The sequence below is a fragment of the Limanda limanda genome, chromosome 21, assembly GCF_963576545.1.
Source record: "Limanda limanda chromosome 21, fLimLim1.1, whole genome shotgun sequence".
NCBI lineage: Eukaryota > Metazoa > Chordata > Actinopteri > Pleuronectiformes > Pleuronectidae > Limanda > Limanda limanda.
The window spans coordinates 8848727-8914746 of NC_083656.1; the positions used below are offsets into that span (position 1 = coordinate 8848727).

Genomic DNA, 66020 nt, shown 5'->3' on the forward strand with positions numbered 1-66020 from the left:
GCACACAAAATAAGACACTATCTCTTATCCTATTCTAGAGGAAGTAAAAGTCGTAACAAGATTTCTGAAGGTGAACCTGCGGAGGGATAGACCAAGCTCTCGCGCTGCACCCCCCCGACGGCAAACACGCCACCGGACCTGCACATCTCATGAGGGAGGGGGCAGCGAGAGAGAGAGAGAGAGAGAGAGAGAGAGAGAGAGAGAGAGAGAGAGAGAGTCCTCCTCGCTCGTCTCCCGGCGCACCTGCTGCTGCTGGGCTGGTGAACCCGGCACCACATAGGTCCGTCAGTTTGGCACATTTAGCAGCCTCCACCTCCAGAGACTTCAGCTTTTTTTCCCATGCTTCTCAGCGCCACCCGGGCGTTTTTTTACTCTTATTATCCATTAAGTTAAGTTTCTGTCTCAGCAGCAGCTCGTCCCGCGACTGCCCCCGCCAATGCCATGAGGTCCCGCCCCCCCTGGTTTGTGTTGTGATTGACAGCACTGTCAGGGCTCTCTGAGCCTGTCAGCCCATGATTGATTGACAATGACAAACAATAGACCAATAATATGTGTCGATGCTGGCAACACACTGCTAGCCCTCTGTAGCCAATTGGCCGGCCCAATTGGAGGGAATTTAGAGAGGAAGAAGAGAAAAAAAACAAAACAACAACATAGCGGACCAGACCGGCCCACATTGGGTCAACGGCCCACCGGGATTATGCCCGGTATGCCAGATGGCCAGTCCACCCCTGATTGTACTTCTGCTTTAACTGTTATTTCTTCTCAGAAAGCACCTTGAAAATCAAAGTAGATGGAAATCTCGCTTCTGTCTGCAATCCCATAGAAAAATACAACATGTGACGAAGGCTTTACTTCGAGTGAGCTGAGTGTTCATGGAATTATGATACATTTGCAAGACTGTAAATGTATCATAATTCCATTATCATGATGTGCTTTGGAGAAAATAAATACCTCAAAATAAGCGGATGCAATGGAATGTAGCTCCAGCCCCCCCAAGCTATACACATAGAAATATAAAAAGAAAAATAAAGTTAATCCGATTAAGCTTAAAGGGGGATAAAGTAAGATAAAATCACATAATGTTAAATGTAGAATTAAAATCAAATAAAGAAAGGGGAGTTTAGTCTCCCTCTTGTGGGTAAAATTCAATTATTTTGTGTTGAATAAGCCTCCATATTATTCCATGTATTTGGTTTCCTTCCACAGAGCATCTGTTTGAATGGGTCGCCAGGGAATTAAGAAACAGTGTCATACATGTGACGACACAACACCCTAACACAGACACACACCCCCCCCCCCACACACACACACACAAACACAGGGGGGAGACTGGAAATTGATAAGTCCAGAAAAAATCCATATTTAGATTTAGTCTACATTTTTACCAGGTGGAAACAATTTAGATGTTGACCCTACATCCAACAACCGCAGGTGCTGATGAGGTCTATCGATGCCTCATTAATGCTGCAGCGAGCTTGGTGATGCTCTCCGTCCTCCAGGCTTAGGGAGAGAAGGAGTGAGCATCGGCACAAGGATTACGTTCTGCACACGAGAGGAGGCCATCTGGAGCAAGTCTGTGGCTCTCACACGACACTTCCATGGCAGATTCTGTGCGGAGGGCCTGAGCATCTGCAGAGTCTCTGGTGCCATGCATGTCCTCAAACCTCCTCATGTGGGGCAAAGTGGAGGGTAAGTTTATTCCAGTGAGTTTATAAAGAGACCCGTGAGAGATCATTTCATCAAACCTCAATTCAAGCTTTTTCAACAGCAACTCGCTGAGGTAATAAATTCAACACCATGAATTGGCCAGATTATACCTGCCATGCATGTGAATATCTGCCCTTAATGAACCGGTTTAGAGACGCCATTCACTGGCTGTGCAGGGATGCCATTGTTTTTTTGTTTGGTTTAAGAGTCTCTTAGAAACGGTGGCAACACAGAGCAGTAAGTATCAGAGGGTTTCAGCTGGAGGCGGCTTTCAGAGGTAAAGTGGTTATTGATAGTTATTTCTTCTCCAAATTGGAATTCTTCTTTGTAGATTTTTGAAGCTTTAGTCGTCTGGGTCTTGCCTCTGAAAGGTTTTAGTTTTCAACTGTTTTTGAGAATGTGTGGTCACAATAACAGCCTCGACCATTAAACCTTCTGTTATTTCCAACGCATATCTTCATAAAGCAACTCTCTTAATCTTTTAGATTTAATCAAAGCCCTCCTGCCGCCATTCGGAGATATGTCCGTCTTGCAGAGTTCAAACTCCCGAGGGACAACCGGACAGAGCAGTGCCAGTCAGTCTACTCAGCTGCTGCTCACCAACGAATTCACCAAGACACTGACGGGAGGCAGTCCACGCTTCGGTGCCTTGAGCCATCACTCATTCTTCTCCCGGCACAACCCTCATCCAAACAGGGTGAGGCATATCCAAGGTGAGCAGGCAGCCGCAGCAGGCAGGAGATATTCTTATACTTTATGAAATGGATTTTTATTTTTACTCCAAAATGATTCGATATTAGCCGAGTGGCAGTGCAGCTGTCTGTGTGAAGTTGGATGTTTGAGTATTTGGTTCCAGTAACCGAGGAAACACCCTGAGGACCCAATGAGATTTCAATCTACGTATCTCATTAGCAAGATAGATTGAATTTTATCGGAACGGAAGTGTGAAACTCTACGTTTGGTATCAATTCACTATTGGATGGAATATTAACATCTAATATAACGAGCATTAATGATGAAATATGTGGAAAAATATCCGGGACATTAAAGTTGCCATTTTGTGTAACTGGAGCCAGAGTTTAGAGTTTGGCCAAGTATTTAGTTTATAGTTTAGCGATACACACACTCGACCAATCGTGACTCAAGTGTCATTCAAGACGTTTCATCCTGTTTGTAAAGAATCAAATGACTAATTTCAACCAAACATACGTGAAAAATTAGCTCGTGGACAAACATCAATGTGATAAGAACTTGCCATTATGACAGCCAAGCATCTACTATTATAAAAAATTATAAAAACAGAAAAGAAAGAAAGTTATAAAAACGATAAGTCCAAGTGCAAGGTCTAGCTAAAGGCTGAAGTGAAGACATTTACTGAACCAGCTTCTCTGATATCGAGGGGCTGTTGTTGGAAAGCTAAATTAATAAAATAAGCACCAAATGCTTTTTGCACTACATAATTCTGACAGCAGTTCATTACTTGTTAGCGCTAAATGTGTTGATTTAGCTTAAATTCCCTCAGAAGCTCTAAAAATGAAGCAATTAAAAAGGTCATCCCTCTGAATTGGCTGTGGAAGCCTCACCTCTTGAGATCAGTCATAAGTCAGAGTTACCACACCATGAAATATTTCACGAGCAGCTGTACGGGCACCTATAAAATAGCAATATGCTACATGAAAGACACAGCCTGCATTATTGGCAGAAAGGGAGGTCTTATGAAGTTATCAGCTTTAGTCTCAGCAGGGGTTTTCCTGGCTTCGATTCTCCAGGGCATCGCTTTGATTGCCGACTCTCTTCTGAAGCACGTATACGGGAACTTTGAATATTGTGACTCTCTCGTGTCTGCAGGACTTAATGGGAGACCTGTCTGCATGGTGAGAGATGATTGGTTTGTCACCTCGTCCTTATTTCCTCATCCACTTCTCAAGAGCCACGTCCTCAGGAAAGCAGCCGACACTTCTTTTGATTTCCCACTCAATCAGAGTCTAAACGGAGTCGGCAGTTACAGAAAAAAATCAGGTACAATAACATGCACGACTCCTGAACCTTCTCATTTGTTTTTCTAAAGCTCTGCTATCGAATCATGAGAGTCGTTTATTGAGAGCGAATATGCTAAATGTTCTGCTTTCTTTTCGCAGCCCTGTTTTCAGAGGCCTGGAGGGATGAACTCAAAGAGCTCGCTGCAAAAGTCAGTTTGTCTCCTCAAGCACAGAGGGACAAACGAGAGGTGCATGCTTTGGTTTGATTGTTTGAACCTGGAATCATTTGTTTGTTTTTATGCCTCAGTTTAAGACTAAGGCTTCTGTTCTGGTTGGTATGAGTAGGGCAGTACTAAGAGTACTAAGATGTAATTGAGAGGCAGGGGTTGAGGTAAAATGTACCGGTGGACCTTTAAGTTCTTCCTAGAGAGATGAACTTGAGGAATTTAGAATAATGGAGTAAACTTTCCTTGTAAAAATCAGCCATAGACTTTATTCAAAGATAGACGACATGATAGCCGCCCAAAACTGAAGCCAAATCATCTGGATCACCTCCTGCAATATAGGTCATACAGCACCCTGTCTGCTCCGTGATAGTGGATCAGATATGAACCAAACTAAATAGACATAGTACATGTTACATTCATTTTCTGTTATTTCAGGTAGTTCTTATCATCACCAAGTATAAGTTTTAAATTGAAGTTTATTGTTGAAATATTTTAGGATTGTGTAAAAACCCTGATTTTGTCAATTCATTCCAGGAGCCACCAGAAGAAGAATTTGTCCGTCGCAAGACCCAATATTCGGCTGACACTGGAAGAATCATCCCTCCGCCCACAAAGTCTTACCAGCGCAGATCTGGCTCCCAGCGCCTGCTCTTTCCTCAGCCCTTCCACGATCAAGAACTCACGGTGAAATCCTCCTCCACTGCTCTTGAGCTCCTCCACCGTTTGAAAAAAAGTGTCTCACACGGCCGTTTGGGATTGAAATGAGGCACAGCCATTTAATATTTCCCAACAGAGAGGGAGGATTAGAGGCAGATCAATAGGAGATTTCCAACATTATAGAAATTCTCCAGTGCACTCAGGCTTTTGCCCGAGGCTACGCTGCGTTTGATTTATTGTTGGAAAATACCCGACAGCTTCAAGTTCCTGTGGTTTGTAAGCTCCTGTTGTCTGCTCTCTGATCAGGTGTTGGAGCTGCTTTGTCAGATCCTGCAAACAGACTCTCTGTCCACAGTCCAGCAGTGGCTTCTGCTCGCAGGACAAAGAGGTAAAAACACTTCATTTCAATCAGAGAGAAAGATGTTTTCGGCTTGTAAACGTTTTAGTTTTAATGGCATACATTTTACGGTGGTATACAATTTATTTGAAAGAAACATTATTTTCAGAAGGTTTATTCAGATACAAATATGCATATATATATAGTGCAACAAATATATATAATATTATATGACTTTCAATATGATTTCCCTTTGCTTTACTTTAATTTATTTGATAATCATTCAAACCTGATTATTACATAATGATTTGGCCATGGAGTCACTCAGGAGACATTTAAACGTCCTTCAGCGTTTATCGGTGGGATCTGTACATAAAGAAACTCATTGAAATAAATTCTACATTCACATTCATCATCAGTCTCAGTTATTAATTCTGTTTCAGTTCTACCTTTTCAGTGGTGAATGAACTGATATATTTGCAATTAACTTTCTGAATATCATTGCTTTGCTGTTGTGACTTCTCATAACGTTTCGTTACATAAGTCATTCTTCTGCGGCTCCAATTATGTTAATTACCTCGGTGAATATATATATAAAAACATTTTAATTGCTGTGATGCTGATGATGGGAATGGTTGAACTCCTCTGGTGCTGTGTGATGTGTTGCACCCTCAGAGAAAGACCTGGTGATGGGGATGATCAAACACGCTCTGGACGGCGTCGACCACTCGAGCCATCGCCAGCCGAGCCTCCATCCGCTCCAGGCTTTTCATCCTGGCGCATCACCATCGGTGTACGATGCAAAGTTCGAGCAGCCGTGGAGAACACCGCAAACAACGTGGTCAGGGCCATCGCTCAAATTTCTATCTCCAACTTGTGTTTAGAAGTTTGTCAAGGTTGATGTGTTGAAGATTCATTTTTACCTCCGCAGCTCACTCAGGATGAACCGAACCTTCAGTGATGACAAACCAGGTAGTGAAATGGCGTCCTGCTTTTCTCCATTCTCTGTGTTCAGGCCTATTTCAGCAAAGTCAGAGGTAGTTGAAGGCTCAAGAAAAGTTTTTATTGTCGTATTCAATATAATCGACCTTCAGCCTTCATTTGTTCTGCAGTTGTCTGACGCTTCTGGGAGCAAAGGCTAATATTTTGGAGCTTCCAGCGTAGACAGTGAATATCTGGGCCAAGACTCCGCTGTACACTGTCAACAATCTAACTAATTAACTTTATCACACAAGTTGAATGTTTCTCCACTAAAAACACACACACCAATACTTTGTGTAGGTGTTTTTGATCCAGACGGCATTTTGCCTAAACTTTATTACTCTATTTAAACTCGAAATGGAAACCAGAAGAGGCTTCAGGCACCAAAATCTTTTCCCATGCCAACAGATTCTGCATATTCAGCATTTCACAGTTTTAATTGGCATAGACTAAGTCCATAGTGTTCTTTCTTCTATGTCTGGGAACATAAAAAAACCCGGCAGGAGATAATCTCAACATTTATGAAGGAAAATATAGCTATCAAGGGTATCATCAATTTCGCTTCTGACGTGCATTTCACAATAATAACTCCAATGAAGTAGCGATAACAAGTGTCCTTGGACACCAGGTTCTTGGTGTGTACAGAAATAGGATTGACGTGGAAAGCCATTCAGTGTGAGGATGGTTATCTTCTCTGCAATAGATCTGAATAAACCCCATTACTGTTGTTGTTGTGTGTGTGACTCTTCTGTTCTGGCTCTGTTTGCAGTGAGTGTCGGGGGTGCGGAGGTGCTGGAAGTCCACGCCGGAGCTCAGAGTCCTCCTCAAGGTCGCTCCCTTCAGCGCACGAAGAGCGTATAGACGTCACCTGCTTTTCATCACTTCTGCACACCAGCTGATGTTTTGAAATTGAGACAAGTAGCAAGATGAGTTATATTACAAAGTGTCATCTTTAGTTTGAGGAGAAATAAAACTTATATACATGTTTCGTGCACTTGATAACATATATTAAAATAAAACAATTTTTCAAGACTGTATATAAAGATGGACGCAGCGTCTCCTTTTTCTCCCTCTATGTAGAAATGAAGTCAAAATATCCTGGATACAAACATCACCATCCTGCCCATTTGGAGTCTGTTTAGTAGCGATGGAGGGTTTGAACCAATCGACCAATCATGAGTCATTTTCCGCTGTCAATCACGGCATTTAACCCCCTTTTTTTAGCATCAAATAACTTATTAAAAGTAAACTTACCGGAAAAATACTACTTAAAATGACAGAAACCATTTTTGAGAAAATTCTATTTGACGTGTACTTGGACTTTTTAATTTGGTGCATGTTCCATCTACTAACCTGGGGGAGGCGGGGTTTATGACCCATAGTGCAGCCAGCCACCAGGGGGCGAGCAAGGCGTTTTGGCTTCACTTTTGGGGAGCCATCATATCAAAGAAAAGAGTAAAACCTTCACAACGTAAAAAACTGTAAACAAGCAACTCAGCAGGTCATGTTGTTCTGCAGGAGAGTGCACAAAAACGATTTTCATGGTTACATCGAAGCAATTTTACAAAGACAATGAACAACAATTCCAAATAACAGACGAGATTTGAGCTCTGCATTTATATCTGACCTGTCATAGACGAACAAGTGGCGATCCTCGACCCTGTAATGATTATATCAAGCTCTAAAAGTGTATTGTCGTCCCTTCTTTTCAGATTTCACAATCCAGCATGAAGGACTGAATATATACATATACATATATATATATATATATATATATATATATATATATAACTAAACTAACTAAACTATTATATATATATATATATATATATATATATATATATATATATATATATATATATATATATATATATATAATAGTTTAGTCTATAATAGCAGCAGGTGTCCTGCAGTTTGAAAGGTAATTGGGCTGATGGAGAGTCAGCCTTAGCAACTGGGCAGTGTGGCGCTGAACGCCTCTTACTGAGTACAGGTCACCTAAAGCCCCGTATATAAAGTGTTGTATAGGAGAAGTGAAAGCTTTTACATCGGAGAAACTGAACAGATGAGAGAGTTGAATTTTGCAGCAGGAGTCTGGTACAGCAGGGATGGGAAGAAAACACCAACAGCAGTCTGAGAGAAGCAAGTGACTGACTATCATTAGTTTTGCACACAGACAATGCAGTCAATGGACAAGATTGACTTTTTACCCTAATACATGTTGACCTTGCGGAAACCAATGCTGTGGAAATTGATGTGCAATACAACACAACACAATACAGCACAATGCAGCATAATACAATACAATACAATGCAGCATTATCAATTCCCAAGGCAATTTGCTGAATGGCAATTAAAGGAGGACAAAAACAAGCTCAAATCAATTGCATTTGTGTCTAACCAAATCACAATATACATTATCCAAAGGCTCTTTGCATAATGAGGTTGAGACCTTACAAAATTAGGGGCTGTCCAGTTTAGTTGAGCTAAAAGTGCAAATCCCTTTCAGCTTTCGACCTGATGTAACCTGATGGATTCGTGTTTTCTAAATCAACTCAGATTCTCACTGGACAAGACGTCAAATCCTGAACTGAAACTGATCTACATGGATTTGAAAATAAAATGTGTTATTCTACATTTAGACATATTTCAACGTGGATCTTAATAACAAAGATCAGGCACATTAAGGCGACTGATATGTATGAGTGTGTAAAAAGTTGGTGCAGCTTGATTAAATTGAAGGAGACTGTTTAGTCTATTTAATCAGCTCCATTGTATGTTCCCATGTTTGGTCTCCGCAGCTCTCAGCCCTGAGGCAGGTCCCTAATCTGCCTCATATGGACATGTGGTTTCATAAGGGTTAGACTGACAGTGATATGACAGAAGCAATATGAGCAAACACACATAACCGTGCCAAAGTCAATACAGAGACAAAAACACTCATTCAAAAAAAGGGCTCCTTTTGGCATTGAATGGATTGGATTTTGTCTATTTTGCATTTGCAGAATCTATCGAGCCATAAAATTCATTTTTGTTACGCCTGACCAGCACTGAATTGACGGCTGCATTTTTATTTTTGGCCAGCTCAGTGCACAAGTTATGATGACTTATGGACGTAGTGAGCATCTTTATTGTGCATCCTTGCCGTTTCAGAGGCCACAGACATCTCCCATCCATCCGGAGGTCAGGCGGCCTGGTCAGCAGGGGAAGTTCAGCATTCACCTCATGAATTCTCTCTACAAGGACACCTGTTGGCTCCGGGCGATAAGAGGCAGCTGTTTCCTGAGGCTGTATCAGGGAAACTTTCCTGCAAGGCAGCGTTAAGGGGAGAGGGAGGCACTGGGCCCTCCAAGTATATTACACACACACACGCACACACACTTACACACACACAAGTAGAAAAGATTTTCATTTCAGGTTGCAGAGGGACTTAGGTCCGGGTGGGATGGAAATCCACACAGACCCCTGCATAACGTCTTTGCCTAATGACCCAGAGAGGGAGGGAAGACGAGGATATTGAATGCTGGTAATCCAGAGGATATGCAGGGTTAGAGGCTTAACATCCCATCTCCCCTAATGACCACCTTCTTATTTCCTCTGTGTACATCATGCAGGCACATGCAGCGACTTGTGCTGCCCCTATGTAATTCATGATCCCATACTACAGCCTCTTTGATTTGGCATATACGTAGTGAAACCGCTCTACAGTTGATTAGCAGTGCCAATCAACTATAGAGCTGTTTCCTCATCATGTAAACCCCCAAATGACCATTTTGAAGGTCAGAGGGTGTTATGAGGATGATCATAAATAATGAACTCTATAAGCGAGTGAACAGAAATCATCATTTTATATAACAGAGTATTAATTTTAAGTCATCTGAATAAAACAACTGTATATTTTTGGCATTTCATGGGATTTCTTTCCCTTGGGGATTTTATGCAGACCAGGAGGTTTTATGGAAAGTGAAAGCTGTGCACAGGATTAGTGAGCCATGCTCTTAAAGAAATAACTTATATTGATTTAAGCTTACTTACCACCTTCATGCCATTAGTCTTGTGCATACCCGTTATCTTCTCTCATGATTGACAACTGTAATTGAATACGTTTTACTGTCATTGAGCCCAGTAAGAACCAGTGCAAACTAGAAATGCAGCCAACCGAAGAATGCTCAAAGCGTCATAGGGGGAGATAGGGCTGTTAAATACACTGTTGTCTTACCTTTGAGTTATGAGATAAGATAATAAATAATAAACATAGATTATAAACTACATCACATCATGAGAACCACTCTATCACAGAGGGTTTGAACCCTATCCCCTTTTAGTTGTGATGGTTGGTTTGTGAGCAAGATAAAACAAAAACTGGTCAATGAATTATCACTAAACTTGGTGGATGGATGTGATAGGTGTCACAGAAGAAATAATTTCTTCCCCCACTTTTTTTGACTTTTTTTGTTTTTCTATATTTTCACAATTTTCACGGGCATTAATTCCATGGATTTTGATAAAAATGAAGCTGATAATAATAACAATCATCATCATCATCATCATCATCATCATCATCATCATCATCATCATCATCATCATCATCATCATCATCATCATCATCATCATCATCATCATCATCATCTCTCCATCTGGATACAGCCGAATGCCCAATAAGTGCCTGTCCATAAATTTAGTTATGTTATATTTCATCCTGAAATTATCCAGTTGCCTGAAGCCACAACAGCATGTGAGACGACACATACACGTCCTATTCCTCTGTTGCAGACACGGAGTCAAATTCAGCCCCAAACATTTTTTTCTCTTCATGATTAAATGATGAAAACAATTGGGAGCAGAAAACTGAGACGACTCCTCTGGGAGCTGGAAACCACTGAGCCATAGAGATTAACCCAACTCGCTTTATACTCACTAGTTTATTATTCAAACACAAAGTTTTTGTGTCTATCACTTCTTAAAACCTGATGAACTGCATGATAGGACAAAACACCTGAAACACCTGAAACAGTGCAATGATTTTAATATTTGCACAGAGATGGCGCAGGAGTCTCTTTGATCGAGGATTCGAAACACAACATTTTGTCGTCTTTACAAAAGATGCAATACCGCTGCAGTGAACTCAGCTTCTTTACATTTGTCTCTTACTTCTTCATTCAATTAATTCTTCGGCTAACATATCTCAGTTACTTTTTACTATGCACAATGACGTTATTCATTATTCTTTTCTCTAGTGGCTTATTATAGTCGACTCGATATCGTCGCTGATGCAGAGCTACTCAGAAACTGGAATATTAAGGTTAATTCCCGCTGGTTTCACTTTGTACAACCGGCTCCATGCTGTTTCTGCAAATTATACGAAGAAATAACAGTTTGATTTGAGAGTGTTTTAAAGTTGGAAAGTTTTGTCTTCTGTATCATTTCTGTTCCAGCACTCACACAAACGCAGCATCCAGAGTTCCCTCCCTGCCTTTGCATTCAGTATTTTGCTTTAGTTTCCAAACCCCTTGTGAAGCGCGTCCTTCGAAGCAGAATTCAGAACTCTTCCTATCTTCCTTATCTCTGTGGAGCGTCCTTCACGGGCCCTATAAAGTTCAGAGTCGCGTTCTCTCACTTTGCTGTCACTGCTGGAGACAGCCAGCATGCTGCCTGCTGTCGTGAAGCTCTGCTGTGGAATCTCTTACCCTCACCTGAGGAGTACGGCAGGTAAACATCGGCCATAATCTTATAGGAACTGAATTAAAAAAGGCCGCTCCGTGACTCCTCAGTTGTTGTTTCTTTTAACCTTTTTTTTTCTTCTCAATCTTGCAGGTCTTCAACGCACAACGATGGCAGTGTTAGGCCAGGAGGTCGCACACCTGCAGCGGTGGGGACAAATGCAACAGCGCATGAGATCACATGCTGGTTTGAACTATAACGGTAAATATATTTCAATCCGACAACTCACGTTTGAAATGTTTATTGCAGCAGGACATAGTTAGTGTTTAGGCTTCTAGGCACCAACCTCATCACTCCCCCAGATACGATGAAAGAAATAAGAATGGAGTGAGGAAATTCTATTTATAACCCCCCTGTTGGAGCCTACAGGTGGATGCTGGGGTGGTGGAGGGGCTGAAGCAACTGGCAGTAATACCTACGCAGCAGCAGCAGCAGCGGGGGGGAAATCAGAGAGAAAGATGGGAAATTGGACCGCCAAATTGGCAGGTTGTTCCTTGGAGAGGATTGTGGAGAGTGAGAGAAATCACGTTTGGAGAAGCGCAGTAGCGGTTGAATATCACTCAAGTGTGGCTGTTGAAAGAAGGTTTTCACTCCGGTGCCTTTCACAGAGTCAAACAGAGACGATGTGCCAGCAAAAGAAGATCAGCTGTTCTATGTGCAACAAGGCCGCGGAGCAATGAGGAAGGCTCTCAGTATGTTGGAGGACAAAGACGGGTGGAAAGTGGAGATCGCAGAGGTAATGTCTGATTAAAACAATTTCCCGTGACAAAATTGGGCATTTTATTACATTCACACTTGTACGTCGAACCTGTCTAGAGCACCGGGGATGTGATATGCAGCAAAGCCATGCCTGGGGCCAGGAAGGTCTTCAGGCTGGAGGCGGTGCTGGAGGCCGGCGTGGACGAGCTCTATGACATCCTGTTCACCAGAGTGGAGGAGATGCACCAGTGGAACCCGAGCATTCAGCGAATCAAAGTGAGCCTCTCGATATTTGGAAAATTGAAATACCACATGAAAATACTCTCAAAGAAGCCCAGGGCTCAGTTTTTTTGTCTGGTCGTCTGCACATTTCTGTTTAAAGCCATGATTTGATGACACCATACTTTAGCAGTTGGATATGTGTTCTCACGTTGCTCGACCTGTCTTCACATTTATCCCAGCCCAGCAGCACAAGTGCCGCTCTTCAAATTAAATTTGACATTTTCGTCCTCTGCCGCAGGTTCTGATGCACGTCGGGCCCGAAACGATCGTCACTCACGAGGTTTCCGCCGAGACGGCAGGAAATCTAATCGGCCAAAGGGATTTCCTGAGTGTCAGATATAGCTGCAAACAAAAGTCCAGTGTTTATCTCGGAGGAGCAGCGATTCAGCTGGAGGCGTTCCCACCTCAGGCGAGCTTTGTGAGGTGCAAGGATTTTTTTTACACACCCGCACACATCATACAGTACAGGTTGTAAAGTCAGAACAGAAAAGACTGTACTGTGACCAACCCAGTTTGGATTTACTTTGGCATTTCAGTTTGTTATGACAGCCTGTGCAACAGCCCCGGCTAATATCAGTGGACTTAAACGTCTGCAGCCGTATCTTGTGTGATTAGAGCGACGTCAGAGGATGTTGAAGGATGTTAAGACCGAGGTGAAGACTAGATTACAACAAAAAAATGTTTTTATAGCCGTCACATTTTTATTTAAATTTACAAATCTGAGGTTTTCCTAAAATGAAAGCACCACATTAACCTTTCTACTTGAGTAACGTTAAGTGAGTACTTCAAAATATTAAAAGGAGAAGTGCTTACTCAGTGTAGACCTAGTCCTTTGTACAGTACACTATATCATTAACTTTGCTCATTGTGTATTCTGTGTAATACCATTATAATAATTATGTATTAATAAAACATTACATAACAAGTTCATATTAGTTTATGTTAGTTAATTAGTTAATTAGATAAATTAATGATTTTCATTGGTGTGTTTACAGAGCTGAGGATGGACCGACTTGCATCATCATTCAGCCTCTGGACGGGGATACGAGAAAGAGTCACTTCACGTGGCTTCTTAACATGGACGTGAAGGTACATTCATTCATGCACACACACAAGAAATAATGAATAGAAAAACCATCTGCAGACTCACAATGGGAGGAAATAATCCTTTTCTGCAGCGAAAATCGTTTCCTGATTGTGTCTTTGCTCTTTCACTCCCACGGTGCTTTAATTGGATGAGCGGGGAATTTCTCAGCTTAGCCATTACCAGTTGTTACAAATAAATTTAACAACTCCAAAACAAAAAGAGAGAACACATCTCTCAGTTTGGTCCAAGCATCACGATACAGCCGAGATGCTTCGATAAACAACATTTGGTCTGAATCGGCTCTGCAGCAAACATCGAGCCCCTTTCTTACATTCTCCCAGGATTAACACACACAAATGGCTGAGACATGGATCACAACATTTACACATAAGACGTTTGCTAGAGAAAAAAGAACTTGCACAAATATCCTGATGAGTGGGATAAGGAAGCAGAGCTGAGAAGGCCGAGGTGGTGGAGGCAGGAAACAACACAATCAGTGATAGATGATTTATGAATAAATAACTTCTGTGTTTGTGCAGCTGGTGAGTGATCCAGGAAATTACCTGATTTAGCTACACAGCTTGAATTACAAACAAGGGTTGTCGACTTCGAGGAAGATTCGAGTTTAGGAGTCAGACCTCACAGTCAGGATGTCATTCTCGACTGTTTCGTGTCAAGATCGACTTTAGCTTTGCTTTCCAGGGTTTTCAACCACATCCGCTGAGTTTGCTCATTTGTCATGGACACTTTACAGCTCAGTTCCAAAATGGGACTTGAATTTATTTTAAATTTTTTACTGAAATATCCTGCTATTGGGAAACAAATTACCACATGAAAAGAATGTATTTATTGCGCAGCAGGAGAATATCAGGACGTGATAGTCAAGCCCATTTTGTTGTTGTGATCAAAAAACAATGTGAGGGTTTAACACAGATCATTTTTTTCTTCAGGGCTGGCTGCCAAAGTCCATTGTCAATCAGGCTCTGCCTCGAGCACAGCTGGATTTCACCAGACATCTCCGCAGACGCCTCACAGCGAGAACCACCCTTAGCTGACTGAGTCTGTGTGACACCCACTCGTCAGCAGCAGGAGCAGCCTGTCATCATTCACAGGGGAGACTGAGAGACCGAGGCCCCCCGACAGCCCGGCCGTTCGGCAGGAGGCCGCCCTTTCCTCGAGTGCAGAGGCGCTGCCAGCGGGAGAAGCTTTGCTCTTAACGCTGTGTGGAGCAGAGCTGGATGAGATGAGCATCAGCAGCCAGGGCCAGCCTGGCACGAAGACAGCTGGCTTCTAATAGGAAATAATATCAAGTCTGCCAATCAAACCTCATTAACACTGTGGAGTCAACACTCCTCCATTGACACATGAGTAATTGCACTCTGCGTATGACAGGATCAAATCAATAAAGTGATTTAATTGTTTCATCTTCCTGATTCATTGTTAAGGACACATTAAAAGCAACACCTCATAACAGGAGCCTCTTCTTCATTAAAATGCAGTGAATAGAGGACTGGATTAAAACTGACTGAACCTGTGGATAAAAGATCTGAGGTCTTTAAAACTTCAGTGCTACCCCCCGAAAAAAAATAGATACAAGAAACATATGATACCAAACCACATCATCAATCTAAATCCAGTTAATCTATTCCATAATTTCCTTTTAGTATCAAAAATATAGACAGGGTGCATGCAAAGTAGTAAAGGTCAAATTCAAATCCCCAACACAGGGGCTGCAGAGGGTTTGGGGTTCCATTCTGTGTGCCAAAGTGTCCTTGGGCAAGATGCGCAATAAGAAAACTGTTCTGTAAATTGCTTCAGGTGGTCATGAAGATTATAAAAGCACGATATAAATCCTCATACAGTAATATGTAATACTTTTCAACCAAACCTCTACAATTACCAAACTCTTGGTAGAAAGCTTGTTAAGTTTATTCAGGGGCCTTCAGATATGGTGTCATTGTATTTTCCTGTAAATAGTTGAGCAATTTATGTGGTTTCTCTAAAAAAAATTCGTTGCTGCAGATGTAGTCAGCTGTTCTCATGGGGCCCCATAAAATACCGTGCTTTGCCTATCGACGGCCCTGCACATAATATCGCATGTCCACTGAAGCCGAGAAGGAAAAAGCCACAACAACAGTAAATAACAACACTCTTGGTTCTTTCAAATGTCTTTTACTTTGTTCTCCATACCACTTTAAAAATTCAATAAATATTAACATTTAAAGCTTTCATTCACGTAGGTATATACAAGAACTATACAATAAACATAATGATGTTACGGACTGCAATGCAGGAATGGTGTAACACGATGACCGACCACAGTCTGCAGACTTACAGCATCACCTATAGTTTCCAATTGCAAAACACAACTTTTCATAACTTGAAATTTACACTATATACATTATTATCTGAAAAATATATCAGTTACAAAAAAAAACCCATCATGATTTATTGTTTTCTGAAATCTTTTTGTGAGGGCATGCTGCAGCAGGGATGATCCTCGCGGATTTATCACCACAACACTGGATGCGGTCAATATTAAAAACAAAGAAGCACCGGGGACAGAGATGTCATGAAGGTCTCTGCCTGGAGTGATGACTATGAAACCTGGAGTGTGCCGAGGAAATAATTATAGACTTAATAAACTCTTGTATTATTATCAATTAAAAAAACCAGCTAAACATTTAAAAAAGCTATAGCCATTAAATTACCATAAAAAATGTATAAACATTTCCGAGTAATTTCACATTTTTTTTGTTGAAATTTTGAGTAATTCGCTCACTTTCATTCTCAGATGACAAGATCTGACATCACAACAAACGTGAGCCTAATGTTAGCATGTGGCTAGCTCAGCATGAAAACTGGAAGCAGAGGGGGAATCAGCTGAAAAACAGGAAATGAGAGCTCGGCATACAGAGCAGCTGTATGCAGCATTTCAGCTGGTTGCTTGGAAACCTCATAGCAACAAATCATGTCTAGAAGGTCACTGTGAGAGTGGCAATGCCAAACAATTGTTACAACAATGCTTCCAAAATCTTTATGTGAATATTTTATTACTTCCTTGGTCTGAATAAATTGTGCTTTTTTGTCTGTCTCTTTACCATAGTAACAGGTGCTCTGAATGGTCCACTGTTATGTCATGAACAGCGCCACCTTCAGCTTCAACAAGAACAGGTGGATGGAGGCTTGTCAGGAATTTACAAAACTTATAGATCTAAACACAATATATATAAATCTATACAAAAGGTTTAAAATACTTTTTGCAATTTAATTTTCCTTTCCACTTAATTCATTAATATTTTTAAAAAGCAGAATACATACAAAAAAATCTATAACAGGCTTTCAATGCATAATTTGAATCTTAATGTAATGAATAAAAGATAAAGTGTATGAAGAGATTGCAAAGTGTTCTATAAATATTCTGTTGGCACACTCAGGACCCCATAGGTAGCACCTGCATGCCTGCAACCATGGCCTTTGACCTCTAGTCATGTTCACAATACCAGTTCAATAGTAGTTCTAATGCACTTGAGAAAAAACAGGCTTACACAACTGTACACAGATAAAAACATGAATGTAGCAATGCAGTCATCACATTTTGAACACGTCTTGTGGTCGTTTTATTTTACAGCACCTTTGTTTTGACAACTTTTTTTTCTTCCGTTGGAGATTCGATGAGGTAACCATCACTGGTCAGTTCACTGGCATGGGAAAAAAAAAGAAAAGAAAATATCTGCAGCCTGACTGCAAGTCTATCAGATGCTACGCAGGCTGAGCTGATGTATGAGAGCGTCTCACTGAGCAGCATGTTCACAGCATCGCTCACTGTCTCTTATTTCTGAGCCGACAGGGTTCTGTGACTGGAGTCCCTCTCGGATCCTAAATCGTCCCTTCTTGACTTGGCAGTGACTGGGCCTAAAGTGCTGTTTGGACTGTGCTCTTTAGAGGCACCTCTACTGGACTCTGCTGTGGGCCGTGGCGGCTCTGGAGGTAGAAGAGGCCCCAGGTCAGAGTCTCCCTTCCCAGCTACGAGGAAGGAGGCACTGGTGGGGACCTGGGGCAGAGCAGCACCTGCGGATGTGGAAGACTCAGCAGCGGCGGCGGTGGTCGACAGCGGGGCGGTGGACCAAGGCCGTCTGCTGATGGCTTTAGTGGTTTGTGGCGGGCTCTGGGTCGTGGCAGGTTGAGGAGCTTTGGACGATGAGGATTGAGCAGGAGAGGAGGACTCACGTTCGACTAGGACCACCGGGGCATTTTCAATATCAGGGGCATGAGTGGCGAGGTTTTCTTTCTTGTTGCAAGACTCGCAACAAAGCTTATTATATCCAGGGATTGAACAATAACGGGCCAGAACTTCCATTTGACAGAAAATCGATTTATCCCCCAGACATGGCTCATCTGGTAATAACAAGAAGAAGAAAAAAACATAAGAGTGAGATTGAAGACAAACAAAACCTTACATATTATAGATTTTAAAGTTTGCCTCTATAAGACTGATTTCTGAGATAAGAATATAGATAGATAGATAGATAGATAGATAGATAGATAGATAGATAGATAGATAGATAGATAGATAGATAGATAGATAGATAGATAGATAGATAGATAGATAGATAGATAGATAGATAGATAGATAGATAGATAGATAGATAGATAGATTGATAGATAGATTGATAGATTGGAGTGACATATTGACTTACTTGAGGAGATTTTGTGGACGGGGTTCTCAGAAACCCTTTGTCGTGTCACTTCATCTGCTTTTATCGTGGTATTTACGATCTTCTCAACACTGAGAGAAGACACCGGCTGTCCTGGAGTGGATAACAGCAGAGAAAGAACAAAATTAGGCTAAAAGAGCTTCCTAAAAAAGAAAAGTTCAATGACGTCTCGCTTTAAGAACAGAGAGGAGTCATTCAGAAACCTGTAATAAAGCTCGGTGCTATTTACAGATTCGTAAGGCACAACCTGTACTTTCTCATGTTTTTCAGCAAAGACACTATTTTCCACTCGGTGACTGTACAGAGAAGCAGAATGGTGCTCGCAGCTCTTTAGAGGTGAAGTAACACCACGAAAGCTGAGGTGGGTAAAAGCCTCAGTACAGAAAAGAAGATGAAAAATCTTTTCAGATCAGAAACGTTCCATTCAGGGGGTCCTTTGTCCTTAAACCCATCAAGTTGCATCAGGCACATAAGGATAAACTTCAATGAGGGATGTCTATTATAAAGTTTAAGGCCGTGTCTCCAAAAAAAAAAAAAAAATATGTTCACACGACCTTCGTTTTAGAAAATATCTAAATCCAGTATGCCCGGCCAGTAGGTGGCGATAAAGTCTACATCAACAATTTGTCAAATAACAGAGAAGAACATTGAGGTACCATTACAATTGGGAATGCGTGAAGTTCACTGTGACAGGAGTTTTTGGAAATCTGCATTTCAGAAGTTTGTAAAAATCTCAGATTTAGTGACTTATAACAACATTCGGACCCAAACACTGAGGGAAGGGTTTCTTTTGCAAAACATCTGCATTAACGTGGACTGGTTGTGAGACTGGATCTGTTTACCCCTCATGTTACCAGAGAGTCTGAGCCAAAGCTTCGGAACTGATCAAGGTCCCAGATTGTCAGAAAAGGGGGAATCAGAGATAAACTGGGCTAAAACTTGTGTCGTCTGAGCTCAGCTTTGGCTTTAATTCTTGGAGGACCACACAGCACAGTCAGAGGAGCTGATGTGATTCATCATAGAAGCAGAAAAGTGTATTCAATCATGTTTATGTAAATAGTATTACAGGGTGGTGAAAAAAGCTTTAACCTCAAATCCGGGCCTGTTGTGCCAATTTTTGACATAGCTCATGTGTGTGTCGATGTTAAATCTGCTTTTTAACTGTTAGTTCTGGCTAAATTCTATCATGTAAGCAAATGTGCATTTTAATGTGGTTGTGAGATTAACTTTGAGTCAGAGGAACATCATGCCATGAGAACGACCCTCAAATCTACTGCCAGGGATTTATGACTACATGCGCAGGTTGCAGCATGTATTAACGACCACCCACAAGTTCTCCCAGAAAAACATACTCATCTTTATGCCACTTCCTTGGCAAATGGAAATAACTTGCTCGTGCAGAGACAGCTTCTCTACCAGTGCGTGCAATGAGGGCAGCAAACCACAGAATGGATCAACTCCGAATGTGAATCTCACCTGGACAATAGTTGAGTTTGCAAATGAGGACGGTTTCCGGCTTCTCGCCCTCACATTCTCCGATGGTGTTGTCGCTGGCTTTGCAAACCACCTGCCTCTGTTGGATTCCTTCTCCGCAGGTCACCGAGCACTGACACACAAGACACACAGCAAACAATTCAACCTGTGCAGTAACATTTAATTATACATTCATTAAGCTTCCAAACATGGTCACTATGCCAACACCGACAACAACACACTGAGCAACTACAATAGTCCTTTTGTTTGTATCCATATCACCTTCACAATAATCCTATTCAGACTTGTTTTGATTAGAAATCTATTTGAGTGTCTTCTATTTATATCATCACAGAATGGAAATCCAGAGTTAGATTACATAGAGTGTGTCAACCGTGTAACTTCTTTTATTCTCCAGACTAAACAAATCGTAAATTGACAAAGAAACGTCAGCTGCCAGTTAGCTAGTTCAGCTACGCACACACAGTTACACCTGGCGGTTTCTTGGTGTAAATATTGAGGAAAACTGACCACTTTGTGTGACACATTCTTTTAACATAGTGATGCGTGAATCTGCGATAAAACCAGGCTATAGGTTTGACTCTCAGGCTGAATATGAAGGTGGACCACGTGTCTCCACTTCCTTCCATTGCACAAAAATTAAGCCAAAATATCCCGGATGCAAACACTGCCAGTTTGCCCATTTAGATCCAGACTCTGCACAGTAGCTTTCAGTTGAACTAACATGGAGGAGGCAGGTTTATAACTTTTTACAACAAGACACCAGGGGGCGATGGAGACACATGTTGTTTACTACAGTCCATTGTTTTACTTTAAATCCGCCCTTACCTGAGACCACGCCCCTGTCCTCCACTGGGCGGGGCATGTTGTGTGGTTACACGCCCTCCTGGTCTCCGGACGGTTCTCGGTGCAGTGTTTGCTGTGGACGGGCCGGTTGGTGCCGTTGTGGAGCGCCTGCATGCACTGCACCACCCGGGTCTGGTAGCCCAGCTTCCCGCAGGTCTTACTGCAGGGAGTCCACTCCTCCACCACCCACCTGTCAGCACAGCGAGTCTCCATGTCTCTGTTGCTCGTCAAGATTGTACTAATGTTCCCTCGATAATTGCATATGTTATAGGGTTGACATTTAGAGTGAAAGCTATTATAGCCATTGTTAATGCTGTATTAGCCGTAGAAAAACATCAGTATGGATAGACTGTGAATAGCTGCAGGTCACTCACGTTGGCTGGCTGCACTCTTGCACATTGCAGCGTTTGCGGATGGGTTTGGGCTTTTTGCTGGTTTCACAAAAGTTACGATGCACCAAGCGACTGTCACTTTTCCTCCTGCAGCCGTATTTTGTGTACTGAATGCCTGCGGGGGGGAAACATGACATCGTTAATCTTTCAGCGAGGTCATGTAGACATGTAGTTTAAGGGAAATAGGGACATCTGGAAACCAACCATCGTTGCACTCCTGATGCATTTATTAGGGGGCTACAACGAGTGATTACTTTCAGGCATCACAAGCCCAAAAAGTAACAAATCAACAGATATTTAATTAAAATCACACAAGTAGAAAATTGTTAGATTGAAAAAGCGAGAAATGCTTGAAACTATTATCAGTTGGTCACAGATTAATTTAGCATCTGTCTCAAGCATTCAAGCTGCCAGTCCCTTGCAGACCAGTTCTAACAATGACATGACGGAACACTTGGTGGAAGGACGCTGTACTGGTCAGGGAAGAGCCCAACTAATTTTGGTGCGGATTAGGGGACTTTTTTACTTTGTTTAACATATTAAAAAAACATTTTCACTGTTTTCCCAGGGCATAAATCATGGATCTTGATGAAATCTATGAGTGTGAGCACTGTGGTGCAGCTTGATTTGATTTAAGGGGGCTGTTCGGCCTTGGCGGAAGTATGTGCTCAACTGAGTGCCTGTGTTTTGTGTGTTTTTCAACTCGCTGACCTCCGCCACATGGTTTGGAGCACTGGGACCAGCTCTTCAATGCCCACTCGTAGGTGTCCAGTTCGGCTAGAAGTACATTGTTGTTGGTGATAAGCGGTAACAGGTCCTCGTGTATGATATACTTATACGTCAAGCTGACTTTTGTATCTTCCTCCTGCGGCATAACCTGCAACAAAGAGGAAAAAACAATATTTGATGTAGATAGATGGTGAAAAAGCAAAGTAAAAGTACAGGATTGAGTCCCACTAACCAGAACAATGATGCCCTCATGCAGAGGACCAGTTGTTTTCAGGGTCTCCTTCTCATCAGCCATGGAATACTCCCACTGTAAACCGTTCTCGATGAAGGTCTTCGACTCAGCGTCCTCACTCTTTGCATTCAGTATGAAGTTCCCAGTAACTTGATTCTTCACAGCTGTAATGAAGGAGAAGGTATTTTACGCATGTGCGGTGGAAAAGAATGTAGTTTTTCGTTGCATTTATTACTCATCTGAAGAGTCAAACAGAATTTCTGGATCAAACGTCCTTTGCCACACAACACAGTGTTTTCCTTCAAGAAGGGGGAACGTGTCAGTATGTATTTTGAGATGTTTGGCGTTGTGGTAAGCCAACAGTAATTCCTCCAAGTTGTGTGTCATCTCTTCTTCCCATGAGCTAATCGAAGCCAGAAAGGAAAACAGCGGAGAAGAGAGGAGAGGGAGGGTTTGGCTCAACGCCCCAGCGATCTGGACTGACAGAGAGAGAGAGAGCTGCTGAGAGCACAAAGAATAGGAGGCCGTCGCCACTTCACATACTGTGATTTATGAATAAGGGCTATGCAAAGAAAATTGGATTTACTGATTGGACCTGCATTGTGCTGGAAACTGCATTTACTGTACCATGCAGTGTTCCAACTACTCGGTTACAGTCAATCTCATTGACGTGACATTCTATCGCCGATCAGATATAAATTTGTACTTTTCACGTTGGCACTTTCTAATTGCATGTCACATATTCCCTTGTCACGTCAATGGTGTTTGTGACATTAAGATTGAATTTAAGAAGCAGCGCAGCATGCTGATTTAATATAGAAAATCTACTTTCATTAAAACAAAAATGATTCTGTAATGAGCCCCAGGGAGGAAGGATTGTGAATTATTCTCTTCTCAGCTGCTGCATAAAATGTTTCCGATCCGGAAGAGGAAACACAAGCGCTGCTGGAGCCTTTTCCTCTCCCGCAACTTTACCTGGTGGCCTGAATAGAAATGTACTTCTGAAAGCATTTCATTGTAGAACTGTGTCAAAAGTGTGTGTAATGCCACACACAACAGGGGGCATTCCTTCTGGCTATAGATACTGTAAAATAAATATATATATATATATATTTCTTCATTCTGTTTGATTATGAACCGTACCAAAATGCCCTTAGAGCTTAAAAGTTAGCTCTGAAAACTCGCTCCTTCATAGAGGAATGCACATGAAGCCAGAGTGGATTCACAGTGGTTACAGTAGATTTCATACAGTGCTCTTCTCTGCAGCATAAACCTCTTCTCCACCACAGATTTCTTTTTTTTGATCTTCAGCATGTCCCGAAACAATCCTCACTTCACTCACTAAAGTGCAGTGGAGTCTTTCTTTCAGTGGAGCTTTTGAGAAACGGTATGAGGATAAAAACATCAAGGTCACGGTTATTATCTGAAGCCGTTTCCAGACATGAGCTCCAGAAAATGTTTGAAAAATTGGGTCAGAAATTTGTGTACAACATACAGTATGACGAGCGCAGCAGGAAATTCTCAGAGTCTCTCACTCAAATGTTTTAAGTGTCCGCAGCAACTGACCGCAGCAATTTTGGAAAATGCCCGGTGTTCATCGTGCACTTTAGACCTCTGACACACTGAGTAGTTTCTTCAATAACACTCCAGTCCATTCCTTAGAGTCCTTCACACTTTCATCTGGGTGTTGAACCCAACCTCAGAACTTCAGAGCAATATTTAGGCTCCTGAGGCATTTGGTGGAGACACTTCAGCATCCGAGTCTTTGGGTGTTCGAGGATTTGTTGACCAATCGAAACCAGCGTCCTCAGATATTCCAAACACTCCGAGCTACTCGTAAAAATACACTTGACCAATATGTATTATTGACATTGAACTTGGAGCATCACCATGATAAGTACGTTCTTGACCATGCAGTTTGACCTCAGTGTTCCTCGCAACGTTACACCCTTCCCTGAACCTCATACAATTGACCCTTGCAGCCTCAGAGCAGTCCAGAGATTCCAGAGAGACAGGAGCAGGGTGTTTGGTATGTGCTGGAAAACTCAGAGTCACCGGTTGGAGTGAGTAACAACTGGGAAGTCCTCTACTCGGTAGTAATGCAATCACATTCATAAACATGAAATATTTTATAAAATGGATTTGTGTTATGACATTATAATCACACCCCACTTCTTTTGTCTTCCAGGGTTAAACCACTCACCGATTATGTGAGGGGAGGTGTCGTTCTCTTCAATAACAATGTGGCGAGCTCCTATTGGGATGTCGAACATTTTCAGCATTCCTGACAAGACAAAGAGACACGGCAAGGTTCAGCTGGGAGCCTTAAACAGTGCAGACTTATTCTGGGCTGTAATAGCAGCCAATTATTTCTGAATCAAGACACTGAGACTGAAAATTCAGTACTTTGATGATGGTTTGGGATACAGGCTGCGGTCCGTCATAGAAGACAGAGACGATGTGTTTAAGGCCTCGGGATAAGCCGTGTAAAATCATGACTCCTCTGAGACAGAGCCGCTGATCTCAGCAGTTCTCTGTTCCCACAGTTGATGATTACCGTTCTTCTTTGGCGTCTTGGTGAGCGTCAGCTTCACGGTGCGACAGTGGGAGTTGTCCCCCTCGCACACTCCACACTTGTCCTCTTGTTTATAGGAACCGACCTCCTTGTCGCAGCCAACGTGCTGTGAAGTGGGGGGGGGGGGGGGGGGGGGGGGGGAAGTCAATCAAAGCTGCATCTGACTTTTACACAGTCTTAGGTTTAAGATGATACATAGTGGAAACACACCCAGACATAACAGAGCGCAGACAAAACAGCGTGTGACAGAACTGCGACAGCGAAAAATCCCAACTTTATGCCCAAGGTGAAAATTCAGACAAAATAATGTCTGTGTGTGTTTGTGTTGGAGGAAAGAGCAGAAGTGAGCAGCGTTCACGATTACTCACAATTTAGTTTACAAATATCCCTGCAGCACTTTCCAAGGGCACCGTTTTATTATCAAAGCACAATTTAAAAAACGGTTAAGGCCCTGTCGTATTATTATAATAACTATAATCATACATAGAAGTAATAATGCACTCAAGAGTCAGATTAAAAACAGAACTGAAATAAATGAATAAAATACAATGTGACAACCTCTCTGGTGTTCGACCTTTACTGCACAGGATGGTGTGCGCACAGAGTTTGAATCTGCTGAGGGAGAAACTTTTCTCTGCGCTTAACCTTGAATCTGACAATAAGACATTGTTAAATTATTCATTGTTTCGCCATTTCGACGTACCAGACACTCTCCTCGGGCGCACACGCTGAAGGGGTCTGAGTAGCTGCAGCGGGTCCCATCATGCATCACCTGGTTCATGAACACCACCTCTCCTGTTTCCTTGGACTTGCAGCTCAGCTCGCACTTGCGGCCGTCTAAAAAAACAAAAAAACACACACCCCTGGGTTCAGATAATCCGATAACAGCATGAAGAACACCAGACAGAGACTCCTGCAACCATCCAGATAGATAGATAGATAGATGGATTAGATAGATTTGAATAAAAAAATAAAAATAAAAAAATAAAATAAACTAACCACTTTTTGAAACTAACACTTTGGTAGCACTAAAATGGCACTAACTTATAGCACTTTGTAGTTTTGCTTTATTTCGAAGAAATTGTATTGTCTTGATTCTTGTTGTTCTTGGTTTGTACCCTCGGGGTTGAATGCACTTATTGTAAGTCGCTTTGGATAAAAGCGTCAGCTAAATGAAATGTAATGTAATGTAATGTAAAGATGGATACTTTATTAATCCAGAGGGAAATTCAGTTCATCCAGTAGCTTATACAGTTAACACTTAAACACCTCACTGACATACATACATAAATCAAATACGGAGAATATATATACAGGAATGGGATGCAATGATGTGATTGTGTCAGTGTCCAGTAGGGAAGTGTTCTTGTGCTGCTGGAGTGGAAAGTACAATAAAATATATATATATATATATATAAAACAACAAAAATATATCCATATATAAATATATAAATATATAGGAATATGTAGTGGTAAAGTCCGTGCATGGGGCTAGTATAGCCAGTAAAGGGATGGACAGTTGGTTGGTATATAATAATGAGATGAGAAGAGCGTCGACTTGTTGCTTTGGCTGACCTCGGAGAGAGCGAGCCAACCTTGCTTCACCCTCCACAGACTTACCATCTGGGTGCTCATATGGCAGCCAGGTGTGCTTGATGTTCTTGTGGTATTTGTTGCTCCTCTGGACGCACTGCTGAGCACGGAAGTCCTCGTAAGGTCCAGCACACTCCTCGGTGTTGCACATCTGGTAGTCAAAAGTAGAGCCGGGGCAATCTCGACCACCGTACGCAGGCCTGGACCGACGATAAACAGGAAACCACGTTTACCAGCGTGACATTCTCAAGGTTCGTTCTTCAGGGGATGATTCTCAGTTGTGAGGTTGAAAGCTGATCCTCCCTCATTCTACACATGCATTGGAAACCCTTTGTAGAGCATATTATAGAGTAAATTGCATCAAATTCCACAAAATAATTAAGAAAGAGGATTAACTGGAAAAATAAATAAAAGCCGTGTTGAACTGAATAATATATAATTAATATTTATGATAAGAAAATCATAAAGAAAAAGCTTTACACGAGGCAGGCGGTATCTTGTTCTTCCCAAAATATACTCCTTTTTGTTTTCTGAGGGTTTTATTTTGTTCCAGATGTGAGCTTCCCTTTGTGTAGTGTATTGTGAGGGAGTCCTGTGCTTGAACAGCATCTCTTGTCATTTCTCTAGTACCTACTTACTTTGCAGTGCAGCACAGAATAAATTAAGCCATTATCTCAAATCTTGCCTGAAGATAAATGCTTGATTACATCTTGTGGGGATGCATTGAAAATGGAAAATGTTATGATATTTAAAAATAGAACTTAAATGGAGTAAGTGTATAGTGGCTCACACTCTGCATCAACAGCTGGATCTAGTATCCAGGTACATTTGACAGTATGGCGTCATCCTGTCTTGGATGAACAACACAGAGTTCGTTCCCCTCGCTACTCACGGAGGGTCGTTGCACTGTCGGCTGCGGGAGCGGACGCCACCGCCGCAAGTCCTGGAGCAAGAGCCGGACTTCGACCAGGAGCCCCAACTCCCATCGTGGCCCTGAGGCTGCTGGCTCGATCTCCAGATGCAATGGCCTTTGAAGCACCACTGAGAAGACAAGAGAAAAGACAGACCTATGAGCCTGAAAGAAAGATACTAAAACTCCAAATACTGACTTTGAAGCCGTGTCCAGCTTTTCTTTTTTATTGTCTCGACTTTGTCTCTTTAGAGAGCTCCGCTTTGCAATTATTGTGCAATGAAACTCATCATTTGAAGCAGATTCAGACACATTCCTCACCTTCCCTGGTGCACACTCCGTCCCATCCACCGGAGGTCCTTTTTTAGTTTTACAAAAGTACTGGTTGTCGGGGTGACTGCACCACAGCTGCTTGCAAGGGTCGTAGGTTCGAAACTAGATGAGAAAACAGCCGGTTATTCTTGTTGGGAATGTTCATGATCGTACAGAGTCGTCATGCTGCAGGAGGAAAATCCAACGTTACTGTACATCTCTCATATGAGGCGTTTGAAATGTGTAATACTCATCAGAGACACATTTGTGATTTTCTATAGGAAATTGTCGCCTCTGGACCAAGCGCATGTGAAAAAACCTTCATATAATCTGCAATCATACAGTATTGTCATCTCATTTTATTTTGATCCCTTGTGACATGATGATTGTCGATGAGAGGGGACCTCAGAGTTTCAGCTCGATAATAATTCTTGGGACTAAAGAGGTGAGACTTACAGCTGTGCACATTTTATAACCGACGCCAAAGTCAAATCGGCACTGCTCGTCCATGGAGTAATTTATTCCGGGGAGCTCGGGAAGCTTGGGCCACTTGTGCTCAAAGGGATCATCCAGCAGGCAGTCGTACGAGCTGAGGGGGAGACGAGAATTACAGTCACAAATGTGCCATGAGGTCTTTGGAGAGATGAAGGAGAAACTTCTTTAAAAAGGCAAAATCGATAACACGTAGAGCTGCTTCACACATGAGGTGTCCGGCATTACGTCCATATGAAATAAGGGAAATCATGGATTTGGAAAAGCACAATGTACTGTATGTATCGATTGAGCTCCTGCTTGCTGCATCGCGACCAGTGGTAGCGGTGGAAAGCCGCTTGGACGAGTGGCGCCATGATGCTCCCCATACTGGTCTCATCAGCACAGCGGTTGCCCTGGCCGTCGTGCTCCATGCCCAGCCTGACAGAAGGAGAAAAAGGTTTATTGAATAGGAGAGGATTCTTGCAGACACTTCAGATCAGACATGTCCTCATTCAAATGATTAAAATACATTAGCATTAATCACTGCTACTCTGAGAAAATAAAATCTTTGAGCAAAAGTGACAACTGGTCAAAATATGAAGTAATTCACTTCATTGTGGTGGCGCAGCTTCAAGGTTCTGTGGACTGAGAACCACAGCCGGTCTTTACTTAGATTTCTGTCTCAATTACTGAAGGTTACAGTTACAGAGAGAAAGTTATACAAGCAGAATAATTACAGAACAAGAAAACAACCAATTAAAACGGGATCAGGCAGCAGTTTCTTTTAATTGGGGCATGCGGCTCTGATCATCCTAGAAACAAGACTTGTTAGAGAGATAACCTTCAATAAATGACGTGTAACTGGAGCTGGCGTGGTCAGTGATATATTCATGTGTTGACAAGAAAGTCGCTAACTTTGTCTGCCATTAATAATACAAATAAAAAAAAAACAATATCCCTCTGTGATGAGATTAATTTAATAATGCTTGTCAAGCTTAGATGAGCAGAGGCACCTGGAAAAAGTCATGTGATCCATTGTTAGTGGATTAAACCTACTTTAAATCAATAAACCGGCCAACTGGAAGTCTATACATTGCTTGTTTTCATTTACGTCATCTGTCATTGTATGTTACCACTGTAAGGCGGCAAACTCAAGACTGTGCTCCTTGAGGCGTCACCTTTGTGCAAATGTGGGTGTGTGTGTTTGTGTGTCTGACAGAGCCACAAAAATAGAGGCTTTTCGGTTTTTACTCAAGAAGCAGCTGTGTGGGTCTCTTCTTTTCTAGTGTGCAGCTTAATTACAATAAAATATCATCCAACTTTTATACTGTTCAGGATCATGAAAAGCTATTTCCCAGCATGCACGAGAAAAACACAGCTAAATTCTCACCCTGCAGTTTACCACACACACCTCAATGGAGATCTGGAGCACATCACATAAAAGGCGCAGGGGTTTTATAATGAGATGAACTGAAGTCCTGCCTCGTATGATGGGAATTTGAAATTGAATTAGATAATATTAAAGATAAGCAATAGGCACTATGGAACAGAGCTCAGATTTGGTTGTTTATTCATGTAAAACAAATCCTCACTGTCAGTCTGGTGCAATTAAAGTCTTCGTTGGTAAACTGTGGGGCACACGTCAATCTCTACGTGTTCAGGGGTTAATGACTTGCCTCACACCGTGCAGACAATTAATTGATCGCTGGAGATAATTCGTCTGCACAGCACAGTTTTTACCCTCTCATCTTTTTCTTAAACGACATCTGGGATAAAGATGAGAGTCAGTGTGCTGATTAAAGTGTCTGGATGAGACGTGTGCACATATTCCACGTATTTAAATGTGACATCAATCAGATATCTCCTCTATGGATGGTTATTTTCAGCAGTGACTCATCATTTAATTTATAATCTGTTCAGCCGTGTTTAGATCTTAACCATCTGAAGTCACACTGAGTCTCATTATGTTCCCTGGGGTTTGAGCGTCTGATAAGTAAGCCCGTGTTTACAGGAGATTGTGAAGCGGTGACGTCAAGATTGTATTTTATTTAACTTCCAGGTCGGTAAGCGGTTTTATTCTTATCAAATAATAATTTTCACTGATTCCCAATGGAAAAATATAAATACATTAATTTACTTATTTATTAACTTTGGCATTTCAGTTTTTTACTGCAAGTCGACACTGTTCACTGGAGTTTGAAAGAAAGTGAAAGACAAGGTGAAAATGGTTATTTTGTATTTAATCCAGTGTCAATGGCTCAGCTTCTATCAACTTTGAGAAAAAGAACACAGCTCATAAACTGGATTTTTCGGTAAATTCATATCGCCACTTTCTCCTTGGCTTAAGAAACTCTAAATGCTCTTAAAAGTCCTCCTCCCTAACCCTAACACTTTTTCATCTCCCTTAAGGGTAACTCTAAACGTCGTCATCAGGAGCAGATCTTTCAGAGGATTTCAGAATAGCGCCCCAGGCCTCTGAGCACTCAGATATAATATAGAGTCTGTCCTCTTTCCATTGTTAGAGGATGAAGAGGTGAGTGACCTGTTCTCTCACGTGTTGGACAGTCGACAGTCTGTCTGGCCAGTTTTCAATGCTTTTGCAGGGGGAGGGGGTAAAGTGCACAGACCTTTAAATCCTCATTTCACGAGAAAGCTTTCACCGAATCGATTTGGTGAGACAACTCAAATGTGAAATCTAACAGCCATGCACTCACGCAAATGAAACGCCAACATTTCAGCCGGCAACTGTACGGGGGGCATACTAGAAAGTATTGCATTAGCTTTAAAGTCAAAAGTATATAGTGAATGAAAAGTACAACAAAGTCGTCGGAGCCGGGGACGTGACCTGAAGTGGAATCAACACACTTTACGTATAGAATGATTTTGGGAAACTCCATCTCTGAGTTGAGATGAGATGAAATGAATCAGTTAAACTCTTGATGCCCTCAAAGAAAAAATATAAAACTACCACAAGAATATTACCAACTTGTATTTGGAGGTTTGATTCTCAGCGGTCGGCTGTGGCTGAGGGGGTAGAGTGGTCGTCCACCCATGTTGAGGAAGAGGAAATTAAAGTAGCATGACGGCCACTTTATTAGGTACAGCAGCACAATCGAATGCAATCCCATGCAACAGTCTTCCCGTGAGAATTTTCTCGACAAAACTTCTTATTGTCATTGTTTGGTGACATTGTTGTATAAATGAATTTACAGTCAATGTTTACTGCTTTTAAAAGTGGTGTTGCACAAGACAATATTATATGAGAAGTGGGGTTTTTTTACAATGAAGCCAGCAGAATATTAGAAACTTAATTATATACAGCTCAACAACAGCCACTTGTTGAATAAACACTTCAACAACACAACAATACGCAACGTGATGGGCATGTACTGATCAGGATGTGGAGGTGTACGTGATGAAGTGGATTCTGAGTCAATTACAAAGAGGACAGAGCTATATATCTATACACTTTGCATTAGGAGCCCATGAGACCCTGCCGGCCGTGTCATCATCAAAGCGGTACTCACACGTGGCCGGTTTCGTGAGCCACCACGAAGGCGGAGGAGAAGCCGTCCTCGTGGTTCAGAGTGCAGCTTCTCAGTGGGTGGCACATCCCCGTCACTGGAGCGTAGCCTGGGCGAGAGAAAAGAGACCACACAGCCCCACTAATCAAGCACCAGGATGAAGGAGAGGAAGATAATCTCTTCATGTGACACTGTTGAACTCAAAGAAGCGTAAGTGACACAGGAGCGGTCGCTGTAAAGGTCTCAGTCTTTCCTTGATGTGGGGACATTCATCAGAGAGACCATATATCTATAGGTTCTAAAGAACAGGCTGTGAAGGTTTTGTCGTCTCTTTCCTTTATAAAACCACAAATCTACACTTGTTTACTGCTTTTGGACTGAAAAATAAGGGAACAGTTAGGAAGCAGCCCTCTGAAAATACAGTTGACTCTTTGATGTACTAATGAGTCCTTGTCTGAAAATGTCTGTGATGTTTCAGATGGTGGAGCATCCCTTGTGTTTGAATTAAGACTGTACTTAGGAAGAAAAGCATAATATAAAGTACATCTCCATGTACTCCAGGAATTCAAGGCTTTTTTTGAATTCAAATACAGAATAAAAGCACCTCTCCTAATGTGTGTATGTGTGTGTGTGTGTGTGTGTGTGTGTGTGTGTGTGTGTGTGCCTGCAGCCCTTCTGTGACAGCTTGTGAGCCAAACACCGCCTCACGAAACATAAAGAATGTCCCCAAAGAAAACAGAACAGCGAGCGCCGCAGCCTGTCGTCATTACCCAGCAGACGTTCAACACACACGCACGCACACACACACACACACACACAGAGTTCATCAGGACAACAAACTTTAAAGCAAAGCACAAACATTTGAACATAACTCGATCAAGAGGTGTGCAGCGATTCAGCTTAGCGCATTTGGGTTTTGGTTCAGAAGCACGGCTAGCTCCGGCCTTTTCTTTTGGCAGCTTTCAGATCAGTTTTTTCTTTCATGCGTTCTGACTGTCAGAAGATTCATTTTTTGGCATGCAGGTAAAAAGCAGAACAATGCAGCAGCAGGCAGCCGGTGGTGAGGCGTGAATGTCACGGTTGATGGCTCCGGGGGTTGATGGACGTATTTAGTGCTGCGAGTGAGACAGTGAGACTTAAAAGCAAATGTAGAGCGTGAGCCTGTATCTGAAAGGCAGATAAAAGGAATCCAGGGGAATGCAGGTGACATTTCCATAAAGTAGGCAGCTTTGAAAGTTTTGCACATTGACGTGAAAAGGGTTCAGAAGCAACAGCCCGGTAAAAATATATGTATTTCTCTATAGCTGAGGAGAGAGAGGGACGGCTTCTGAGATTCAGATCAGTGATGAGGACAGAGCATCATTCTCAGGAGAGGCTCGTCTCCATGCGCTCTGCAGCTTCGCCGTGAAAAGAACAGAAGTTTCTTCTGTACGTCCCACAGCTCCATGTATCATGTGTGTGGATATAGAAATCGACCATCTAAACTATTGACAAGACGGTGTGATGTGTGCTCTCGACCCCGTGACACGGCGCGCTGTCCAGGCCAGCGCGGTGCAAGGCGCCGTAGAAACCAGGCGTTGTTGTGAACACAAGGCAACGGCGGCCATGGCAACGTAGGGATGGTCGACAAGCAAACCAGGTAGCCTCTGGTCGTCCTCTAAACATGACACATGTGCTTTAGAAAGTTTAAAAATATGCACAGGTCTCTGCAAAAATATTGAGCGTGAGCACAGAGGACGTGTGTTCGTTCTGGGCCCGGGTTTCTGCGGCGGCTTTTTTGCTGCTCACTTCAAAATTAGTTTTTTTGAAGGGCTGAAAAAAAGAAATACAGCGTGAGACAAATTCTAAACTGACAAAACATGTATGATGCAAAACTGCTCCCGCTGGATGCATACATGTATTATTAGGATTCAGAATGATCTATAATAGTAATAATTAATGTGAAAAACTCAATAAACACAAACCAAAAAAAATAACTGTTAGATAACATAAATGACCATCTATTATCATCATTTCTGTTTTTCTCTACATGCCATAATAAATCCTCTTCAGCAAAATACATTTTTCATAACCAGGGTGGCGTAAATGTCAAGTCAGCAAGGTTTTGGAAAGCTGCTTAATAATCGGTCTCCTGTGAGGGCGCCGCTGCCAGAATTGGGTTCGTGACCTCGGCTGCAGCCTCAGCTTGTGTTTTTTCAGAGTTTCCATTGACCTTACCTGGGCCAAGACTCGAAGCCAAACCCCTGAGTGTGAACGGAAGCAGATATCAGCACTCAGTCTGCACAGTCCTCGATCGAGAAAAATACAGTACCTTGCATACCTGCAGGACCAAAATCTTGCCTTGTCAGGAAGATGGCGTGGTCGTGGTACTCGGCGTGGTCGGGGTCGCGGCGCTGCTGCGTGTTGGCCCACCGGCACACCTGCTCCAGGCTGCGGGATGGGTTGCCACGCTCGATCAGGCTTATGGACTGCGGAAGCACAAGAAGCAGGGGGGTTACCACTCAAGGAGTCAATAGAAAACAAATTGCTCACTTTATTAATTCTCTATTTAAAGGCCATCGCTCTCACTGAGGTAATAGACAGCGACGTCTCAGCATTTATGGATGGAGATAAGTTTTCGATCTATTTTCCTGGGAGAATCACAAAGTGGAGAACATCTGCTCGGCCAAAAGAGAAATGGGACTCGATTGATTGAGTTTAGGGTCCATACGTCATTTCCTGTCCACATGACTAATCATTAGTCAGAGAATCAAAGCTGGAACAATTGATAATTTTGTGGTTTTTACAGAAAAATTAGATGTAGTGTATTCACTAGAGTAAAAGATTTTAGCATGTGTTTAAATATAATGACAGGCTGATATTAATGACGTCTATTTTGGTGACTCTCAGACATTCTCAGAGAGTCTTTCAGTTGTTTATGCAATTAGGTCTTTCCTTGTTTGAAAGGACCTTTGACCTAGAGAATGACCTCTGACAGCAAATGGATGGAGGTGTAGGGAAGATACTTGACCAGTGTATTCTCATCTTCATGTACTAAACACGTCCTTATTAGGAGGCCTTAGGTGAGATGACATGTTACCCGAAGCCATGGGCGGAACTAACTTCTCTATATAATGTGTGTTTGACCATGGCCTGTCAGACTTCACCATTTGGCTGTGTGATTTCGCCGAGTTCTAGAGCTCGTCCTGGCCTGTGAAACTTCTGTGTAATAAACATTATTATACTTGTTAGTACTGGGTCCGCGTTCCTTTCCTTCATCATCAACTTCTACAACCACATCAACCTCTCGGCTGACCAGAAATACACTTCATAGATTTTACGTTTTTTTTGAATGTCGGGGCTTGCGGACACTTGGATGACACCACACGAGCAGCATGGAGACTTTTTATGTTTAAGTGATCTCACAGTTACTTCACACTGGATTCGGATGCAACGCTGTTCACCACTGAAAAGTGTTTTGTGGACTGAACCTCTTCACCCAGCCCTCCATCGGCACAGTGGTGGGTGAATATTCATTTTTGGGTGAACTATGCCTGGAGTGGAGTTCAAAGTGGAGTGGAGTGTTTGTGTGTTTTGCTCAAAGTGTCACAGTTACTTTACGATTGCAGAGACATGACTTCCAAGTGGAAACGGTAAAAATGGAATAAGCAAGGTTGAAACTGAATCGTTTTTTTTCTGGGGGTTTTCTTCTTTGTGTTCTGTGTTTAACTTCATCCGCTTCGTCAACAAGGCTGAGTGGAGGATGAAATTGTGCGGCGATTGACAACAACAACACTGCTCATGCACAATGTGTGAGGCGGTAGTAAATGGAATGAAAGGATCCAGGGGAACTGGCAAAACATTTATCTTTCTTCTCCCCAACGTGTGTGTGTGTGTGTCTGTGTGTGTGTGTGTGTGCGCGCTGCAAGAGCCGGGCCGGTGACACATTCAACATGTCTGAGCTCATCTAATTGGTGCTATGCAAACACAATATCTCTGCTTTGGAAACCACACCGAAGAAGAGTAAATGTAAAATACCCTCTAGTCTCCAGGTTGCACTTGTGGAGAGATGAGTGAACGAGTAGAGCAAACAACGAGTCTGTCACCGCGTATCAGATGTTCAGTTTATCTGCATAACTACAGATTTTGCAGCTTTACAACAACCAAGGTGATAGTTACAATAATGTAGTAGGGGAAAATAACATATATGCATTGATTTTTTTTTACTTTGGTCAACAGCAAACTAGAAATACATGCAGTTAAACCACAGTAGGATGTGAAGCTTTTCTCATTTGTTTGTCTTTATGTTTCTCCTGGCTGAAATGAAAGAAAAAAAAATCTCTTGTCCCTAATCTACTGTCACTATGGGTTATTGAAACAAGCAGCGTTTTCTTCTGAATATTAATTTATGGTAATACAACCAAGACTGAGCTACTTCAGTATGACTGTGCTCTGAATCATAAATGCATGATTACACTGGGATGATTACACTGTTTTTAAACGTAAATTCATATTTAACTTGCAGCAGCCTCGCCTGCAAAGTACTGTCTCTTTTTCAGCTTCTTACTGTTTTTAAATGTGCAGTTCTCAACTGTATTTTTGTGAATTGACAACACAATACTGGTAACAGATTTTCTCTATTTTTACAGTATGTATTTCAATTCACAGTGCACCCTGCATTTATTCGTATTAATATTGTAATAATAATAATAATAATAAATAAAACAAAATACTATTATGAAAAAATGACAAAGGGACAATACTTCAGAGTTCCTTTTAAAACATTTATTAATACAAAAATATGTCGTCAGTACAACAAAAGCAAAAAACTTGACCTGAACCTTACCTCTCCTTTACTTTTCCTCCCTTTTCTTTGGTTGGACATTTCGGTTAGAATGAGAAAATAAACAGTTTATTGTCAGTGAGTGAGTGAATGAGTTTGTTAGTAAATACACAAAGTGGATCCATGTGTGAGTCGGTGACCGCATGAGATAGCGTGTGCGTCTGTGGAAGAATCAGACAAGGTACCACGTGAAGTCATTCAGCTTCTTGATGAGCGCGCTGACGCGTTGATCCTTGTTATTCACCATCTTCCCTCTCTTCATGCTTTGCGCCTTCTCACGAGTCTCTTTCTCTCCTCTCTCAGGATAAATGCAGGTTCTGAAAAACCATGCAGAACAACCAAAGTATTATTTCAGGAGATATCCATCTTTAAACCTAGACAAAAGAGTAAGTCTTTTCATGAAAGTGAGGTGATGCAGAATATTGAAACATGTGATTTTCACATCAAAGGTTAAAAGGTTAAAAAGGAAGAGCAGCAACAACAGTATTAATAGAGTCAGAATGAATAGAGTCAGCAATAATGTCTGTCCATTAGGCTAGGGACAACGGGCAATTACCTTGTTGCTTCCTCCATTATTACTGTGTATGAATCACGCTGTTTGGTAAAGATGCTGTTCCTGCAGCATCAAGTTGATACTGAAGGTTGAAATTGTAGGAGGAGCGGAATACAATGAGCCCAAGCACAAAAGATGCTCCTTCACACAGCATCTTTTTTTTCTACATGTTCATCACAATAATCAGGAAATAGCTCATTTTGAGTCTAGCATTATGAAAAAGAAACATGACAGTCCTTTCAATAAGACTCTATGAACAATACACATTGATTAATAAGTTGTAAAGGTTTTTTCTGTTTTTAATCTTCTGCATTGTTAAACTTTTATAACAAATTTAGATGCAATTTGCAGAAGAGTGTAGTCTTCCATTTTTCATTTCCACGAAAAATCACAAACTTACCAACTACGATCAAACGTGGGGTTTCAGGCAGTGGGACAGTAGACTGCACGATGGCTGGTGTGGGAGACACCTTTTAAAAAGCACAGAAACAAAATGAGTCACCAACTCAATACATTAGTCCACCCAGCTGAATTGTCGTCCAGCAAACGCAGCAGTTGTGCTTTAATTTGAATGTAAACTGGAATAAATATTGCTGACATGTGCGGATTTTAGCTAGGCACAATGCAAATATGAGGCTTTTCAAAAACCCTTTGTAATAAAACTGGAAGAAGACAAAAGAGAAGCCACACAGTTCTAACTAAAGGGTCAACGTATTTGGATTATTAAAGGTTGAATGAAAATCTGTACTTACATCAGTCAGTGTGTCAGTCAATCTGTGACAAAGAAGGCCGAGCAGGTAGAAGTGTGGACGGAGGTGTTTTGGCAACAAGGACAGGAAGACGAGTGTGCTCCAAAGTCAAATTGAACAAAAAATAAAACGCCAACTGCACGTGGAAACTTTTTCCAGAAAATAAAATATTCCTATGGTAATCAGCTCTTTTTTTCTCACCTTCCCAAGATGCTCAGCTGTCAACAGTATTTACATTTAAGATGTACATAAGCAGAATGAATCACCCACTGAGCTGAAGAGCAGAGCACAGCAGGGTAGGTGTTTGTTGCTGTGGACATTTTAACCTTGTTATCACATCCTATTCAAAGCTATGATGGTATAATAAACAATGTACATGGGTTTGAAACACAGAGGTAATCTAAATATGAATATGTGTCCTATACCAAATGTCATTAGGTTGAAGGACGCTTGCACATGTATTTGCACAAACAGACAACAGCAACGCCTGACCCAGCTCACCTGTCTGTAGCCGACCATTATCATGCGGACAAGGACGACGTTGATGTTGGTTCCCAGAGATTCATCGTGGTAGATTTCATCAACCTGAGGGGAAATGAATAGAGTTTGTCACTGAGGTGAAGGGTGGGGAGAGACACTGGAGGTTTTGAAGGTGGCTGAGAACATCTCAACATGTGCAGGCCAAAAATAAAACCAAGCACTTTTCAAGCACCCGCTGTCCTTATGGTCAACAATGCACACAGACTGCAAATGTTTTTCTGAAGTGTTTGTGTGGGGGGGGAACCCTGTTGTGAGCAAGAATTGTTACAAACAATATCAGAGTTTATTATGGGCTCGTTTCTAACTTCCGTAGCCAAGGCGATGCAGTAATCTGGAATAAATAACCCTTAATTATTATTAGGCAGTGAAAAGGACAAACAAACGCCTCGTCTAGCGATGGAAATTAAATGATGTCAAAAGGTCAGAAATAAAAAAGTGAAGCTTGGTTTTCTGAGAAATCTTCCCGGTAGCATATTCAAACTTGAAACTTGTTATACTTTTAATAGCTTGAGTCACGGTCTGTGAATAAATTAAGGGAAAGAGAAAAGGAACAGGCGACTGATTTGCTTGAGTTCCCTCCCACTGAGAGGCCAAGCTATTTGGAGTTCAGTGATTTTACTTGATTGCGGCTTGAAGGAGAAGATAAATGCTGTTCTTAGAGCAGCCGTGATGTGCAAAGTCTTTATAAGTAGCACGGTTTCAGGTCAATTAATTCCAAGTGTCTTGATATCAACCGGGTTTGACTCAAATCTGATGAAATTAGCAGCAACGATTTGTTTGAGTGTTTTTTTTCCCACATCTCTTACAACAATCTTGGAATAATGATGAAATATATTCTTAAGACATTGGCAACCGTCCAGGGAAACCAGTGTTAGTTATGCAATGGCAGCGAAGCCTGACCCAGAAATGTGTCAACTGCTGTTTGGCTTTATAATAATGCTGTGGTATGTAAATGCTAAACCCAGGGCCGAGCCAGGATCCCGTTCAAATCCCAAAGTTCAATTTCCACTTGGGTGTTGATTTATTTTCACCAAATCGTCACTGCAAGTAAAAGTTCAGAGGTAAATAAAGGCTGGATATTTCTTTTTCCATAAATCAGTAAGTCATGTAGTTGGGACATGTTGGTTATGGATTGTAATTAACAAAGTGCCAAACAAACCGGGCAACTCTCGACCGGAAAACAATGGAGTCATTTAGCTCCACAAAGCACACTCACATTTCTCCATGTGACTTCTGAACCTGTTACTGAGAGGAAACCAGTTTTACAGCTGCTGTTCACCGAAAGGGACAAACTCATATTATTCAAGCGTGGAAAATATTTGAATCAAACCTCTGTGTATTATTCGTTGTCTTCATATTTTGTGCAACATTTTCTTGCACTTTTCAGGAGCCTCTCATCTTGACCGTGTCGCCAAACTATCCTGAGTTTCAAGCTTTAGAAAAAGCTACGTAACGTGCTAAAACTGCTCCGCTGCTGATTATAAATGCTGTCCTAATGAGTGAAGAGTCTGATAGTACTTCACTGATATATCACTGGCTTTATGTTCAGCTTTCAATACCCCTGATAATGCCATTTTACACGAGTCCCTCATATCCCCATAGTCCCCATATTCTACTCTGTGGTCGCCCCTGTCATTCTGAAGATAAAGGTTTTCAAATGAGCTTAATTAAGATGTTTCATAGTCCTTCTCTGCTACAATTTATTTAATAAATATTGCTATGCTCTTCCAGCGTTAAAAAAAGCACTGGTTGCCTGCAGCAGGCAGCTTATTATTTCATTATTATCTTTCATTGCTAGGCGAAGTCTTATTAGCCATATTAATTATGGCAGCAGTTGGGTTAGGTTGTGACCCTGAGACAACATTGGTTCTTTTACCCAGAATATTTTCACATGTTTCAGGTGGTCACGCTTTACTGTATAATAAATATTTTTAGCTCAGGCTAAAGTTGTGATGGGTTTTGTGAAGCACTACTGTTTGAGTCATTGTATGTTTATTTGAAAGGTGCAGTGAAAATAAAATGCTGTTGGTGCTTTGTCAGTATCAGTTTTCTTTAGACCACCGCTCAGCCTGTCAATAACACGCAACACTGATCTAACAAAGGTCATCGATTTATTGGTGTCGCTGGACAAATCACAAGAGCCCGGAGGTGAAGTCCCACGTTTTCATTAACACTACAGCAGAGTCGAACAGCTGGGATGTTTGTTTCTGTTCATAAGCTTTAATCTCTACAGCTGCTGAGGAGAAGCAGTATGCAAAAAGTTGAGCTAGAGATTTATCACCACGACAATATGGACAGAAGAGAAACTAATCACACACAAATAACTGCAAAATCACAGAGAAACGTATTCTTTTTTTATCACATTGTAGTGACTCTGCTTGTTGTTTTCTGGATTTGAGAGATGTCGCAGCTGCAGATAGGAATAAAAATGTGTTTTTCTTTTTAGCGATGCTGTAAAATCTCAAAGCTCCTTCAGTCCCTGTCCAATTTCCAGGCTCATAAAGGGCCTTGCATGTAACAGAATAACAGCTTCGGTGAAGCAGCTACGAGTGTGGGTCAGCGAGCTTTCTCTGCGTAAGATAGTTATGACCCTGCAGAACAAAAGCTCCGTCACTGAAGAGCGGTTAACCTTGGCCTGAGTCCAAATTTGCACTGGTACGCAGGGTTACACCCACAGCATTTGAGCAAATATTCCATTCACAGAAGCCCATTCAGGTCAATAAATGCTGTAAAGACCACTCGAGTGACCATGAATTCTCCCAGATTTGTTAGGATCTCACATTCCTCCTCTGGTCTTTTCTGACCTATTTACAGGGTCGATCTGAAACAGAGAAGCTGTCGGAAAAATGAGGACAGCATTAAAAGTACCTGGACTACTTTTGTAAACACAGAGGTCACATATTCTTTCTCACATCTGTATTGAAGCTTCAGAAAACTTTTTTCTAGTGAGTCCTGCAGCGGGAAGGACCGGCCCCCGCGTATACAGGGATAATTAGAAAGCCAGGAGCAGCACACAGAGAGCTGGACTCAGGTTGTTGTGGCTGCAAATGGGAGAAGCAGCTGTGGGCCACAGTCACTAAAGGTGTCACTGGCTTTTGTACGGCGTCAAATCGATGTGGACAAAGCCTGGTCCGCGCTCAAACAACACAGCCATTGTGTGGCGAGGCACCTCGGCCGTCACCTTGGCTCGGCGCAGACAGGATGTCCAGTAATCAATCCCTCAGGGGGAGTTTCTCCAGGTGGTACTACACATTCTGCAGCCACGGAGCCGGGATTCAGGGGATTTAAGTGGGCAGAGCTCTTTCAGACACAGCGAGCAAGTGGCTTACAAATGTAACTAAAGGCTTTTGTTTGAGTGGCACCTTTCTCTCTGGAAGTGGCACGTTTCTCTCATCGGATTTGACTCAGTAGGAGGGAGGTCGTATGGATTGCACTGTATGTGTCAGTCGATTTCATCTCAGCGGACCTCCTCTTATTCCCACCAGTGATGTGAAATACTCCTGAGTGCCTGAATCAGAGAGCACTGTTGGACAATTACACTCTCACAGCCACTTCACGGTATAATAAATAATTCACCAGGATCATTAATAATCAGGCATTCCTCCCTGCCAAAGACATTTGGGGACAGAATGTGAATATTATATGCTTATTAAATAAACACATCATTCCATGAAAGCAGAGCTTGGCAGTGCGAGCGGACTTCTGGCACTGGGTTTCCATGACTGCCCTGCACAGCTTCCAGTCAACTTTCTAATTGGTCTAGCGCAGCTAATCAGACCACCATGCAGGGTCCAAATGGTAACTGTTACAGAGTGAAACCAGCACCCTGTGAAAATCTGACTTGGGGGGATTTGGGCCCAGTAAGTAGATTAGGGTGGTAGGAGCTGGTGGAACCCGTAATGAATGAGCTGAGAGTTTCTTTCCTTTTCTTTTTTTTTCTACCCCCACCTCCTCACTGGTAATCCACAAACAGCTAGAGAGAGAACGGGAGGGAGAGAGAGAGAGAGAGAGAGAGAGAGAGAGAGAGAGAGAGAGAGAGAGAGAGAGAGAGAGAGAGAGAGAGAGAGAGAGAGAGAGAGAGAGAGAGAGGGGAGAAGTGTGGCGATGTCTGATGTCAGAGAGGACAAGGAGGTGAAAAATATCTCTGATAAAGATGCGATTGCAGAATTTGACAGCAGCTCAATGTGAAGGAAGGATATTTCCTAATATCTACATACTAATAACATCTGTTTGTCTGTATGAGGAACAAATATCCTGCAAACCTTTCATCTTATTGACAGTCAACTTGCCATGTGTATTCTTAACGGTCAAGGGAAGTGCATTGTCAAATTTGGTGCGATTTGGACAAGGGCTACAGTCGATATTTATAAAAAGCAGTCAGTTTGACTATCTCAGACATTCGTGGGTCTTGCAGGTGCTGATCTGTGTCATGGCAACCGCATTCGTAGAATTACTCTTCCAAGTAAAAGCACAATGTGGGTTTTGTTGCTGCCATGCTTTACACTGAGCCGATGTACAGAGCTTTTACTTTGAAAAGTTGTGAACTTGAGTCTGAGGATGGTGTCGATTCTGTTAACAGACCACTGAAATAATCGACATGGCGTGTTAGAAGAAATTAACAGTAGTTGAATAAATATTAAAACCACTTGTGTGAATAGTAAAAAGTTCTGTTAAATTTTTTGGAAAACATGGGAGCCGGGAGGGGATGTGTATTATTCAAACACGTTTTTATGACAATCTTAATTGGAAAAAAACAATTGTTTGATGTTTCATGTTGAACATCTGTACAAACAAAGTGGTGAGAACTGACTTACTATGTTCATGAGCGTGAGAACATAATTCTGCACGTGCTCCTTGCCGTGGAAGCGCACCACCGAGTCGTCCACAGCCAGCAGCACCTCGATGTTGTAGTCGTCTTTCTTCGCGTGCCTCCTCTTGCGCTCGGTTTCGGACAACTTCTGCTCCACGAGGTCCAGAGCCGCGGGGAGGTCCGCGATCCCGAAGTCTGCCACTGCCGAGATAAGTCAGCACATAAACAAGTCAGCGAAACAAGACTGTGGGAATCAGATGCATGTATATTTCATCTCTTATTTCAGCTCCCGTGAAGTGATTTACTGTACGTCAGTGTCAAACTCGACGTAAAACAACTGTCTCCTGGTCTCAGAGTGAGCAGGTGGGATCCTTCGGGGGTTCTGACAGGGCTGCGGCTTGTGGATGTTTTCTAAGTCGCTCGATCTCGAGTCAAAACGCTCCCCTCGGACTCATGAATCACTGGCCTGGAGAGTGAGAGGTGTATTTCCTCATGCTCCACGTTCAGCCAAACTATACAGTGTGTGCATTCAGAGATTCAGTCCCAACTGGGTCACACTGATTCCAAACAACATCCAGCTTTTGCACGTGTGATATTTATGCACAGCATCTCATCCCTCTACGGTTTTGTTTGTCAGAGATTAAACACTTGTGTGAATTTGTAATTTTACTGATTCAGGCCACGACACAGAAAACAGATTTAGCTCAAATAGTGAACCACATGTTTGGAGCACAGCACTACAGAGCCTCAGGCACTCAGAGCTGCAAAACAATTATGTTTCCTGTTGCATTAATAATCAAAAACAAATACACAAACCCAAATGTACTATCCTTACTGGAGCTTATAATGCTCTCACATTTATTTACACAGCATAAGCTCAGTACACATGTCTGAAATTGTTTCATGCATCAAGATAGCCACCGCATGTCGCCGCAAGCGATCACATATCATGAATCTTATGCAATTTGCACCTAATTTCACATTTGATACATCACTGCTTCAAATTCAAATGGAAACATGAGAGTTAATCTTATGCTAACCATAAAATCCAATTAGCAAGATATCTTCAGAGTTACAGAGCAGAACGTTTCCAACAGAGGATTAATAACATTGGATGCATTGTTTTGAAAACATAATAAGTGGCTCCGGGTAAATCTCCTGAGAAATGATTTGGAACGTGAGTGATTAAGATAAATGCATGCAATGACTGCAAATACGTGTGTATTTCTAGCGATTTCTGTTTGAAAAGCTTTGTAATTATAACCACATAAGCGTGGATGAAGACTCGAAATGAGAGTGACGGAGCATGACATATTATTTCAGTTGGAGTGAAGAGCAAGGGCACATAGACAGGAGGTTAATGCTTCCCTCTGTGAATCACCTCTTATTAGAGCGACACAGTAATGGAAAAAGGTAAAAATGGCCCAAAAAAACCCATTAGACAGTTGCATCACTTTAAACAAGAATGTAGCCTGTTAAAGATAAAATTGAATGTAATGGGCAGTTGGGAAGAAAAAGAACAAGGAGCGAGGCTAAGAGGATGTGAATGAGTCAGTTGATTAAAATTTTGTATTATGAGCTCGAAGGGCCGCAGAGGAAAATGAAAAGAGACATTTCTTTTCACAGGCAACCGGGAAAAAGAGGCTGAGGTGAAAAAAAAATACATCTTCCGCCAGATGCTCAAGCTATTGTTGCGGCGAAGGAAGGAGTAGAAGAGGAATTCATGATGGCGTTGAGTCGTTTGACTGTGAAGTAAAGGTCAACCCCCTCTCCCCCCCCACTCTCTCTCTCTCTCTCTCTCACTCACTCCGCAATGACCCCCGCCCCCTCCCTCCCTCCGCGTCCCGGGCCGAGCAGTACCACCAGAGCCGAGCATTCCTCGCTCCACCAGGTGGTTTAGTGAGCGCTGCCTCGGCTGCTCGGGATAATAAATGTACGCAGACAGGGGATGGAGTCTTTAAAAGCTGCAGAATTAAAGGGACGCTCCGAACGCTGCGGGGTTAAGTGACTGCGCTGGTGTGTGGACTGGTTTCCATTATGTATGAAAGTCAGTGTTTGTGTTTCAACTTCATTGTCAAAATGTGCAGTTGTGTATCCAACCAGATGTGCATGCAAAAAGTGTATTGTAGGACACATAATGATGAAGATTAAATACATGGCAGACTATAGTAAAAAACATATACTAATAGTGCAGGTTAAGATTATTATGTGCAGCTTCTAATGGAATTACTGTAATTTTAATCAATGCCATGCCGAGCATAGACTATATATAAAGATAGATGACATGGCGCGTCTGCAAAAGTGAAGCCAAAGCACCTTGATCGCCTCCTGGTGGCTGGCTGCAGTGTGGGTCATAAACCCCGCCTCCTCCATGTTAATGGCCATTGACTAAATTAAAAGTTTGAATAAATTTCTTTTTAAGGAAAACCTCCGTCTTATGAAGACTTATGTTTGTTCGAGGGTTTTTTCCCGTAACTTTGGTTTTAATTTGTTTATTTGATGCAATAAAAAGAAGACCGACTGCTGATTGGTCGAGCGCATGTATCGACAGGACCCCTGTGCCACAGCTACATCCCCGATCCCTACTGTGCAGACTCCATAGATATTGCAAGATGGCAGAGTTTAGATAAGGGATATTTCAGCTTCATTTCTGGAAAGTCAGTATATACAGTATCACTCTAGCCCTTCCATAAAGCACAAGTTCTTTAAAGTGCTGAACAGTAAAATAGAGGAGAAAGAAAAACAGCCTTAAACCTTTTCCTCTTCCCTCTGTATGTTTGCTATTAGATGAGATTATATATTTATGGTCATGTTTGGAAACTAACAAACACATATAGGGCAGGAAATGCACTTAATCACACATGCACTCGTACACAAGTTCAAGTGAAAACACACACAACACCCACACAGTGCTTTTTGTTTCCACAGACGTCACGCTCCCTCTCCGGGCCTACCTTCGTTGTGGAGCTCCTCCCTCCGCTGGCCCGACTCCCGCTTGATGGCCGACCTGCGGTAGACCACGTGGACACGCCCCTTCACTTCCACATCCTGCTGGCCCTTCTCGAGGGGCTCGATGAAAAACTCCCCATTATCAGTCCGGATCAGACCTGCCTGGAAAAAAAAGAGGCCTTCACATTAGTGCACCCCTCCTCCTTCAAACGGACAGTAATTCCACTGGAGCCAGTAATTATAGCGTGCCGGATCAATTGGAGGATTTAGAGCAGGGCTGAATATGGGAAATGACGCAGGTAGATGCAATTTGGGGCCCTTCAAGCCCCTCACCGAATTTTATTGAGTGTCACAATGATTTCAGCCCGGACGAGATGATGAGTCGCAATGTCTCAATTCAGCCGCAAGTTCTCATGGGCTTCATGCGTCTCTGGCAAAGCTCTCGTGTCGGATTGTCTCAGCTGTGATACGTCTGCGATGTTTTTATAAGCCCGTATTGAAGTTTTACGGTTAACTTTTGATTAAGTGACTTTATCTTAGTCTTCAATGAGAAGGCTCTGACACTTCTCAGGATCCTGAGACTCATCTACCCAGAGAGCAGCTGTCCTCTTGCTGTTGTCAAACAGCGAGACAGACTGGAAATACTGTGAAATTGTGTTTCCCTATCACCACGCTGCAGCTAATCTTTGTTATCATTCATTTCCACGGCTCAACAACAATAGCAGCACAACACAAATTAAGAATTCTATCAGATCTGGGTGATGTGGCCAAAAACGTCGCATCCATTCATCTGTTATCTCTACCACCGCCTCTTCTGAGAGGCGTGGGGGGAGCTGGAGCCAATCCCAGCGGATATTGAGCAAGAGACAGGTCTCAAGAGTATCACAGGATCAACAGACAGAGGCATACAACCATTCACACTCACATACGGTCTGGGGGAACACACAGGCCAGGTCGCTGGTCCATCGCTGGACTGACACATAGAGACAAACACCCAACCACGCTAGCACCAAACAGCAGACAGTCGAAGTTAACATATGGAGGATTCAGAAGCTGGAAACAAGACTTCTGATAAATCACAATACCGTTAATCCCAAATTCTCGCTGACATGTCTGCATTCAAAGCTTGTTCCCACGGAGCCTAAGCGGCAATAAAAGGTTTAAGGTATACATTCGTGATACATTCTTGCTTATGTAAGCAAGAGTGGTGGTGGTGTCTAAAACTAGAAATCACAAGCTGTGCGTAAACAATGGAGTGATCGTCTCTAACATCCACTTCTGTTAGACTATAGCCTGGAGTGTGTGTGTGCAGTATAAGATAATGTGGAAAGCTTCTGACAGCACTGTATGTGTTATTCCTTGTTGGGTAACACAACCATTAAAACGTAAGCTGCACGTCTCCGGGCTGCAGGAGGAACCACAAATAAAGGCCCCATGGTTTTCACATCTTTTCCTAATCAGGACACTTGTGCGGAAGAGGTTACGTTTCCACCGCTGTCTGTTTGTTTGTTTGTTTCCAGGCAAGATTACATAAGAACAACGGAAGGGACTACCTCAAAACTCGGTGGAAAGATGCCGTACGTCTCAGGGAAAAAAAACAATACAATGTTTGTGTGGATCCGGGGGCAGATCCAGAATTTATTTTATCACTTTTGTAAACAATGCGAGATAGGGGCGTATTTTGTCATTTCCGTTATTTCCTCAGGGAATAATGCATGGATCTTGATAAGATCTAGTGAATTTAGATGTGGTTTCATAAGGGGACTGTTTGGCCTTGGCTGGGGAATGCATTTAGAATGTTTGTTTGTAAGCAAGACTACGCAGAAACAACTGAAAGGATTTCCAGTGCATGTTGGTTGAAGGAAAGGACATGGGCAGAGAAAGAAGAATCCATTACAATTCCATGAGGATAGATGCAGGAACTCTGTATCTCTTTCTTTACATTTTGATTGAATATAAAGGGGTCTGTTTGGCCTTGGATCTATTGAGTGCGATTGTAGTAAAAAAAAAAAAAAAGCAGGGAAAGGGCATGAATGTGAACAAACCTTCAAACACATCCAGGCAATGTTGTGCCGTCACGTTTCCTGTGACACTGTGTCAGGCTCCTAAGGTGAAAATTAAGTGTGAGTGTAACAGGAAGAACAAATAACCGAGATGACGCAGAACCATTTCCTTTTGTGTTGCTACCTTGTCTCAATTAAGATCATTCTGAATACGCAGCGCACGGCACAAATCACATTTCTCAAATTGCTACTCCTCACTGAGAGAAAAAAAATCTATCATTACACTCATGAAGAAGGCACACGGACAAGACTTTGGCGAGAATGTCTGTATTCATGACTCTGAAATCAAAGCCGCGAACGTAAGGGCGAGCGTATGACAGTGAGGGCAACGAGGAGAGAAAGAATCTGTCCCGCCTCGGACCAGGAAATGCCAAGTAAGACATGCTAGAATACGTCCTCTGTGGTCTCTTATTTCAGCGGTGGGTGGAAAGTGAAGCCGGGTCTGTGAGGGGAGAGCGCGGCAGCATCTGGAAAGGCCTTTCAAATGCTAACATGTGTACACTGCACGGTAAAGCCTGGCTGAGGGGGAGGAGACGCAAGGTTATTGGATTCTCCGAGGTTGTAGCTTAAATGCTGCATTATTTAATGGCTGCACCCCCATGAAATTACATTCAGATCATTTAAAAATCAATACCTGCATCGAGAGCATCGCCTCAGCGTTGACATTCTCTGAATTGCAGCCTCTCAGAAAATGTGTGGGTTTGTTTCTTCTTTCTGTAAAATGAACATCTTCGGCTTTTAGACTCTTGGTCTGAATACATAAGGAAATCCACAACCTCAACTTGGGTCCGAGGAACAACCACAAATGGATTATTACCAATTTTTGGCATTGTTGTGTTGAACGATTCATTAGCTAATTTCAAATAGACTCCATATTACGACCACAATAACTTTTTCTTATTTTTTAGCCCTGAATAGTGTCTGCAGAGGTTCCTGTCATGCAGCTTTTACGTAGCCTGAGAGCCAAAACAATTGAAGCAAAAAAAAGTCCCACTGCAGTTGAACTGTTGAACGTGACATACACAAACACATCTATATTTGTAAGCTCGTAATAAAAGCGTGGCTTTAATGTCACCACCTCAGACCTGGAAGAAAACACCTCACTCAAGAAATATCAGGATGGATTATCTAGAGATTTGGTCAATGCAGGTTTTTAATTGGCTCCGGCTCTGATCGGCAGTGATGGAAACACGACACCCAGATGAACGTGATCATTTGACAACACAGCGAGGTGTCAGTTGTGAAAAACACAGGGGGGCAAACTCCTACGGGATACTGATGACGAGAATGGAGTCAATCACCTCCTTTAGCAAGTTCCCCGGGCAAACTTTGGTGTGAATGAGTTACACTCGCCATTTATACGCTGTCGTCACAGCCATCAGCAGCAACTTGGGATTCAATGTGTTGCCCAAGGACGCTTCTCGAGGCAGAGTGAAGGACTTGGGAATCAAACCACCAACCTGCTTGTTAAAGGACAACCCGATCTATACCTCCTAAGCCACGGCTGCCCTGAACAGCATACAGAATAATATTTTCTGTCTTGCACCAAGCCAACTTACTGCACTCAAACCAGGAAGGACCAAAGCACCTCGCTGTGCCACAATCACGGCCGTGTCATTAACTCAAGAGCTTTTGTCACTTGGAGAATCACGGCCGGTCAGTCAAGAGAGTCTATTTAGAGAGATTCTGGTCAGTAACTGTCAACCTGTGAGATTAAGGATACAGAGCTGGGATTCTGAAGAGTGATTGGAGATGTTATTGGGTATTTACCTCTGAGTTTGAGTGGTGAACACAGCGGCGATCACTGTGAGCCTTGCAGCGCTCAGCGGAGGATAAAATTCAAAAAGGCTCTGAGGTGGAGGCAGCAAGGCAGAATCACTCCCACCATGCACACACACACACAAACAAAAAAAAAGGCAAATATAGCTCACACTTAAACTCACCCGTGCACTAAATTCCACACTTTGGTATGAACAACTTTGAAGTTGGATATTTACTGTATGTAATTTCAGGGCGACTTCTCTCTGCTATGTAAACCAGCAGCTGGAGTCTGTCCCTTAAACACTGAGGCAGAGAACAACTGAGGCGAGAGGTGCACGGCGAAATCACTATGCTGCTGAACCGTGTCTAGTTTAAAGGAAGAGCTTAAAAGAAAATAAACCTGACAAAATAAGACATTGAAAATTGATACCAGCATCAGAAATGTCTAAGATACTGCAGAATATGTCAGGTTGGGGGGTGGCAAGCACAAGAGTATATGATCCTGTAAGATACCACATGAAAAGTGCTTCAAGGAGTTAAAGAAAGACTTGTAAGGTATATACAAGACTTAAGAGTCGGGGATGACACGGGCTTTACAGTTGTTAAAGTATGTTATATAAGTTTTTTTGAATTGCACTGATATTGGATTGGTAATCTTTATAAACGGGTACAAAAAGTCCAGGTATCAGAATCTGTACCGGAAAGGGAGAAAGGGAGTTTACCTCCCTGTGTGTATGAATGGAATTACAATTAGTTATTGTATTTTCCAGTCAAACAACAACTAGAATCGCTATATTCTAAACTATAGAACCCTGACACTTCCTAAATGTACTACAGCTATGTCTCAATTCAGGGGTCCCATCCTTCAGGGGCACGAGGCCCACGTAGGATGCAGTCTCTGTGGGGGGAGTAGACCGTGAAGGACATCGTGAGACTGTCCGGTCTGCAGAGACACCATTACGTCTTAAGGTCGGAGCATGCTTCTGCTCCTCAGAGCCTTTTTCTGGCAGAAAAATACGCCGGTCAGTGACGGGTTATACTAGTGGTCATAGTTTCGGATCTCTTCTGCCAAGTGCTCTTCTATTTGGTCCATGTTCGTTCTTCTAAATCTTCCGTGGTTTCCGCCGGTGTTATCGGGCATGAACCGGAAATGCGACCCCGGAAATGATGTAGTCAGCAGACCAATCACAGCCCTTGCGGGTGGGTGACGCTTGCGGGGCTTTGCCGTCTAGTTAGAAAAGTTGGCCGACGCACGTAAGAAGGGCTACGATAGCACGTAAGGGGCCCGGAAGGGCTCTTGGATTTCCGGGCCCGTGAAAACGCAGAAGCATGCTCCGGCCTTTAGGTTGGGCTAGGACAGATCCACACGTTGGAATGGAAGGACACATTTATCGACAGTCCAGTCGCGTCCCTGTGACGCAATCGGCCTCGGAGCACAGCCTCCGATGGACGCAGCCCCTGCATTGAGACACAGCTCCCAGCAGTGTGCTTCACAGTCTAATTTTTGACTGGCGTGCAGTTCTAAAAAGGGACACGGAGCACTGGTCGGAACCACTCGCAGCTGCTCCTTAAGCCTCGACTGCGCTGTAGTGGGATGAGGGAGTCGAAATATATCAAGTCGAATTCTGTTTCAGCTGAGAAATGTTTGGAGCGACATGAGTGAGAAAATCAGTGTAGAGAATGTGGTGTAAATAGAGACAGACAAAGACAATAATGTCATGACATACCACTGACACATGGTGGTCTTTTTGTTCCCCTCCACACTGTCAACGTGACCTGGCGGAGACATCTCTCCAGCTACATGACGGACAAACAATCTAAAAATGGAACAAGCCCTCGAGCTGCAACGTGCAAGGAGATCAAAGTCCAGCCGTCATTCCAGGAGCTTAACCGGTAATTTGCAGAAGATTGTTTAGAAACATGTAATTTTCGTCCCCGTTCATGCTCTCTGTTGATCCGCAAACAAGAGACAGAGTAAAAGAAGGTCATCCACCATCACCCACTGGGATCGCAGTGCCGCAGCAAGGTCACACGTGCGTCTGTGCAAAGTCAGAAGACACAAGATTCTATCGAGCTTTGTATCGGAGTGAAAAATAAATTAAACTCCTGACGCACACAGTCGGAGGCGGCACCTGACATATGATGTGGTGTCTGATAAGAGCTTTGTTGGTGCGAACTAGGGGAGATCAGTAGGCCGGCGAGCGAATCATGGCTCAGCAGAGTCGCGGGTTTGAAATAATCATATGAGACAGGTTGTGGGAGCGTGGGGATTACGACTTGATTCCTTTTTATCAGCTCTCACGTCTCACTGTGCTGGGCCACAAAGGGCAGGCACAGCTGGTGATCAAGATGAGGATTACCAAGAGAAAACTGGCCTCACTCATCTGCATGTTACTTTAAAAAAAGAGCAGTTCATTAAAGCAGACGATTATGATGCTGCTTTTAATGACTAATTGGTTTTATATGAAAGAAATTGGGTTAAAAAGAAGATTTAATGTTGTTTCTATAACTATAATTACTCTAATTATAATCAATGTAGGGATAGCAGAGGTAGGAGCTGGCACTAAGGTCACTTACACACCGACCTTGTTTGGTTCTGACCTTCTGACTTTTTCAGTATAGTCCGATCGAGTGTGAAAGGTATCTCGGACCAAGGAGCGTTTGGTCTGAGTCTGAATCATAGGAACCACGGTTCGGTTCGTTTAAATGTTTTTAATGTTATTATTTATTTCAGGAACCTTGTTGTGGAGTAGATCAGAGTCTGAAACCTGAAACAAAAACAAACGACATTTCAGCGCTTATACAAAATCACTAAAAGTAACTTTCAGGGAACATAATGCTCTTTTCAGAGGAGCAGATGTCCAGTTTGTTCCCCAGTAATTTAAACCATGAGTAGCTGTATGAGCAGATAGCTGTAGAGGACCTGGTACAAGTAAGACGTGGTAGAAGTAGCAGTAATACACAAAGATATAGCCTAGTAGTAGTAATGTGGTAGCAGCTGTATTGGTATATTATATTATTACTATGCAATGTGTAAAATGTCTTTCACATTCCTAAAGTCCAAGTTTAAACGGTTTAATTGGTTTAAATGTGTATCACAGTGTGTGTCTGAATGAACCAGACGTACTGTAACTGCTGAAAGTTAAGTATTAGCCCGGGAGGAAATAAATCACATTATTGGCCGAGACGTTGGGCCTCCACTGATGGAGCTCTTAATTTAGTGACTCCATCTCCGTGCCAGCAGAGCACTGGAATATGGAGGATACTGGACCGGGACCAGGACCCTGTACAGAATCCCTGCAAACATTCATGAATAGAACAATTTATTCAAGCGTTTTCCATCTCCAGTGGATGGAAAACTGCAGCCCCCCCTCCCTTGTCACCCCCCACCACCACCACCACCACCATAAAGTAAGAGGCAGTAGCTTGACTGACTGTTGCTAGGTGGCTCTCGCTCTATTTAAGCGATGGACACAGAAATAGCGCTCTTCAGTCTGCGGTTATCTAGCGCTCGTGTTTCCATCACACATGAAATTCAATCAGCCCCGTCATCTGCGCTGATTCCCGACACATGAGCAGCACCGGTGTAATCATAGCCATCAGCAAGCGCTCCGCAACAATAGTTCACGCTCGTCTGCAGCTGACGCCATCGAGCGGGCGGCGGTCACGGGAGTGAGGGAGGAACATGACACGAGCTGACACTGACAAGTGGCTCAATTAAACACAAATTACAGTACCATGAGAAAAACACTCAGAGGGATGTGACACCTGTGCTGCACTGTCAAATACTCAATACGCTGCGTTGTTGAACCTTTAAAAACTGAATTTTACTGATGGATGAAATTATGAGACCCTTGGTTATTGTTATTATGGGGATAACAAGGCCACTGTGAAATGAGATTGTATGATTTCATGAGCATCATGATATTAATTTCAAAGCTGCAATGTCTCTAAAAAACAACGGTGTCATGCTGTGACCTTGACCTTTATCAGATTTGAAATAAAAGGTCCTGAGCCTAACACGAACAAATTTCAAATTAAGATAAAAACTGCTGGATTTATCGCTATGTCAGACAGAAAGACAAACAAACAAACAACAATGAAAGGTCGACATGAACACTTTTCTTTGGCAGAATAAACTTTGCAGAAAAGATTTGCATTCACGTTTACATTAGATTATTCTAAATTCAAGTTATATATATTTGCTTGTATTTGCTTATTTCCTCTTCTTTACAGTTATTTAAAGTAAAGTCCGTAGTTAAACTATGTATAATATCAAGACTACTTCAGTCATATACCTTAGGGATCATTGGCAAAAATTGTTTTAAATATGTTTAATGGCCGATGTATTGGTATTGTCATCGAACCCTAAAAGTCCATATCCATAGGCTGTAGTGTTCTTTAAGGATTGAAAATAACCTATGCAACTGTGCAATCTGCTGCAATTCTCCAGTTTTCCATAAGCGACTCTATCAAACTTAACTTTGAAGATGAGAAGCTGGGGGTTTGTAAAGATACACAGAACACATTAGTGGCAGAGATGCAGCCCGTATACATCAGCCTCCGCACATGATTCACTTTCTTATTCTCTTCAAACGCAGAGCTTTCATCAGACGTTATCTCCTCCATGTTCTTCCACATCAAACAGGCACTTCAGACTAAATAATATTCCTATGAGCCATCGACGCACCTTCACATGCTGCCCGCACAGCCCTGCAGGCACGGAGAGGTCCGTGTTTATGCTGGCTCTTATCCAATGAAATGCATAGACGAGATTTCTAAGGGTCTGTGGCCTTTAAAGAAAGAGTTCGCCCAAATCAAAAGAAAAACAAATTCATCTTTCCCTCACTGAGCGGTTCTGGAGCTGTTTAGCCTTGTCTCTGACAAACACTGCGTCAATCAAAGACTCCAACATCTTCAATTCCATCCTTGAAACTATTATCTACTGAGGAACAAATAACCGTTTCTTCCAACTTGAAGTATCTAGCATAAAGAAAGAAAACACACTCATTCATTGTTTGTTGTTCCAGATGAAGTGATCGGTCATTGATCCGCTCACTCATTTAGTCAATATTGTCTGTGCCTCTTTGTTTAGCTACAAATTAGAGCAGTGGACAAACCCAACATGACGGGTTGTTTTCCGTGGCTCTCCTGTGCAGAGGGAAGCATTTTAATAACTGACATTCACAGATTTGTATCTACTTTTACTGTGGCCTGCTGTGGCACATTAGCATTTTCTTTCTTTAAACACTGGATTCACCTCATGAATTTACAGTGTTATATTTGTTGCTAAATATTTGTACCTTTATTTTTTGACACTACTATGACAGCTGGCATCAAATATGGCAACAGCCATAAGTAACCAAAATGAAAAGTCTTCCACTTAAAGAGTAAAGAGCAACTATTTTTAAAAGTTATTCTCATTTCAATAAAGATGAAACAACATTTTGAATGTGTTTAGCAGCAACGCACTTGGAAAAGTTCACCTCATGTCTGAATTATCGTAGAGATGTGGAGTTTCAGATGAGCTGCTTTACTGTATAATATTTTGAACTTATATCTGAACTTTTGAGTAAACAGTATAATTATGGTTGCTAAATATTTGTACCTTTATTTTTTGACACTACTATGACAGCTGGCATCAAATATGGCAACAGCCATAAGTAACCAAAATGAAAAGTCTTCCACTTAAAGAGTAAAGAGCAACTACTTAAACTAAGAAAGTGACAAATTGAATGTCCAACTTCTTTTCTAAATAATATGGAAATGCCTTCAAATTAAATGAAATACACATGGAACCTTCAGATCACAATATCATTCAGGTTGAATAATTAAATCAGTACTGACTCTAACATGAACCATGCAATCACAATTTTTAAAAGTTGTTCTCATTTCAATAAAGATGAAACAACATTTTGAATGTGTTTAGAAGCACTTGGAAAAGTTGTTCAGACATGAGGTGTCATGTCTGAATTATCATAGAGATGTGGAGTTTCAGATTTGTTGAGCTGCTTGACTGTATAATATTTTGAACTTATATCTGAACTTTAGAGAAAAAAGCTAAAAGAAAACCTTGAAATACAAAAGCCTGAAAAGGAAAACAAATTTAAGTTTGCGCAACAGAAGCTGACAGAATAAAAATGCATTGGCTTCGCTTCTCTAAAGACTTGTTTTTCTAAAGCAACATTGCTTTTCACAGAAGGCAACATTTGAAAGTCTTTTGTGCGCTTTAGGTTTTGATCCTGCTTGTGGGTGAATACAGCTTTTTGTTGAACAAGGCCACAAAAATCATGAAGGGGAATGATAAATTAACCTGCACTTATAACCACTCAAAACCTTTCAAACTACAAGTCACATTCAGCCATTCACACATGCATTCCCACAGCTCTTCTCGACCTATCAGCCATTCACCCACTGATGAAACAGACATCAGGGGCACATTTAGATTTTTGCCCAAGCACACCTTAACATGCAGATCGGAGGCGATGGGGATCGAACCACCTACTTACTGATTAGTGAACAACCCGCTCTTCCACCTTGCAGCGACGATGACAACAATACATTTCCATCGTTTCTTTGGGATTTCTCAAATTGCTGATGCAACACATAGAGCTTCACTGTACTTACAAACACACCAAGAGGCGAAGAGATGATATTAGGGGCTTGTAAAGATGCTTTATAAAGAATGTGAAGGATTCATAGCTCTCTGTGAATGTGTGTGTTTATGTCTCATTGAAGGTTTCAGGAGCTCAGAGAGCCGCCTCTGAAAGGAGTACGGTGCAGCCTCCCTTTCGTCAACCTGCCAATTCACATGTCACAAGTGTGTTTGAAAAAATTCCCCCTAATTTGCTCGACTGCAAACATCCATTAGTGGCTCGACTCGTGTCCCAACCGCTCTGCTGCTGCATCACGCCGCGACGGAGTCTCAGAGGCAGCGATGACACCAAACGACTGCGTTAGAGCAGAGTGATGATTTGACTGATGGTAGATGGAGGAGGTTGAACATGCTCTGGATGGGTTCGCTGGAATTCTGTGGCCATTCCCTTTGAAATGATTTTACCCAGATAAACCGAGTCATAACTAACAGTAATAACACTCTAAAGCGATAGTCTGCCCACAATGTGTCTCTAAATAATCAAATTCGTCTGTGGGTTTGAAAGATGGGCTTTAGAAGGAAGAGTAGTGCTCTACATCAAGTTGGATTCAAGTCAGTTTCATTGGATTACAAAGGCAACCTGTTGTTTTTATTGCATTATAGAGATATTGAAAAAAAAATTGTATCCAGTTATTGTCCATTCATATTGTCATATGTTACTTGAGTCTATGTACCAATACCTGGTCTTTAAAGTATACTAGTTTCACTTCTTCTTTGCCGCTCCGAAAACAGTTCAGCTGTACTTCCACTGCCAAGTAGCCTAGCCTATTGATTTGCAGTAGTGTAGCATTAGCCTAAACAAGCTAAACTGTCCGAAATCGGGCAATATTTCACACTGGAAAGTCCCACAAGTAAAACAGCAATGTGTACTGTATGCAAGGCTTCAGGTTCGAGCGGGGGGGAACTAGTGTTGCCACTTGGGATCAGTACTCAGTATCGGTCGATACGCAAAGTCGGAGGGAAGGATGGTATCGCAACATCTCTAGTTGTAGCTAAATAATGTGAATTCTTGAAAGATGCTCGAACCAATAATTTAATATCAACAGTGGATGAAATGACTGCGTATAATGTGACAGAGGTCACTCAAGGTGATGAATCCCAACTCTGCAGCTCTGATCAGCTCTACAGAGAACTTTAGCATCCTTCAGCGTTTTGTTTTGTTTTTTGTTCTTGTCAATGTTGTGAGATGCTGCAGCTAACAAAAGCTATATCGGCTAAATGGTCCGATATTTATCACAGGGTTTAAGGGGTTTAAGGACCAAAAAAAACAACAGCATCTAAATATAAAGTGAATACATTCGACAGGTGGCCAGACACATAACTCCAAATGTCACATGATCATCATAAATGTGTGCTATCAATATTCTGTTTATAGCTTGTTGCATTGCCACGGGAGGGCAATAACTAAGTTCAACTGAAGTCCACGTCCGTCCTCAGCCAATGGTTGATTGTTAAAGAAAGAGGTATGGATTCCAATTTGTTTTTGCCGATTTCCTGACTCCACTGTTTCTACCTTCATCAGCTAGACTTTGCTATGTTTGCGTGGAGTCATTAGCTGCCTGGAAAACATCATAATATCAGGAGTCGGACGCACCGGATGTGTCTGCTAGTATGTAAACAAATGTTTTTTGTTTATAGGCAAAAATATGTGTGTGAGTGTGGAGCATGTGAAGCACACAGATGGACAGCACAGAAATCATGCTGCAAGACAGGTTTAACGTTTCACAATTTTGTGAAGACTGGTGACATTAAGAATCCATGGTAACTGACCTGGAAACAGCCTCCGATTAAAGGACCCGACTACAAACTGACCCATCACTGAATACTACACAGGGTTGATTGTTTGATGCGTGAACTGTGGATTACAGATGGAGAATGGTTGAGATGGTTGCATGTGTGTCTTTGGATGCACGTGGAGGCTTAGGTCAGAAATTCTAAATGCAAATGAATATGATGCAAGCCCATCCACAACACCCCCACATTCTGTCTGCCAATGGGCCAAAGACAGAAAAAGCATCTTTCCTCCTTCCATATCTCTCTCCATTGGTGTCAAGAGGTCATTGGGGACTTACCAGTCCGTCACAGTTGCTGATAGCCACCGAAGCCTCCGGCATATCACTCACATCCCCAGTGAAAACACAGTTCCCGTGGATACGTTCCTTGGCCTTTTCTTCATAGTCCTCCTGCCATTCCACGAAAGCCCCCGGGGCCACCAGCCTCCTGTTGGCCCTCAGGCGGAGGTGCAGCTCCTTCCCAAACACAGTGACATTGAAAAACAAGTGCTGAGTTGAGGAGGAGGAGGTGGAGGTGACCGAGGGCGTCTCGGGGGCACCACGGGCCACCCTCCTCTTGCTACCGGGGTCTGAGGCGCCGGAGGCAGCACCAGCAGCGGAACCATCATCACCTTTACTTCCACTTCCAGCAGAGACCACGTGAGAGATGTACCGGCCGTGGGAGTCTGTGCTGAAGGGCACGATGAGACCGTATTCACTTAACTTCCCAGAGAGTTGTTCTGATGGGACAGAGAGTGGCAAGTGAGAATCACATTCACAGATCCATGGCAAGCAAGGAAAGGAAGAAAAAACTTAAAGAAGAGAACTGAACTTGATTTGTAAAATATATAAAAAGGAATCCTCTCTTTAAGAAACTTTAGTCTGTAAAAAAAGTTATCCAGTAGCTCAACACATTGACTTGAACTTGCTCCTCCACAACAACAGGGCTGTCAAACTCTGTACATTTACCTACCAATAAGAAATAGGTCATCTTCTTTTTCTAAAAATCATTATTCAACCACATTCAGGCTTCACATTGTATCAGCAGGAGCACAGCTTTCAAAAAAATAGAAAGAAAATAAGCAGACAACCTACCATCAGTTTCTGCAGCGAAAATATGTTCCAAAAATAGTTGGGTGAGTGAAAAGCGCATGAATAAATACATCCAATCCATAGCGAGGGCTGCAGAGTGAGAGCTGCCACTTCAGCGCTGACTTTTCCTGTCTGTTGTAAACTTGGAGCAGAGGAGGAGAAAAAGGAAACACACACACACACACACACACACACTGGGCAGAAAGTGCAGGATAGAAAAGTCCTCAGAGTTCAACTGCAGCGACGCGCATTTCTGTGCGTTTCCCTCCAGACGCCAAACTGACGGATCTCTTCACAAGTTGCTTCCAGCCTTCATGGCCTGTGCTGCTGAACTACATAGACCAAGACTGCCCCATCCATTTAGGGAGCAGAGAGTGGGGGGGGGGAGATATCTGAGCGCTGATGACGACAACTCCCCCGGTACAAAAGCCGGGACGGTTTGGAGAGGGAGCCCAGTTTTCTTCCTCTTCTTCTTCTTCTCCTTCTCCTCCTCCTCGTCCTCCTCCTGCTCCTTCCTCTACTTTTCCGTCCACTTCTGTGAGAGCAAAGTTAACGCACGTCCACGCAGAGGAGGGGAGAAGTCAGATAGAGGGAGCAGAGACAGACTGTCCCGCTGGTGAAACATCTGCCGTCCAGTCGTGCGCCATTACGCACCAGTGGTTCGGCTGCGGGACTTCACACAACTTGCAGCTCAACTTGCAGCTCAACTTGAAGCCACTGGCCGCCAACAGTGGGAGCTCCTTCTCCCGCCGAGACGACCACATATTAAAACTAAGAGTTTCTCTTTTTTCAACAAAGAAAAGTGGTTGTGTCTTGATTTCCTGCAACAACAACAAAAGAGTCCAAATCCAATATTCAGTTCAATAATCAGTTTTTCTTTCAGATGCAAGGTTTTGAACTTTTATACTGGTTCACATGCAGAAATAATAATAATATAATAATAAAAGTGATTTGAATTTCACTTAAACGGTTGCAAAGTGGTTTTGGAAGACAATGTAATAAACAACATCGGTTAAAACCACTTAAAAAATAAGGCATTAAAAGGCTTTCCAATAAAATTATAATGAATAATAACAATAATGAACTTTTACAAGACACTAAACAAGACAAAAAATCAAAGTAAAAGAACAGTTGGACAATTTGAGGTACTTTTAATATATTAAAATAAGCAAAAAGTCAGATATAATCAAGAAGGGCTGTCTAGTTCTGGGTTTCTTCTACCAGTATAAACAAATAATTGAGGTTGATAAACAACTTGGATAAAATTAGAAAAGGTTTTTCGGGTGAAGTGGGTTTTAAAAAGGGAATAAAAAGATGGCTCTGACTCTGCCTGCCTCATTTCCCCTGGCAGGTAAATCCAGAGCTCCAGGGTCCTGACTGGAAAATACTCTGTGTCCCTTTAAACATCATTTTAAGTAAGGACTTAAAGTAAGTTACATGAAAATCAAAATGAAACCAACAACTGTCCATTTCTTGGTACGTGGAATCAGCACTTACACTTCAGATCCCAATCGTTGTCCACTTGAACACAACAGGTCATTTTTGATTCTACTCCAATGATCTTTTTCGTTTCTGAAGCAAAACAGTGATACAACTTCCCAGTTTCTCCAACGTCACAACAATCAATGATTTCTGTTTTCTTTCCTTTAAGCCCGGACAGGAGGACAGTGACCAAATCCTTCTTCAGTGTACGAGTATTTTCCCTCCTTGAAAAAGTGAGCCTACCCTTTAAATATAGAGCCAGATTAAATCAATGCAAAGTTAAAGTTATGAGCAATTGTGCCTTTAAAAACTGAAACCATCATTGGCTGCAGGGATTAAATCAGATTACGTGTCTCTTGAATAGAATCCTGGTCCCAACACCACCCGTTGCATTATCCCATTTAACGACCTGTGTCTCACGTTTTTCATAATCTGGCCTAATCCTGCAGATGTCACTGTGAGCATATGTTCCATTCGGAGAAAGGGAACAAACCCAACGCCGTCATTACAGACTTAGAAGGTGTGAAAACCTGGTACAGTGGATTTCATCAGAGCCATGACAGCCTGTTCAAACTTTGGATGACTGCTCTAGAGACGGGGATTTCTTCTTTTTTCTTTTCTGGCCCCCAGCTCACCCTGCTGGAGTCCAGACTTAGTCAGACATGACCACGCAGCAACTGAACCAACAACTCTGGAATCCTTTCTCTCTGAGGAAGAGGAGTGGGGGTTGGGTTGGAATGAGTTTTGACTTTCAGGTACTTTTCGGAGAAAAAAGGTGTCTAGACTGGACCTTCTCTTCCTGCCACAGTTCCTGGGCTTTGTCTGGACGAGGCCCCCCCACCCATCCCTCCCTCTCTCCACCATGCAGGGCCTACACTCTCACTCTGGGGTTAATTACCTCCACGCTCCCAGGATGGTCAATGTGGAGCAGGTGTGGGTTTTAAGAAGTCGCCCCCCCCCCCACAGGGGCGCCAACGAGAGCTCTGGACTTGTGATCCCGAGTTGTGCATTAATAAGCGATGGAAAGTTAACCGCAGCATTAAGAAGATGGAAACCATTAACTGCCTTGTAAGAAGTTTTATGCTCTTTTTCCATCCATACTGTTTGGAGTTGTTTTCATGTGCGTCGAAAAAGGCCAGGATGAAATTCCACAATATAGTATTCAATTAGAAGCCTTGTTTTTCCCCCCCTCTGAAACGAACAGCTCCACTCACAGTCTGTGGTTGAGTCCACACACCAGAACAATTTTCTACTACAGCGCTCGCATTAGAACACTCTGTCCTGAAGAGCAAAGACTTGAACAGGCCCTCGCTCCGGATCGGACTCGGCTACCGAGGGTCTCGGCAGCCAGCCGCAGATGTTCCCACCAGAAAGTCAAAAATGTGATTTATTGACGTATAAATACACGAAAATACTAAACCCTTTGTTCTCTTCCAGTCTCGTGCTTCACAGAGACAAGGGGGAGTTTTGCTTTCTGAATCACAGTGACACGTTGTAATCTGCCGAACAGTAGTTAGTCCAGTCTGTGAGGGGGTGAAGCTGCAGAGAGTAAAGCTCCTTCCACTGACTCTCCAGCAGCAGGGAGACATCACAGCGCGGTGTGCAGGCCTGCGGATGCCTCAGTGTGTGCTGTAATGTGGTCTAGCCATGCCAGCGTGCTGGGAAAATATGCGACTTTTCATCTCCAAGATGCAGGGAGATGCAAAGCAGCTGCTCGTCTGCCCGGCAGCTTGAGGGAAGAGCGGCTCCAGCGTTTGCCAAGTTACAAAGCAGCGACTTGAAGGAGTTGTTATTATGGTGCTCTGCGCTTTGTAAATGCAGGGAAGGCTTTCAGAATGAGTACTGAGTTATGACCCCAGTCAGACATGATGAGTCTCACTTGACCTCCCTTAAGAAAATGTACTTACACAGTAATGAGTGTTCTTGGAAGTCTGTTTGTCTGCAGCGGTGTGTGTGTGTACGTGTCACTTTGTATTTGTGGTACTCAAGGTTAGACTTTGTTGCTTCCACTAAAGAGGTTCGTGTTTGTTCAATCAGGGTTTATCTCAGAGATTGACTCTGCGCCTTTTCATTAAATGTTTATTGAATTCAGCGGAGAGTAAATGGATCAGTTCAGCGTTTTGTTGAAGGTGATTTTTCAGCTTTCTTGCTGAGAGTCAGTCCTGTCATCACCGTGAGGCTGTCAGGCGGCTTATTAGAAAACCACTGCACATGTTCATCACATTTCAAATTGTTGGTCTTACACTTTGCACCACCACCCTGCTTCAGGCCTTTATGCTAAGCTAAGCTAACATGTCCTGGCTGTAGCTTCACATCAACTCGACAGGAACCAGAGTTGCTTCAATTTTCTCATCAAGCTCCCAGCAAGAAAGGAAAGACATGTTTTTTCCAAAAGCTCAAATCAAATGTGTGTCATGTAGTTGCTGTAATTGTTATAATTTTTGGCTAGTGTTGCACCGGCCTTTGCACAAGAAGCTTTTATTTTACTCCTGTTTCCTTTTCTTTCATTCCCCAAAGAACATATCTGTGAGAGGAAAACAATACAAGACAACGGACATTTTACTGACTTCTTCCATGTGCTTTATGATTTGCAGATCCAGGACCACTGGACCACACAATGGTGGATCACGAATCAGAGATCGTGATGGCGGATAATTGTGGATAGTGGTGGTGGATCCTGATAGTGGATTGTGGATCGTGGTGTCATCTGATTGTATAAATACTTTAAACATTGACTGTTGTTTTGTTGTTAATATCTCAATTTATGAGCGAATACCTGCAAAACAAAGAACTGCGGATCAGAATTTGGATATCGAGCATGATCAATCCATCCAGAACATCATGGTCTCCGTCTGTAAATAAACTGTCACAATGTGTATTTAGCAGAAACCCATTCACAGGCAGAGTTAAAGTATCTAATCCTAATGTCCTGTTGAATGAAGCATGTCGGATTTTATTAATCATCCACTTCAGGACTTAATCTTAAAATAAAAACACTTAAATCGATGGGACGTTTTCCAAATGATAATTTTTTGGGGGGTGGGAGAGCAGTAAAAAGTTCTCTATTAGTTCAATCAGTTTCTTTTTCATCCTGCCTGCAGAGACTTTTCATTACCTTGCTCAGTGGAGTGTGTAATACCTGGCCTATTAGAGATTGTGTATTACTTCCCCTGGTAAAGGAAGGTCCAGGCATATTATCCAACACTGATTCACGGAGATTCCTCCAAATCCCTTTCACCATATTGCTATTATTGATCAAATCCCCGAGAGGGCTGAGAGCACACGTAAATCTCGGAGGTGTCTGTAATGCTGCCTTTATCCACACAGGGACAATCACAGAGAGGATGCTGGTGCACCCGTGCAGACCCCCTCGACTCAAGAGCAGCTCTCTCTCTCTCTCTCTCTCTTTCTCTCATCTGCAGAGGGAAGCTTTTCACATGAAGTTCATTACATCCCCTCTCGGCGCTCACCTCTCAATGCCGCTCTTTGTCCGCCGTAATCTCGGGATCCTTCAGAACCGCTAGCTTGAGTTTCACATTGGGGAGTATCTCTGCGAGTTTGGAAGGGATTTCAAAGGCGAGGGGCCGCTATATCATCCAAGCATGGTCCTCATGTCCTGGGCTTATCTTGACCCGGAGTCAAGTTGGCCACATGCTGCAACTGAATAGCCTGTCTCCATATCCGCATGTTGTTTTAACCGATTTGTCTACGTCGGTAGAGTTGGGAGAAATTCACAAACACACATGCACGTGAATTGACCTAATATATCTCACAGGCACCCGTAAAAACGACAGATAAAGACGCTCATAAACCGAGACGATGCCGAAAAGGAAACAAGTGCAGCTAACTACAAAAATGTCTGTTTCAATCCGGGCCACTTGGTTTCCATTTACCATAATCCAGGATAGGCCGCGGTGTGATAAAATCCTAACAACTTCCGCGCTCCTCGAGATAAGCCTGCTGTGCACTTACAAGACGGGAAGTGATCTGGGATATCAGCCTTTCAAAGAGGGGCCGCCGAAGCCAAGTGAGCTTCACTGATGTCCCCCCGCCGGTGGGTTTTAATCCCCACACAGGCCGCCATTCTTGACAAGAGTGACCTTCTTTCTCTTTTTAATTAAGACGTTACCTGTCCACATCAAAAGGCAACTCAGATTAGTCGTTTGATCTGCCTAAGCTCTTTATTACTCTGCATAGAACACGTGAAGATCTCGGCTCCAACAATGAATTATCTGTTTTGAGTGCAAGTGTAAGCTGCCTGATGTTCATAAACTCCTCCGCTCTCCGAGACAGCGAGAGCGTCCAGATATGCGAGCGCTCCTCAGCAGTGGAGCAAAAAGAGAAGATGTGGAGATAAGGAGGGAAAAGAAAGGAAGCAGAGGAGGGAAGAGACAATTATTTTGGCCGGTCGCTGAATCGGAAACTTCAATGAAACAGTGCACAGGGGAGGCCTGTGTGCAAAATATCCACCGTCAACCCGCCCACCCTTTAAAATCCAAATCCTTGACACAGATGGATCAGTTTTATTTTCCTCCTTATAAAGTGAAATGATACCAAAAGCAGACACGGGCTGTTAAAACTATTCAAATTATTTTATTTTAACCCCCCTGCCCCCAAAATCAGAAAAAAGGCAGATACAGGGAATAAAAGATTACAGATTGCTTCTATGAAGAGTTCGTCTGTTTGAAAAATTAAAAAAAGTTAAATTAAGAGCATAGCTAAGACATTTAGGTGTTAATACAACCTGCACGTGTCTATAAACCATAAAAAATACATTTCAACTTCCATTTCATTTAAAATCATCAGAATCGTTTTGCTCAATTAGTCGAGATCAGTTATATACAGGGAAAGTGATGTGATGAAATGAAGAAATCTGAATGGCTTCTGGTTTTAAGGCAGGATTCATTCAGTTTTTACAGCAGACGGGAAGCTACAAGTTACTAGCAGAACAAAAAATAATAACAAAAAAACGAGTTAGGACATGTACAAAAGAAATGCTACCCAGTAAAAAAAAAACTGTCATGTGTTGAATAAAAGCAATGTTTCACCTGCTGCTTTCATAAAAGGTAGCTTTATCATGTTATCATCCGACTGTCAGGTATTTGCATCCTTGGCCTTTTGCAACTATTCATTTTTACAGTCTGATGTATAATTTGATTCAAGCTGACACATTGTTAATGTCCAAGAAAATTAAGCCATTTACAGAAGTAAAGTCTGCGAGAGCCGAGCTGATTAACAAAGTAACTCATCTATTTCTTTTAAACATCAAGTCTGATTGCAGGTTTTCTGGAGC

At 42.4% G+C, this 66020-nt stretch overlaps 3 protein-coding genes across 3 annotated transcripts; 2 read left to right on the top strand and 1 right to left on the bottom strand.

Annotated features, from left to right (window-relative positions):
• Positions 1–1655: 1655 nt before the first annotated feature.
• tbata (thymus, brain and testes associated) lies at positions 1656–6752 on the top strand. Its single transcript, XM_061095418.1, has 9 exons — positions 1656–1692; positions 2196–2423; positions 3559–3729; positions 3849–3937; positions 4451–4600; positions 4880–4961; positions 5586–5751; positions 5842–5882; positions 6661–6752. The coding sequence occupies exons 1-9, from the start codon at positions 1656–1658 to the stop codon at positions 6750–6752; spliced, it is 1056 nt and encodes a 351-aa protein (XP_060951401.1).
• Positions 6753–11536: 4784 nt separating this feature from the next.
• star2 (steroidogenic acute regulatory protein 2) lies at positions 11537–14735 on the top strand. The gene is made up of 7 exons (XM_061095420.1): positions 11537–11600; positions 11706–11813; positions 12221–12348; positions 12429–12587; positions 12832–13016; positions 13589–13682; positions 14631–14735. Exons 1-7 carry the CDS (start codon positions 11537–11539, stop codon positions 14733–14735), a joined length of 843 nt encoding a protein of 280 aa, XP_060951403.1.
• A 2341-nt stretch (positions 14736–17076) lies between these two features.
• Positions 17077–59330, bottom strand: LOC133027793 (A disintegrin and metalloproteinase with thrombospondin motifs 3). The gene is made up of 22 exons (XM_061094921.1): positions 59249–59330; positions 58454–58893; positions 45908–46064; positions 42958–43154; positions 38105–38188; positions 33791–33947; positions 31483–31588; positions 28250–28393; positions 27938–28070; positions 27491–27604; positions 27152–27300; positions 26287–26459; positions 25370–25503; positions 24649–24772; positions 24295–24375; positions 22092–22255; positions 21842–22007; positions 21113–21245; positions 20721–20928; positions 19875–20004; positions 18381–18491; positions 17077–18078 (listed from the first exon to the last, which is right to left on the bottom strand). The coding sequence occupies exons 1-22, from the start codon at positions 59325–59327 to the stop codon at positions 17513–17515; spliced, it is 3750 nt and encodes a 1249-aa protein (XP_060950904.1). The 5' UTR covers positions 59328–59330; the 3' UTR covers positions 17077–17512.
• Between the last annotated feature and the right edge of the window lie 6690 nt (positions 59331–66020).

Bases quoted from the DNA above. Each gene is read 5' to 3' on its own strand.
- tbata (XM_061095418.1), top strand. From the start codon at position 1,656: ATGTCCTCAAACCTCCTCATGTGGGGCAAAGTGGAGG. The intron at 4,962-5,585 runs GTAAAAACACTT...TTGCACCCTCAG, and splicing joins TCTGCTCGCAGGACAAAGAG to AGAAAGACCTGGTGATGGGG. The intron at 5,752-5,841 runs GTCAGGGCCATC...TTACCTCCGCAG, and splicing joins AGAACACCGCAAACAACGTG to CTCACTCAGGATGAACCGAA.
- star2 (XM_061095420.1), top strand. From the start codon at position 11,537: ATGCTGCCTGCTGTCGTGAAGCTCTGCTGTGGAATCTCTTACCCTCAC. The intron at 11,814-12,220 runs GTAAATATATTT...TGCCTTTCACAG, and splicing joins TGCTGGTTTGAACTATAACG to AGTCAAACAGAGACGATGTG. The intron at 12,349-12,428 runs GTAATGTCTGAT...GAACCTGTCTAG, and splicing joins GGAAAGTGGAGATCGCAGAG to AGCACCGGGGATGTGATATG.
- LOC133027793 (XM_061094921.1), bottom strand. From the start codon at position 59,327: ATGGATTGGATGTATTTATTCATGCGCTTTTCACTCACCCAACTATTT. The intron at 24,376-24,648 runs GTAATCATCAAC...TTGTCTTGTCAG, and splicing joins CAAGACGCCAAAGAAGAACG to GAATGCTGAAAATGTTCGAC. The intron at 22,256-24,294 runs GTGAGTGGTTTA...CCTTCATTACAG, and splicing joins CACCTCCCCTCACATAATCG to CTGTGAAGAATCAAGTTACT.